General features: G+C 44.4%; 2 protein-coding genes across 2 annotated transcripts; both read right to left on the reverse strand.

Moving 5' to 3' along the window:
* Positions 1 to 23,712: 23,712 nt before the first annotated feature.
* On the reverse strand, positions 23,713 to 26,775 carry LOC146173128 (uncharacterized). The gene is made up of 3 exons (XM_084585142.1): positions 26,720 to 26,775; positions 25,270 to 25,340; positions 23,713 to 24,095 (listed from the first exon to the last, which is right to left on the reverse strand). The coding sequence occupies exons 1-3, from the start codon at positions 26,773 to 26,775 to the stop codon at positions 23,713 to 23,715; spliced, it is 510 nt and encodes a 169-aa protein (XP_084441268.1).
* Positions 26,776 to 35,495: 8,720 nt separating this feature from the next.
* On the reverse strand, positions 35,496 to 57,822 carry LOC146173129 (uncharacterized). The gene is made up of 3 exons (XM_084584886.1): positions 57,737 to 57,822; positions 36,778 to 37,393; positions 35,496 to 35,639 (listed from the first exon to the last, which is right to left on the reverse strand). The coding sequence occupies exons 1-2, from the start codon at positions 57,788 to 57,790 to the stop codon at positions 36,806 to 36,808; spliced, it is 642 nt and encodes a 213-aa protein (XP_084441012.1). The 5' UTR covers positions 57,791 to 57,822; the 3' UTR covers positions 35,496 to 35,639; positions 36,778 to 36,805.
* Positions 57,823 to 60,948: the final 3,126 nt, after the last annotated feature.

Below are 60,948 nucleotides of genomic sequence, written 5' to 3' on the forward strand. Positions count from 1 at the left end.
ACTTTAGAATTTGACCCTCCAATGAGCAGTTAGGGTTTATGGTCGACAATATAGACTGATGTTGTCTTCTGACAGTCCAAGGAACTCTCAAGAGTGTACGCCAGCACCACAATTCAAGCGCGGCTACAGAATGATTTTTCCTCTTTTCGATGGAGACAAAAAGCAAGGCTTCCGAGTGCTGTGCGATGTCAGTGCACGTTAAAGAACCCCAAGTGGTCGAATTTTCCGGAGTCCTCCACTACAGCATCTCTCATAGCATGAGTCGCTTTGGGACGTTAAACCCCACAAACCGAACCAAACGAAACTATTTTTGCTCTTTTTTTCACTAAGAGTTCTTTAGCCTAAGAAAAGACCGTTTAACAGACGGCCGTCTTTTAATAAAAGGATCAATTTAACTGCTGTGCTTCTACCCCTCTTAGTCGCTCCATCTTGAGCGTTCAGCAGAAAGCCTAAGCAAAAAAACATACTCAAAAAAATATTTGTTAAAGAAGTATTTTAACTCATCACTTTTAAATGGAAATATTGGCAGCGCAGCTCCAGCTACCAGCTGCTATTGTTGAGACAATTTAGGAAGAAAGAAAATAAAAACGCACTATTCTGTCGATTAACTCTATCTGAGCTTCTATCACTGCCGCGTGCTGAAGGAAGGAATGTGTATAGTTGGTGGAGATAAACTCCAATGAAGGGATTGAAAGAATGGTGCTAGTCGTGAAATTCACGTCGCTGACGGCGTGACTCTGGTTGCTGACGCAGACGTTAATTCCAATACCACACCTTCCTACTCGACACGCAGGTTTTAGAAATCTGTGCAATGGTCACCTCACCCTGAAAAAGAATAGAAAATGTGTGCCGCTAAGAATTGGAAAAGTCAGTGGTTTCGTTCTAACTTATTCTCCAAGAATCGTCGTCCTCTTTAAAGCTCTTATTTTCCCATAACCGGGTGGACACCTAATTGCTCGCTTCAAATATATAGTTACGCACCAGAGAGTGATTTTTTCAGACTGCTGATTAACCTCTCTGTATTAGGCTCGAAAAGAACGAATGATTGTCTCCACTAAATTATCTCTTAGGGGACAAAGTTTTCGTCTAAAAAGGGCGACAAATCGTTTTTTTGTACTGTCCGCGTATGCTTTCATTGTTTTTCTCGTGTGTAGTTGGCTCTTCGCGAGCTGAAAGTATGTACAAAGAACTATGTTTACGCCAGCGGTGGCGTACTCAATTTTTGCATCCACATGACCGAGCACACCTGAAATATGTGGCACTATTCGTATGTAAATGAAATTCAAACCAAGTTATTGCGCCGAACCGGCAAGACACTAGGGTTCTAATTACACTTTTTTTGCGGCGTCACAGCGGCTGCCACTTACAAGTGAACGACAACTCTTTTTACAACTTTGTTGCTGCATGTGTGTCGATTTCGTCAAAAAATTAAACAGCACGTAAGCATTCTTGTTGTATGGTAATATAGCCGTAGCATGGTTCTAGACCAAACATTTCTTAGCGTTTCGCCGCCGTCAAGTCTCGGCCAAAGTCATCATTTGATCTCATGTCCTTGGCCTCATGATAACAATGGCGATACTCGTGATCCACATCTGTATTAGACGGCATATCGTGTAAAAACAATTTAGCCGCAATGGCATTTAACTAACGGGAGATCCGGGAGATTCATCAAATGGCCACGTGCTCTCCACTTGAGAAGCAAGAAGACGAAGTCTTTGGGCCAAGGCGTTTGATGTTTCTGACCGCGTTCTTCACGATGAAGGGCTCAACTGGTTTTGGGGTACGTACTTCTTTTGGTCTTTATCTCTTGTGACGTTAAAATGGAGTGATTGCATTACAGATGGTCCTAAAAACTTAACAAATTTGCCTTAAAGTAATCGGATAGCTATCCCTGATGTGAATGTCCCAGTGATTTTTATCTATCGAATATTTCAACAGTCCCCAGCGCCGTGGATTGCAAACAAAAACACAATTTCGTGTAAAGACAAAGAGCAACAATGTAGAGCCATATTTAAAAGGCAGCCTGGCTGTGTATTGAAGGAGGCAACACAAGAATTTTTTTTTGTGTCTGCTCTTCACTCGGTTCTGTTCTTGCGATAATCTCCCGACTTTCTTAAGGAGGGCTGAGTGGAGACAATTTCCTGAGCCTGTAAGTATTTGCTTGAAATGTGACAAGCTAGTAAAATGAATTTTTCCACAAAATAGCCTTAATTTATTTTGTGTGTTTACGTAATATTAGCGCAGTGTTGTTCATATGTTGGTATCTCGTTGACAGAGTATCTCTTCTACTGTCATCTTAATTATTTCGCCTGTGACAATTTGGTTATTTTTCAATTTTCTCTTCTTATTTTGTACTGTTCTATGTGAATCAAGCTGCTTTGCGCCATTTCTCGCTGCACTTGGCAGCTGCATCCTTCTTTGTGTTCTTGATTTCGGTGCAGTCATAGAGATATAGAACCTTATAAATATACCAATTACAGCAATCCAAATTTTAGTGCAATATTCTCCTACTTATCGGTTTTGTCCGCTAATTTATCAGCAGCGTCTTGCAGGGTCTCAATTTTTTTATTCTGGTCAGATGACAATGGAATATAAATCTCTTAGCTCACATCGCTGTGTTTCTTGGACTATTGTCCGGTGTTTCCTTTTATCTCATTGATACAAGAGGTTCTCAAAATGCTGTTCTTACACGCAGGCCAAGTTCGAATCAGGTAGAGCCGCTCCTGAGCCTAAGAAGCGCAAGAAGAGCACGTCGCTTACAAAGCAAACCAGTTCTCAACGGTTAACTCCTGAGAGCCGGTACCCCGCCTCCGCTGGGGCACTTCCCGCAGACAACCGCCACCAGCCGTCCACCCAGAGAGACGTCAAAGGTCATGAGAATAATGGCCCCGTTTTTGCAGGCCGTAGGCCGCCGCCCTCGTTGGGAACTGCATCCATAGACTCGCCAAGTGGCCAGCGCCGGACGGTGAGCACGGGGTGTTTTACAGAGGCGATTGTGGGGAGCGTAGCTTTCAGTGTACAGGTGGATACGCTTCAGTGGACACGCTTCTCGCTTTAACATCCGGTTTTCTGAAGGACCTTTATGGCTTCCAGTTGGTGGCAAAACAATTCCAGCCGAATTACGTTTCCTGGCGAAATGTAATGTGTGCGAGGACCTGAAACGCTTGCAAAGCTAGAGCTCATGAACTCAAGCTTTGCTATTCCTACCCTTTGTTCAAGGAATTTCATTTGCCCAAGGAGATCGCTTTGAAACGGCTTCAAGTTGAAGGTCTAGTTCCCTCTATTTTGAGATCTCGTTAACCTCTAGCGACTAAAAAAAGTGTTCACTGGATAACTAGATGACTATGACTAACTAACCACCTCTGTTTCGTGTGGATGGATCAGAGTTGAGAAAAATGCAAGAAGTCTTGAAGGGAGACGGTAGTCACCGCAATTATCCAGTTATCGTTATCCCCGAAGCCCGTAGCCCCCGCACGACAACATCATCTACTCGAAGATGTTCCTTCCGTTTTTAGGGCGAAAATACTCTCACGGTCACCGCCACCGAGCAAGAATCTTATTTGTGCACTCGTTCTGATTGGCTATAGTGTTTCGTGACGTCACATTCACGTGGCCTCGCGTAGGTAATTCAAACTGAGTATGGTATAGCGGCTCGACCACGCGTGTCTTCACGGTGAGTTAGGCAGACAGAAGAAAGCTTGATTGAGCCTACGACTGAACAATGATTATCTCTAGAGGCACAGAAATTGAGACCGTCTGGAGGCAGGGGGGGTTCCCGTCGGCCTGGCAGCTATGTTGTGTCACGCTTTCATTGTTGAGAGCCCGGGCGGAGGGGTGGGGCGTGGACAATCCGAGACATTATTCGGCATTGCGGAGTGCGTGCTCCAGTAATAAAAAAAAGGGTAACACGAGTGCAATCGAATACATGTGCCTCTACCCCTTCTCGCCCTCCCACCCTTCCCTCCCCCCGATTGGCGAAAAAAAGCGGACCGTGCTTTGTTAGAGTGAACACAATGCTATTAGGACGACAGTTCCTATTCGTCTTTCGCTTTCGTTTATTATTTTTATTTTTGCCTGCGTTATCGGTGCCGTCTCATAAGTAATGCGCGGAGCAGCGAAGATATAAATGCTTGTATGTATTGGACTAAGTTTGATGCCTAAATGGCGGCACGGAGACAGTTTCCCTCTAGGTAATATACTACAGTAGTAAGGTAGAAAGTTGGGCAAGCTGGATCTGATTCATGGTGCAGCTAGCAGCAAAACCGTGGACCAAGGTGGGAGAAAGGCACAACACGAGCGCTATGTTGCAACTAAATCTTTATTGGCTTTCCTGCTTTTGCAACATGTGCCCTACGGTGTTCTTGATGTTTCCATGTGTGTTTTATTTTCACACCATTGGTATATATTATGTGTTTTTCCATTAAAATTTTAGTTGCGAAATAGCACCCATGTTGTGTCATTCTCCCACCTTGGTCCTCGTTGTTGGTTCTAACTACATCATGAATATATTTTAGGTCGACCAACGCCGTTCGTGGAAAGAGAAAGAAGAAGATACTTTTGTTTTACATGTGTACTTCGGCATTAATTGGCCCGCGCCGCGATGAAGTGCAGAGGGTAGACACTGATTGATTGATTTATAGGAAGGGAAAGGCACGGTAACTGTCTCACTTGTTTTCTGTGGACACATCAACCGCGCCGTAAGGGAAGAGAGAAAGGTGAGAGTGAAAGTGAAAAGAGAGAAAGAGGAGCCGTAGTGGAGAGGGCTACGGAGTAATTTCGACCACCTAGGGATCTCTAACGTGCGCTGCCATCGCACAGCATACAGACGCCTCTTCGTTTCGCCTCCATTTAAACGCAGTCGCCGAGGTCAGGTTCGAACCCGGGTACTCCGGCACAGTTGTCGGGCGTCTTACCACTGCACCACCCCGGCGGTGCAGGGTAGACGCTGATGTGCTAGTTAATTTGTTCGCAAGAAAGGGTTCTGTTGACACCTGAACAAATCTGTAGAGGATGGGAGAAAGGTGGTAGTGAAAGTGGAAAGAGAGAAAGAGGTGCCACATAGGAGAGCTGCGTAGTAATTTCGACAATCTGGGAGTCCATAACGTGCACTAACGTCGCACAGCACACGAACACCTCTCCGTTTCGCCTCCATCGAATCGCAGCCGGCGGCAGTCGGGATCGAACCCGGGTACTCCGGCACAGTAGTCGGGCATCTTAACCTTTGCACCACCATGGCGGGCCAGTTCGTTTATGCTTTCCGTTAGTTATGTTTTGATGGGTGACTTGCGGTCTAAGTGAGTGTGCGAATTAATTTTCCTTCTCTAAACTTATGCTTAGTCTGGTCAGCCGTGCTTTCACATTATAATCGGTGTAACAGAAACAGCCCCGTGGCAGTTTTCATACAGCCAGTCGCAAGCGTTGCTTCGGATGGCCGTGTCTGTGCGGCGTGCCGCTCTCGGAATGGCCGCGCCTGTGTGACGCGTGACTCTGCGATCGGCCACAGCTGCACGCCGCGAGAGAGTGGCAGTTACATAGCCGCGTTTTCGGAAAGGGCGGAAACATAGAGCTCTAATATTGATGGTCAGGTAACCCAGTTACACCATACCCAATCGCAGCATTACTCATTAATAACAGAATAGTGTCTACAGCCCCTTCTACCAAAAAGCCGCCATCGCCGCAAATGAAAGACATGTAAAAATTCTAATTAGTCCACAGGGTCATGACGACACAACCACACGACCTCGCACTGGAATTCCACACGCCCCGCATTCAAGTACAAATGACGCATTGGATGACGGTTCTAAAATAGATATTTTACGAAGCACAAGTAGTTAATTAAATTCAATTCCTCGCTATTCGGGTTCGAACCCAGGCTTTCTGTGTAACAAGCAGCCACGCAACGCACAGGCCACAAAAGGTTTTTTTTTTATTATTATTTACGGTGGTACGAACGTTCGTTGGTACGGAGTACGTTGGAGGGGCACCTAGTGCACGCATTTGTGGTGGGTAATCACCATCATTATCTGTACTCTGCCTGCTGCAGAGCAAAAGCCTCAACCATAGACGCAGTTTATGATACAGCGGCGTATGTGCCACTGGAATCTATGCAGATGCCGACACACATCACCGAAAACAGCGATAAAGGCAATAAAAACATGGACGACACCAAGAAGGCCGCTCCACCCGAACCCCTCAGCAGCAACAACATGCCCGTGTCCTCACCAGATGTCTCTCTGTCTCCGAGTACGCAGATACCGACCGCAGCCGCCAGATCACCTGGCGTCACTCCTTCGGCGAGGACAGGTTCAGTGAGTGTCTGTGCGAGAGCAATCTGTCGCTTCGCAACTGTCTTATTAGAAATTATTAGAAGGCAGCGTTTACTAACAGAACGCTTTAAGAAGGGCGAGTCATGCTCGTTTGCCTCGGAGGAGAGTGTGGCTTCAATAGTAGTAAACTTTAAGTAGGGTAGATACAACATTCTTTCTCTACGACTCACAACAATTTTCGAGAAAGCGTCGGAAATGCGGCTGAATAAAGTAATAAATAACTTAGCACTGTAAGTGCGTGTGCTGTTAGCGTAGACAAACTTACATAAATTGGTAATTTTTTACGGCAATTTTGTACAAGACAATAAAAAAATGTGGTGTTGGGTTATTTAAAATGGCTAAATATGCAAAAGCCTCCGGCTAGTTGAAGTCTTTCCTTCTTCTTTCGGTTCCAGTTTCCTCCCTTCTCTCATTACCTTCTTCAGACGTCAACTGAAAAGGAAGACATTTACTATTCCTTTATTTCCCTAAACCTAAACTAACCAACTCGAGAGTTAATCGTGATAGACATGCAGTTCCCAGAAATGGGACGTTTGCAGAGACGGTCACAGTAATCCACAACTATTGCCATGTTAGCGGCCATTTCTATTTACATCCAAGAAATTCCTGCTCGCTATCCTTTCTTTAGACGCAGAGAGCACTGAATTGTATTAACAGTGTAATTACATCTCCTAATTTTCCTCATGCAACGTTCTCTTCCTTGGATGCCTCGGATGATAAACGATTGGCTGTAGCAATGAAAGCGCTGATTTTCACTGACCCTAAGTATTTACCTTAAATAAATTATTTTTCTACTCCTCCTTGGAGAAGAACCATTACGAAATATACAAGCCAACCATTGATTTACTAACGACTGGTTCGTTCTCTAAGAGCACACCTTAACGGCGTAATGGTCACTTGAAATTTTCAATTGAATAACACTAAGAAGTAGTAACAAAATATAAATACTGCCAGCCATACAAAAACTATTCGTACTCCAACTACAATTATTATCAGTTATTTTCGGCCCGACTTGTTGACAGGTCCGGGCCACCTTGACCTCGGTCGCTCTGAAGCTCGTTGACATATGAACCAGAGATAATTCTCAAGGCTTTTTTTTCCTTCGTATCCTACTTGTCTGCAATCAAATAGTGGGAAAGAAAAGCATGATATAATAAGAACAGGTACAAAGATAATAGCTTGAGAAATAAGCAAAGAAACAGAAGTGCGAAAAAACTCCAATATCAAAACGTATCTTTTCCTCTTACTTATTTGTTCGCGAAAGCAGTTGCCGCCACCTCACATTCACTCAAATGAACATACTACCAGTGCAACCGAAATGAAACCTCGGTCTTGGCTCTGCAATGGGCATATCCCTCTTTCTAAAATACAAAAGCCTCGAAGACTCAGCACAAGCATACGCTCTAGAGCTCAGATGATGAGAAGGAATCGACAGAAAGAGTCTGTACCATTAGTATAGATATTGGAGCAAGAAATGTAGACTGGAGGTCTCCGACGTACTCATAAGTTTGCTTTGTTTTTGTTTCTTTTTCTTTTCTGGAACTTACTTCATTTGTGTATCACGCATAAGCGCACTGACTTGCCTGGCCTCCCGTGATAATGCCGCTTTCTTGCAGTCTCCAGTGACGAACCCGCCTGGTCAACGGCGAGCCAAAAGATACTCTCGAATCGGCCTAGCAGCGCCATCTTCATTGCCCGGTCTGCTGGGAAACCCGAAAGTCCCAGTCAAAGCAGAAGACGTGCTGAAACTTCTGAACGCCGACGAACCACCCCGAGTTAGGAAGAAAGGCGACGAAACTGTGCCCCAGGAGAGCGAAATGTCACTTTTGCTCCAATCCTTCATCAAGGACTGGAATACCAAGTTCGCTACAGTCGGTTCTATTTCGTCGCCACAGAGCCCTGCGCAGGAAAGTGAAATCCCGAACGACGCCGCTAGGGCGGCTGAGAAGGTTTTGAGTCGCAGGCCTTCCATATGGCAGGTACGTCGTTTTATCTCTCGGAAAACTAGTATCAGCAGTGTAGTCTGACCTGAAAAATTAAGGGTATTTTTCCAACTACTAGTCGCTTGCTGCCCCGAGAGACAACTCTGGGTTCCCTCGAGTTGTCTCTGCGTATGACCTAACATAGTTTTTTGAGAGACTCGATGTGCACTAGATTGTTGTTGCTTTGTCTTTAGGCCCCTTTGTCTCTGTACAGAAACAATGTATATAGAAAAAGAAAGCCTGCGCCATTTGCCCGGTATTATTCGCTGCTGTTTGAGTATAACCGTGCGTAAGATCCACTGCGATGGGTAAATTGTCGTCGCATCCTGACTCGTAGCTGCACTCACGGATTGCATGCTGTACACTATAATTAGTATTTTTCGAAGTATTACCCAAAGGTTGCACAGCGAGTCTCAGGGCGTTGGTTAAGACGTCACGTGTAGACTTCTTCCACTCTTGCAACAAACACGTGAGCGAGTGGTCGTTATTTTTAAACCGCTAAATCTTACGACCTAGCCATGCACTTTAGACAAGTGCTAAGTCACGTGAAGCCCCGTCTCCAGGTCACTCTCTTCCAGCAATATTTGGCTTCTATTTTCCGCGCTACATGCGCAATTACGCTGTGAAGAGAGCGGAAGCTTGCTTGCATGTTTGCACTAAGAGTTGACGACCCTGTACAAACAAATCGAAGCAATTAAATGGCGCGATAGCTGAGATTTCTTAATAGACTGCAAATGTTTAGGTATAGATGTAATTGTCTGAGCTTCAGTTTGCTGTGGCTAACCAACGTGGTAGTTCCGGAAAGAAAAACCTCAACATTCGTGAAACAGGCATACATAACTTGTATTCTCTAAACGCTGGCATTCCAGGCGAGAGCCCCTTCCGCTGGTAGTCGCCGGAGCACCCTTCTTGGCAAGCGCGGAAACGCCACTCCTGGCTCTCGAAAATCTAAATCAGGCGTATCAGCGCCCTCGCAGTCGACGAAGAAGGCTGACGGCACTATTACAATCACAGGTACTGCTGTGCAAATTATTATAGTTGTCACATGCACCTTCTTGCCATTTTTATTCATATCGCTTTAGAGTGCGAGTTCCAATTCTGCGAAGGAGTTTTTAAGCCGTAATTGCATACAGTGCTAGTTATGAAGCTGTAACATTTTTGTATAAATTAATAAAACTCCAACTCGATCATTCAATCATTGCCTAAGTAAAGCCGAAGAGACCTTTTTACTTTCAAAAGGCTATTCGGAAAATCAATGAGAGATTTGCGCAGTCCAACCCAGTAGTACATATAGGTCCAAGCCCAATCATATTCAATGAGATTTTCACACTACAAAACTGTTTTCTAGACTGACCTTCTCTCTTTCCAGAAAAAAGAAAAACAAACGTGAGAACAGAGAGAGTAAGCACTGAGAGAGAAAGAAGTGAACACAGGGAATGGCTCGCCTTCTGAAAGTGCCGGTACAGGTGCGCCTACGTTTTCTGAAGCAAGCCATAAGCTTAGGTTATCGCACCTAGGCTCCTCCTCATACATGCCAGGGGTCGTCTCAGGAGTAAGAAGTCGAGCGTAGAATGGCGATCACCGCAAATACATAACCAGCGAACCATTATAGCCTTCGTTAAACTGCTTTGTCATAAATGAATACGTCCAACCATTTTAGATATAACGGCTTATGATGTTTAACGTCCCAAAGGATACTAGCCATGAAGACGCCGTATTGGAAGGTTCCGACACTTCGATGACTGCGATTATTCTACATGCGCTGACATCACACAGTACACGCGGGCACATTACGATACGCCTCCATAGATACGCCATCGCCTCAGCGGTATTCAACCCGGGCCCTCCTATTTCATTATTTGCGAGCCATGACCATTGATACATCACAGCGGGGACATTTGAGAGATCCGAATCAATGTTAGATTTCATTACGTCGAAGGGGTAATACATAATTAACATGGTTAATATTTTCAGTGCGTTATTGATTTAGAAACAACCTCGGACACTGAGCCGGCTTCGGCCGCTTGGTTAGTCTGAATTCGTACCTTGGTCTCAAACATGCCAAAATATATGCTTTTCTGGCATACCTGAACTTAGTTTGGCAGCGTTTGATACAGCAGTCATAGGCTAAAGATTTTATTTTGTTTGGTTCGCAGGCAGCCTCCAATCTCCAGGCAAGAAAGCGGGTGCTACGACAAAGGAAGGCGGCCGCTTTGGGAAGCCATCAAAAGAATCAGAGGGAACGGCATTACTCGCCGTCATTGTCTTAGCAATCTTGGCGTCCAGTGCTGCTGCCTATGGCGTCCACATGTTCTTGGACACCAAAGAAACTATCGCGCAGGCCTTTGTATCCGACTTGCACAATGCCATGTACAGGTCGTGCAAATCTTCGGCATGCAGAGATGCCGTAAAAGCAATTCAAGCCACGGCCGATCCCTCTGTCATGCCATGTCATGACATTTACCGTTTCGCTTGCGGTAAATGGGAAGCAAGCTCTAAGCCATCCGTTAAGCTCTCCTACTTTGAAGTGCTGCATCGAGAATTCCTTGACCTCAACGACGCCCGGCTTACTGCACTAAGCCGAGACTCGACCACTGGGAAGATTGGTAACGTGTACAGTTCTTGCGTTGCCTTCTACTCAAATCGCAGCGCCAATTTAGGTGCAATGTGGAGAGCCGCGCGTATAGACACAGACCTGTGGCTTGATGCAAGTAATCACTCTGTGCTATTCGAAATGCTTGTCGAGAGCATTCTGACGAATCGGCTAGACTCCATCCTATCAATTGTCTACCACCGCAATGGTACCATCGACGTCAAAACAGGCTCAGGCATCGACAGCGAATCACTGTTCACCATCCGGCAGTTCATGATGAAGGAAGAGAATCTTCCTGGGAACGATTTGTACCGTGTCTACAAGGAACAATTGGAAGCACTGAATGACGCTATCATGAGAGTCGTCAAGAGCTACCTCCATATCCACAATCCTCTGGTATCCGTAAAGTCAGATCACTTTGACAAAGACCCCGTGGCACGCCTGCTTGTGGGGCCTCTCTCTAAGCATGCGAAGAGAGCGTTCAAACAAGCCCCGGCATTGCTTCGTTACCCGGATGACGCCTCGGTACTGCAAACAGTCGCTCGATTCCAGCAACCTATGGTCAAGGTGGCAGCTCTATACGCGCTCTATGTCCCGTTTGCGGCCTTCATCAACTTTGAGCGGGAGGCGTCAGTCCTCAGGGGCCACAACGAGGTCTACGAAGTACGTGCTATGTGCACTAACTTTGCACATTTCCTCTTCAAGGATGCTTTCCATGGTGTTATAGCGACTTCGACGGAAACTTCTTGGGCCCTGCTTAAAATTAATGCAATGTGGAAACGGCTTCAAGTGGTTAGTTCGAGGAGACCAGAAGCTGGGGGACTCAGGCTGAAAGAAGACCCGCTTCCTCCCAATGCTACTATCATGCTTCACGGTATGGCTATTTCTCCTTATGCGCTCGAATGTATATAGAACGGTGCGTCAGGTACAACTGGAGACAAAAGTTTCCAGTACACAAGAAACGCAAGTTTGGCGTCCAAACGACACATTCTTGGCGATCTCTTGATTTCACCAGGTTATGTCACTAGATCAAAGCCCGACTTTCAAACCGTAAAGTCTTGTCTCCGGCACCAGCGGTCAAAGCGATTGGCTTCGATTCCTGGTTATGCTTCTTGGAAACTTTTGTCCCCGACAGCGCATACATAAGACGCCTTGGAAGTCTTTTCTAGATGTAAGAAAGAGGTTATCTCAACAGTAAAGTATCTAATTAATGAGTAGCTGTATACAAAAGCTCCATATTGCCTCACACCTATGCTGGAGATGAATCCGGTACTTTTCTTCCATAAAAAAAGTCTAATTTCCACTTTCAGAATCATACGTAAATTAAACATCTCAGTTCGCGATGTCCTCGATGGCACGAAGAATAGTACGACAGAATTTTAGTTTTCTGGAATCCTATGAATGAAGCACTCAAAAACATAAAAGTGAAACGGCAGCCGCCGCACCAAATGAGGCCATAAGTATGCAAGTGGTAGCATGTGCCGAAACTTTTACGCAAGTGGACCCGGCTAGCATAGTCTTATTTCCGCGTATCTTCAGTTGAATCGCTTCACAATCCACTATTTCACAATACTGGCAGCTATCACCTCTACTTAAGAGTCCCCTTTCTCACAGAAAGTAGAAAGTTCTTCCGAAAAACGTGTTTCTTTATTGCATTGTCCCCCAGAACATGAACGGCTTTCATTTTGCAGGCATTAACTTCATAGAAGGGTGCAGACAATCTCTAGAACTAAGGTGACGCATTTGGTTTTGATTTCGCCTTCATATAACGTAATCCGCACCTTACAAGTGAGGGGTTACACGTAAGTCAAAAACAGATTTCGGTTTTCTTTAAGACAAGAAGTCATGGCATCTAAGGTTAATACAGTCTATCATACGCCTAATTAATTTTCTCAACAGCACGAATTAGCTACGAAGAAGTCGACGCAGAGGGGGGGGGGGGGGCAGGTCCACCATGTGCCGGAGGGCTTCACAGTCTATTCATACAGGTTTGCGAGTACGCTAGGTTACACCTGTTTACGGAAATCTCAGAGGTCATATCTAGGGACTCTGAAGCTTTCTTGCATTTCGTGGATGACACGCATACCATAAGTTACAATTTTTGGGGACTCAGCTGCTTTTAGAATAGGAGAAGGCACTGTTCGCTACTGGGCTCATGAGCTTGCATAGTGACTGCAAAACTGTCTCTTTGTAGGGGTGGCGAGACTTGTCAAGCGGTCGTAATGACTGCTGCTTTTTTCTTGCCGCCCTCATTTCCTTTGTAAGGGAAACTGGAAATAAAATTGATTGATTGATTGATTGATTGATTGATTGATTGATTGATTGATTGATTGATTGATTGATTGATTGATTGATTGATTGATTGATTGAGATACAGAGTAACGGGCTGCCTTGGTTGAAAGATTTGTCAGGAAGGCTGCACAGATCTGCCATTCCGTCTGGGCAGGTGGTGTCAGCTAAATGGATGGATAAAGCTTTTTCTTAGGCACCAAAATGCTCTTTTAGAGTCATGACGGGTGGGCCTGCCAGTCCGTCAATCTATTGAAGCACAGCTTCAACCCTGGCCTCTGACGTCAACTGCAGGGTTTTCAGGACACTAGATGCACAGAATAGCTTGTTTTTCATTAGGTTACCTCCAGAAACGATTGTTGTTACCAGAAGTAGAACCTTTGTGTGCACGTACTGTCGTCAATATGATTTCTTGAGTATGGCTTTAAAAAACGGGCTGCGCACTGCAACATAAGAACACCTCTTACAGGAGACGTCCAAGCCCCCGAAACGATGCCAGATGGAGCTCTGAAAGGCGAATATGGCGGTGACTTCGTGCTCAACATAATCACTTATACAGGACACACTGGTGTTATGGTGCACGTTGAGCCAGCCAGCAGCTGGTGGACAGACGCTGTACATCCCAGTCTACTGCGACCTCCTTTTTTCTACCCGGATGCAACGGAACCGTTCGTCAACTACGCCACCTTAGGCGTTAAATTGGCCGCAATGCTGTTTCTGCGGAGCGTGCCGACGGAGGCGCTGACATCCACCAACGTCATGTCCTGTTTCTCGACGTACGCCCAAGGACAAATGAACGTCACCTTCGAAGGGATGGACTGGACGCAATACGCTGGCCTGGCCTGGGCGGTCGAAGTTGCGCTCGACGCGGCACTGGGGGCGACTCGACGAGCCGAGTCAGCAGCGCGCTTGGAGAGATTCATGCTTATTCGCTTTGCGCATGCGTACTGCGGCGAGTCGGAGGCAATGAGGCGGACGCTCGTCTACGCTGTACGTGCGTCCACGACGTTCGCTACAGCGTTTGCTTGCGCGAAGCCATCGTTCCCGAAATGCTAAACTGAATATCATACTGCATATGTTTCCAAGATGTATTTGTACAACTGTAGCAGGTGTTTTATGGCATCGTTTTATCTTTAATACCCACCCGTCTGTTTTCTTATCATTGATTTCACCGAGGACTATACCTCTTTTACTTGGCAGTCCTCTTTCTCAGTGCATGCTCATATCACGCCCCAGTCGCTAAAAGCTATCAAAAAATGTTCTATTGTCACAGAGAATTTTTGCCTTGTTTTCTACGCAAGGCACCATTGTTTCCTTGCCCCAGTTCCTTCTCAAACCTTTCTAATTAAACAATTTTTGCTTAAATATTTTCGATTTCAAATTAACATTTACCATCTCATAACGCAGCCTAAAAGGGAGCACCTCGGCCGGGTTAAATAAATAGTAATATGCACGATGTTAATGCATTTGTGGGGGAAAATATTAGTAAAATGCTCATTCCAGCAGCTGCCTCATGTGTTCAAAACCCCATCACTAGTGTATTTCGACAGGTCAGCAACGGGAATTGCGGCTTTCCATATGCGCCGGTACCTGTTTTCACAAATATCGTATATTAACGCATGCGTGCTGCTAAAAATCGCCCGCCAGCAAATGTTTAGTGTGTCCCGCGGGCAACGTCTTCCACGCGAAGTCCGCTGTTAGTCGCAAAAATAAAACAATTCCGGGCGTGGGAGCTGTGCACGACTGTGATACCACCTAGATGCAAACCTTGTTGCTACATGGGCACCGGCGCGCAGCTCGGCGTTGCGTTGCTTTGAGGGAAAAAGACGACGAAATTCCGAAAGCAGCGTGAGAATCTCCTGTGCTGCTTTTATGGTGGCCTCTACCGAAGACGTCGAGAGTGAACTCCGGTGGTGAACAATGCACGCACCAGACACAACGCTTATGTGTGTCATAAATATATCTTCTATAGCGCCTTGCATCGGTAAAAATACGTGAATTTTGGAGAAGTTGCATTCCTGCGTGCGTGTGTGTGTGTGTGTGTGTGTGTGTGTGTGTGTGTGTGTGTGTGTGTGTGTGTGTGTGTGTGTGTGTGTGTGTGTGTGTGTGTGTGTGTGTGTGTGTGTGTGTGTGTGTGTGTGTGTGTGTGTGTGTGTGTGTGTGTGTGTGTGTGTGTGTGTGTGTGTGTGTGTGTGTGTGTGTGTGTGTGTGTGTGTGTGTGTGTGTGTGTGTGTGTGTGTGTGTGTGTGTGTGTGTGTGTGTGTGTGTGTGTGTGTGTGTGTGTGTGTGTGTGTCAGGATTCTTTGGATCATCTTTTGTGTATTTTGCAGCACTGTTTAACAACGTAAGCTCTGCTTTCTAATAACCAATTACCTTTTCCTGGGTAAGTTTTTTTTCAACGGCTCTCCGCTTAAGTACACACGTAAGAAAACAATCCGTAATTTCTCTTACGCTTGTTTTTCCGTTTAGTCTACTCTGTCTCTCTGGTCCAGTCTCCGTCGCATTATTTTTTTTCTTCATCGTCCAAGATTGGAGGCGCTTTACTTACGTGCAGTGACTACGTAATTCCCTTTATCTGAGGCCCGCAACGATGCAATTGACAATCAAGGGGGCCAAAATCAAAACTATTCGCTGGACTCCGAGTATTTCTCACCACTTAACCTGAGGCTTGTTTCAAAAATCAACTCAGGCCTTCACACTCGCTAAACGAAACTGCTGCTGAAAGTTTATGTCCAGCTTCTAGAACAGAGCGAATCCTTAAGCTTCTTCGACACTTGGTATATCCCGGTGCTCCCTCTCAAACTCAGCGCCTATTGGTATAAATAAAGCTTGCATAGTTTATTCTATGAAGTGGACTTCTTTAGGCGCTGCACAATGAAATTACATTTTGTTGTTTTGCCTGGAAGCACAGCATTAATACACAAAAAGGTCTAGATTATGGTCTGGCTATGGTGTTTTTCTTTGAAGCTAATGAATGTGAAGCACAGGATTATGACACACTCTTAAAGGTTCTGCAGAGGTCGAACAGTGTTGTTCAGTAAAACGTGAGGGACATCACTGGCCCCCTTGCGGCGAGAAAAGAAGCCCACGAGCACGATGATGACTACGCCGACCACGGTAGCCACGACGGCGACAACCGAGTAGCCAAACACTGCTCTCCTTGCCACGGAGTCATTCTTGGAGCTTTCGTCCGGCCCCACAAGCGTGAGCTGCTCCACGATGGTCCGCTCTGTCGATGCTGTGTCCAGGAACGCACACTCGTCGAGCCCTGCGACAACGCGAATAAAAAAAAAAATATCAAGGAATGGTCTTGGGGAGACAAAGACCAAAGCAACAAAGCGCAGTGAGAGGGAAAAAATGGCACTCCAGAGAGGAGGTCCTAAACTCAGTGGTTGTACTGAAGACGCCTTTCCCTGAAATGGGAAATATCTTTCTCGTGAATTAAATTTACCAGAAGAGAACCGCAACGAGCCAGGAATGAGTATTAGCCACTTCGCCATCGTCTGAAGCAAATGAATTAGAGCGCTAGCTAATTTAAATATTTTTGATATGCGAGCCTTCTTCAGGCCTATACAGTAGTGGATCAAGTCACGTGTAGATATAAACAGCATGAACAAAAAAACAAGTACAGTAACGCAATGAAACTGGCGATAATCACAATCAAGTAACCTCATTTTCTAGGGTGAAAAAAGTGAAACTTTTTCTAAAAAGACATCAACAGATTACTATGTTGACACTTTAACTTGGTGGCGCATTCACGCGCCAAATGCCTTCGGAACAAATCAGTACTTAAATGTATCAACATGCGCCCAGTATGGTCTAATGTATTTATTATGGTTACCTCGGATGAAGTGACGGCGGATGTTTTCGAGTAATACACTTCAATTATATTCATTTCCTTATCATAAAGGTTGAAACAGAAATGTGCTGCAGCTGGTTCTCGACGACAAAACAGGGTCGGAATTTGTGTGCGGATGCGCATGGCGTTTAAGCTTTCCTGATGCGTGTGTTTCAAATATGTAAAGAATAGTGACATAAACAAAATTTTCTGTTTGACTTTTCGATCGGCTACGTTTTGTGCGGATTCCAGATCACGTTCAACCATCAGTGATAGGTCTGACTAATGACTTATAGGTGGTTAATTTGAGGTGTGATTTCAAGCGTTGCTAGTCTGCGACGAATAAACGCAATCCGTTTTAACGTGCTGCTACTTATATTGTCGATGTGTAATGTGCCAGTTTAGATTATAAGTTAGTATGATCTGCTAGTACTTTGCTTTATCTACGCGTAGCATTCCAGAACCAGATCACGTGTGGTGGAAGGACTGCATAATTTTTGCTTATGTTTATACACGTCGCCTTCGAAATGTTGATCTGCTTGTCCCATGTTGCACACCATTCAGAAATTATTAGTAAAGATGATCGTAGTTTCAGTTTATCACTACAGCTGCTCACAGCTGTATAAATCGTTCAGTATTCCACAGAAATTCGCATTGTCATACTAGGTTCAGCACACAAATAAATATCAGTCAGATATACAAGAAATAGCAGGGGCCAAAAATGGAGCGATTTGGTACTTCCAAGTGCACTTCAAGGTAATCGAATTGACACTGTTTATTGTGACGATGTTTGCGGTTGGAAAGCTCATATGCTACTACTTTCAAATCTATACATACTGATTTTAGATTGATTTTAGTTTCAGAATATATTTTGCATGGGGATCCCAATCGAAAGCTTTGTCGATGTCTGTGAGGATGGCATCAATCTGCCGCAGAGAATCAATTACTAAACCCTGGTCATGCGAAATTTCAATCAGTTGAGTAACGGTTGGCAGATTGTCACTAAAGCAATCTTCTCTCTTGTAGAGTAGGTTATTTCCTTGCAATTTTTTTTATGATGGTATTACGCACTATGTGATCTATTACCTTTCAGAAGTAACTAAATGATGATATTGTTTGATGTGTATCTATCAGCAGTTTCCACCATTACGAATAGATCACCTTAGTATGAAGGCTCTCTTCCGGAATGGTGCGTGTGGCAAAGTAAATATCGCACGCAAAAAACGTACAATCTGCTCAGCGCAGCGCCTGACGCATTCTTTTGAAATGTCGTTGGTGGTAGAGAATTTTTACATAACTTTGCAGAAGCACATCAAGGAGATGTGGTTGCGTCATCATTACGTCGGGCATGTGGCTGGTGTGAATCGAAGTTACGCGTATAACGACAGATTGGAAGTACCAGTAAATGCAGTTTGCAATCGCTCTATGCACTTCAAGTATACGGCGGTCAGTTTCTATTTTTGAGATAGCTCCACCAGATATTAAGAGTCAGCCAAACATCTGCGATTACGTAGTTATAAAATTGTCACAGTGTTTGCAAAAAAAAATGTTCTCATGCACATCTAATCTCCTTTTCTGGAACATGTGAAAGTGCACATATTTCATCAGCTGATTTGTTTTTTTTATTTCTACGTTGTCTGCTTCCTTAGCTTTAGATGAATTATATTACGGCTGATTTGTGGAGCTTTGTGACATTCTTTTTAACTTGGTCGGAACAAAGTTTTCTTCGCAAAATTTTATCATTTCCTTCAAATTAGCCTTATCTCATTAACAGTCATAGAGCTTTCCGCAGTGTAAATATCTGACATTATTTCTATGCAATAAGAGGTGATCCATTATTACATAGAAGTACCCAGATATCAGTTCCACTGATCTATGTTATCAATGAAACGTAAAATGGTAGATGCATAGCGTTAAGTGTCAGGAAGCGTGCAGAGTGAGTCAGAGAAATAACTCGAGTTACTGACATTCTATTAGAAATCAACAAGAAATCGTAACGGGTAAGACATGTATTGCGAAGGGAGGAAAACCGATGGTCTCTAAGAGCAACAATTGCATTCCAAAAGAAGGAAAGCGTAGCAGGGGAAGCAGAAAGTTAGGTGGGTGGATGAGGTTAAGAAGTTCGCGGGGTCAAGTGGATGCAGCTAGCACAGGACCGGGTTAGACGGAAGAAAATGGAGAGGCCTTCGCCCTGCAATGGGTACTGCCCGGCTGACGATGATGATGATGTTCACGTAATCAACCCGATTATAATGCTTAATTACGATCATACATCTGCTCTGTGGCTTCTTGTATGCTGCTATTATATCTAAGAAAATGTCACTGGATGTAATTTGTGGTCAGATATACATTATTTGATCCTATGTTCTTGGTTAATGTGTCAGATACAAAAACAAGAGCGAAAACTGAGCTAGTATCACGCTGACAGCCTGTCGGCAGTGTAAAAAAAGTGTACAAAAAAAACTGAACACTAAGTTCATAAGTAGTTCATAATTAGTCACTTTACTTCTACTATATATCAGGGTAGCCCCTAAATTCCTGGTAAGGTGAAATCTCCAGACAATAGATGTTAGTGCGTTCTTTCATTCTGGAATTCAATGTAGTCGTGCAGTTTCAAGAGATATTCACCAGGTGCGCTTGGGTACATTAAATACCGGTGACTAGTTTTGCAATTTTTCACCCATTGTAGTCATGCACCAAACAGTTTCGTTTCCATGGCAATCTGTGCCTTCGTGTTCCGTTAAGGGAACGTCCCGCTTAATGCAAATAGCAACATCACCATTGGCCCTGTCTGACTAAAGAAGGGTATAAGACGCAGGGACGATATTGTTAGAACTCGTTGGCATAGTTTGCAAAATGCTCATGAAGATTATCTAATGAAATCTAGTAGTTCCAATGAGCAGGACTTGTCAATTTAGAATGCCATGGAAACTCCACTGGACAGCAGTGCACAAGCAGCACAACTGAAAATCATAGTTACGAGCTATCTGCGCTGATGCTTACTGGCGCTGATGCGTAGCGGCACTGATGCCTGACAGCGATAATGCCTGGCATCAACATCAGTCAAATAAATGCAGTAGACAAAGTGCACCGGTCGGTGACGTTTTAGAAGAGAGAACTAAAAATACTTCGCTGACGCTTCTGAAGTTACGAAAAAGATAAGACTGTAGTTCTTATTTTCCACTCATTGTCAACGATGAATCAGCAGAACGCATTTCCTTCTGAAGAAAACTTTCATAAAGGGCATACAAACAGTCACTATCGAGCTGTCCTTAAGGGTGGTATTCGTTTGGTAACACATTTGTTTATCCTCACAATGTCCCTATCGTGCAGTTGGCGTCTTTGTTAAGATATTGGCTATTAGAACGGAGGCGTAAATGATCGTACTTGAGGAATTGCCATTGCAGGATACCGACTGCCACCTTCTTTCCCCTCCTTTTTTCAGACGAAATGATTTCATGCGGCATCTCACGCTAAGGGAAGCAGATAGGCTTAGAGCCACACGTACCAGTCTTAATTACACAAAAGAGTACAATAATTATAATAATAATTGGTTTACAGGAAAGCAAAGGCGCAGTATCTGTCACACTTGCTCCGTGGACACCTGAACCGCGCCGTAAGGGAAGGGAGGAAGGCGGGAGTGAAAGGGGAAAGTGGAGGACTACGGAGTAATTTCGACCACCTGGGGATCTTTAACGTGCGCTGACATCGCACAGCACACGGACGCCACTTCGTTTCGCCTCCATCGAAACGCAGCCGCCGGGGTCGGGTTCGAACCCGGGAACTCCGGCACAGCAGTCGGGCGTCTTTCCACTGCACCACCCCGGCGGGGCAAAAAAGTACAAGAACAGTACGAAGGCTCGGCGGATAGAAAGTGACAAAGCGGTTCTTCGTGCTCTAACATGCACAGTTACTTTTTCTTGTATCGAATACACTCCAGCTCCTAACAGTAACCCAGCAAGCTTAACATAATATCGCCTGAGCTTAGTGGCAGCGGCATCGAAATCCATACTAAAAAAATAATTCACAAAGTAACTCCTGAAAATCCAGTATGCCTGAGGGGTGCTCACTGTTAAAATACAAGGCCTTACACTCTCTTCATGCAAATAACTGCATTCAAACGCTCACCTGATGGGAATAGAACACGTTGTTCTTTCTTCAAACGATCCTTCGTGCCTGGCTCCGAGCTAGGAATTCGGTGGCCGTGGCTTTCATCCTTCAAAGCGGTGTGCTTAAGGGTCGAGTCCTTCGGCGGCACCGCATCTTTGGCGTCGTGGTTCATTGCGTTAGTTACACGCACAGCTTCTCGTAAGCGTTGCCTTCTTCTTTGTCTTCATCTGCATCTTTGTATTTAAACGTAATAATATTTTTCGGTGAGGGGGAGGCGGTATAAACTTTTATTTTCAAGCAGAAATGGTGAGCGGCTTCTCATTCCTTGGCTCTGGTCTTAATGGGTGTCTAGAGTGACGCTCAGCTTCGGATGCTGGCCGGGATTCGCTGTTCCTCGGCGGCCTCCTCAGCCAGTTGGATCGCTTCCTTCTGGGTCTGAGGGTCTGAGCTGCGCAACAGTGTCTCCCAGGTTCCAGTGATAACACTGATCCGATCGAATGTCCAGGCAACAACTGTGTTAACCAGAACTGGGTTTGGGAAAGTATATATCTGGAGTAAAGTGCACCATGCTCCGGAATTCAGGCCGTATCGACAAGTCCTCCAGCATCGCATTTAGTACAATAGGGGAGCCTTGGTGAAATTAGATCATTGCCCTTCGTTCATTTGATGGCGTTTTAACATGACACATGCGGAGTCCTTTCCCCTTCTATAATATCCAAGCAGCGTATTTGAAGAAAATAAATTGCTGTGATGATGAGAACTTCTGTTTCAATTCACACTATAGCAGAGACGGAAAATGCTTGTTCAAAGTTAACAGTAGAGATTTTAAAAATTGTGTACCAACACACAAAAGGTAGAAAAGCAACACTCAGGAAGAAAAGGAAGAGCAGTGATCAGCTCACCGTCCTCCCCCGCCGTGGGTATGTGCCATTTTGTCTCAGGTCATCATCATCATCATCATCATCATCGTCCTGTCGTCCTTGTTCCTCTTGTACTCCGTCTTTTTATATGCTAGCTACAGCGAGTATGAAGCAGCAGCTAGCCTAACGTCAAATACAGGTATCCCTTTGTTTTGTGGAATTCTGCTTCCGAGCCATAAGCTTGCACTCTAGCTCATTTTAACCAGGGAAATTTAGATTTCGCCGCATATTATCAAACACTGTAAAGACCTGTGCTTTCCTTTTGTGAAATAAGTCAGACCTGTATTTAATCATTTAATAACTGCACTAGCGCAATAAAATTATGCACCTTCAATGGGACGATTTTAACTTTTAATTGTAAGAACATTGCCCAGCACTGGCAAGAGACACATGAACGCCATACAGGTCTGTCTTCTTTAATGTAACTTGGCGAGTGTGGAATGTTGTAAAATAGTGTTATGCCCATATTGAAGAAAATAGTGCAATTGCTTGGTATGTAGTCGAATCTTTCATTTATAATATATTCTTCCCTTGCACCAAGGAGTGAAGGATTCAATTGAAAACCAGAATCTGTTTTAATAATTATAAAGCAACTGCAGAACAGCATTACTGTTGAGAACTGTTATATTCGATGGAATGTGTTAAATTGTTTACCTCTAGAGAAATGTTTCTTAAATCTTTTTCTATATTTGTGCCAAGTACCTAAGACTGCCTTAGGTTACCTATGAGGTCCTCATTTGCTAATAAATGGAAAGAGCTGTCACCTTTCCGAGGTACCTACTGTCTGGGGATATACAGCTTATTATTGTTGAATCTTAATATTTTCAAAAACAAATTGCTCTCTCAATTGCTCTCAATCGTCTTACGGTTTAAAAAATTGTCGTCCAAATTTATGTTCATGAATATAATCGCCTGCTCTTTCGTTTTCTTCGAAATCGAATTCCAGAATTACTTTTTGCTCTGGCATCCAATATACAACTCTCTTAGGAAACCAGTGGGCTATACCATGTGTTCAAAATTTTCACTGCGATAATTTTTTTTTGGCACCACTTAAACCGTGTTGGCTTCCGCATAAGATGAATTTGTTCCGATTCTTTGACCTTTCATTGGCACCAGTGTTGTAAGTTTCTCGCAGAACTAATTTTACAAAATGCATAAAGGTATTTGAATAGCCACAATCACAACACGCAAGCCGCGCTCGAAGGCAAGAACTATCCTCGAAATTGTGTTCTGATGTAGTATTGGCTATAATCGGAGACTTTTTTGTGAGTAGAAGCTTCCGGGATGAAAGTAACTGACAGGAAACTTTGACTCTAAAAATATAGTACTTTATATATTCGTGATAAATGCTCACCAAATGTCGTAATACCTTAGTGCTTCGTACATAACACAGTATTCATTCTTCTCAATTAAAGTTGCATTTCCAAACAGGAATACTTTGTAGCTGATACTTTCCCGCCTAGCGTTTGCAATATAAGATGTACGAAGAACATCTTTATTCAAACTGAAGAGATGGCATAAATCGAACTCTGGCGCACATTTCACAATGTCCGATTCCCAGCTTGTCGTTTTGCAGAGGTGATGTCAGCAGTCAAGGTGCATTGGGATTCAATATGGCAATACGTCTTTCAGCGTGTCTAAAATTTGCACACTTCTAACCCTTGATACCCACACCACCATACTTCAGGCCACCTCCCAGTCCACCCCCGTATCCGAGTCCTCCGCCGAAACCGAGTCCGCCTCCGTAGCCACCAAGCCCGCTGTGGGCCACGATGGCACCTCCTCCGTGTACCTGGTCCACATGGTGGATCGTCCTGACAACGAACACCGGTCCAGCTACTGCCCTGGAGAAGCCTGGACCCCCACGCAGTAGGGTGACGCTACTGCCGACTCCAACTCCGCCGCCAACGCCCAGGCCACCACCGTAACCAAGGCCACCTCCGTAGCCTCCCAGGCCACCGGCCGTGGCACAGGCTACCAGTGCGAAACCGATGAGTATGACGTTCTGTAAAATGGAATTGGGGGAGGAGTTGTATTCTCATAGGAGCCTTCACTACTCAAGGGTAACACCTGTACGTTTGTACTTGTAATACCGAAAAAAGGAAGTGTGTCAGACATTTTGTTCTCAAAACAGGAGAGTCCCATAAAATTTGGAAACACTCTGCATCGAGATGTTAAACTGAGCGTAAGACCTTTCCTAAGCGTCTGTATCCGCGCACGAATGTTTCAAGAAGACCAAACAGCATTATGGTCCAATCTGGTGCGTTTTCATGTATTAGCAAGTGTTACTGTACTTAAGGAATGTACACGTGTACAAGTAAACAGAAATTAGTTTAATCAGGAGAAAGAATGAGAGGCCTGCCCGAGCCAATGAACGCTTACTTGCTACACAACACTGGGAAAAGGAAAGGAAAGGGAGCAGTAGAGTGCGACGAGAGGCTGATGGTGTCATAATGCAATGTACTGCTCGACTTTGCCACAGAAAAGAGACGTCCACGCACGCACTGGCGGACGTTAGACTCACGCAGTTCTTTTGTGCATCTGAATTTAATTGCTTCGCTATAGGCATGGCATGTTTTCATTCTAAGTCTAAGATTTCTCAAATGAGCACATGTTGCATTTTCTTCGTTAAGGTGAGGATTTATGAATGTTCGAATTGCTTAACATACTTTTTGCTTGGATGACTCTGTACGGAGGAGTCAGCAATAGCGATGCTAAAGAGTCAAAAGATATCGGTAAGGAGTGTTCCTACTGCAGCTAGTGCACAGATTAGCACATGTATCTTCTTGGCATGGACCGTACACTATGTCGAGGGACTGTAGGAAGTGTGAGAATAATTTTACCACTAATATAGCCGCAAAAGTCAACTATGCGTACACCTAAAGAGACCTAGCACTCTCCGTTGAGAGCGTGTACACAGTTGCATATGTCTATGCCCATTCCTGATAAAATGTACATTAGTACGAGTCACTGACGCTTTGTTTGAGAATGCTACAACATACATACCAGATTCTTCATGGCGAAGCTGTTGAGAGCAGTAGTCCCAGCGAGATGTGATACCCCTGCGCTGCTGCCGGCCTTTTTTATACTCCGTACGGCTTTCTCACGCTCTCCTTACGTCATCGTGACGTATACGCTAGGGAAGGCTCTCCATTCGCCGCTCTATTCTGTCGCTAACAAGCGGAAAAGTGAAACCCAAATTTGCGCGCACTCCCCACGTTGGGCACCACTATGGTGGAGAACAACGGCAGTGCTGTCTGGATGGCTGATTCGAGGATGTAGCTGCGGTTGGTTCTCAAGTCTCTTTTTAAAGACTAACTACTTGCGTGCAGCGCTGCAGATGTGGACTCCGCTCTTCAGAGTATTGAGGATTTGAAAAAATGGAGAACCGCTCAACACAGTCACAGATTAGCCGCTTTTTACTGCCTGTTTTTCTAAGGCATTTATTGTTTTTTCTTTGCGTTGTATTGCACACAAGTCGCTCTATTTGAATACTTCACGAATTTATTGCATACCGCCACAATGGAGCCGGTGAATGTGATGTGGTTGTCACGTCAATAAAGCTTTGTGGCTTTTAATACGCAGGACAGGTTAAGTGAGCAAGATGATGCGCTAAGCCGCATTCAAAGCAGAAAAAAAATTATTTCCTTTAAAAAAATTACTTCACATATGTAAGGTCCACAGCTCGCTTTTGGCTTCCGCGAGAGATACAGTGCTATTAGGCACACTGGGACTGCCCATTACAGATAATATTTATATATTTTCTTTTTTGGAGAGACATATATACTTAGATTTGTGTCATGTCTGGTTCTGTGAATACTCGGCATTCATGTTCAGTCACCATTTAAACTGCTCAATAAAAGCGCTAGAAGAATCCAATGAGTTACAAACGTTTCGCGCCAACTGCTCGATCGAGAAGAATAATAGTCAAATAAAAACATTATTGAATTCAAAAATTATTTTTACATTGGCATATCACCTATATGCGCTCAGCGCACATTCATAGGTTCTCGACAAACGCAGAAATTCAATCATTCGCCGCGAACAGCTGCCTTCTATCGCTCAGCGTGGCTACGTTCCTAAACGCTGCACCAAACTAGTCCAGCCGAAATTACTGCCCTATTCGCTTGGAGAGCTTTAGCCGGCTTCTTTTTTCTTGCAGCCATGATTTTGCAACAAGAATTAGTACAGCCCACCCAGTGGGCCCGGCGTGCCTCTGCGGTGGAATTTTAACAAAAGGAAGAGCTTAGCTGGGACGCTGCACCGTAAGAACCGAAGCGGAAAACTTTCTGTGCTCGGTTCTGATTGTTTGTATGTATGTTTGTACACGCGTGTTTGTCTTAAGAAGGTGCGCTGCTTCCGAGTATTTCTTTTTTCTAGTACTTCCCAAAGTATTTTAGCTTGGAATAAGTATTCCTGCTTTCTATAAAAACTAAGTAACTCTTCCTGGATTAGAAACCTCAATGTGGTACATTTTGTTTGTCGCAGTTGATACTTTCTGTGCTTGCTTCCTGCCAAAACGATTGCATCTTAGAGTGAAGTAGAAATGCCTTAGTATAGAAATTGCCCCGTTGCATTTGAGCGCCGAACAGCATGCGGCAAGTGGTAGTAGCAGGGCGAACCAGGAGCGTTTCATCACATTTTAATCGCCTTGCACTCACATTTTGGGCACAGATCTGAAGTTGACACATTTTGTCCTTGTCAGTAACAACTTCATGACGGCCTATATTCTTCGAAGTTGTATAAGATCGGCATTTGTGTTTGCCTTCTTTAACCACGTTTGTTTTCTAGGGACTACATAGGAATTTATGTGGTAAATATAGAATTTATATGAATTTATGTGGCAAATAATGAATCTATCTATAAATTTATGTGGCAATTCATGAATCTATATGAATTTATGTGGCAATTAATGAATCTATCCTGAAACACATTTCAAAATTTATTACAGTGAGCAAGTAGTACAATTCCTAAAGCGATAGTTATTGCAGATGCTTCTTCGTTTTGAGGGATCATTTTTTTCGCTCATCTGCAAAGGAAGCAGCTGTATTCCTATATGCTCTGTACTCAAGGTATTATTAGTAGATAATTTGGGCACCGCTCTCTTGTTACAGTAGGCAGTGTGCGCGCTACAAATCGCAAAAATGAAAAGAATAATAGCATGCAAAACTATGACGAATCTTTACCCTATTTTCAGGGATATTACTTATTCGGTTGCAGCCAAAATTACGCGTGCAATGATACAATTCAGATATATATTCCGGCGGAAATCAACGAGGCTGTTCTCTACTGAGTTTTTTCCCTAGGATGTCACTTTTTATTGAGTGGTGGAATATTTCTACAAAAGCTCCAAAGACGTTTACCGCTACATAACGCGACATTCAGCTAAAATTACATTGAAAAGTACATCTGCGCTGTCACATCTAACTAGAGGACCCGCAAGCGTTTATGAGTGCCAGTAATATAATTTAACCTGGCTTACTAAAGATAGGGCCAAGCCATTAGTTAAACTGACCAAAAGGTTCAATGTAAACCAGATAAACAGTCAGTAATACCAAGGGGCGCGACATGTTCGGAGCAGAGCTAAGCTGACATACGGCGGATGGTGGTCATCGCTCTTTCCAGTCTCACTTAGCGCCAAAAAAAAAAAACAAATGCTGTTTTGTACATTCCCCGTAGCATTCTGGGGATACTTTTCGGCACCATTCGGAAAGGACGTTATTAGAGCCAATGAAACAATTTCGTTAAAGCTGTAAGAACTAACGGCATGCGGCACCCATGATGTGTTTTATTTGTTTGTTAATTGGTTTGTTTCACTGGCGAGCCTCACGTGCATTCCACGAAATCATTCACGCTTTTCCAAAACAACAGCGTCACAGCAATAAAATGCACACCAACACCATTTCCCTCGGCCGCAGCTCATAGTGCAGACACGAGCTGGCGTCCGAGCAACGCACGAAGATCAAATAAAGCTCGTTTACAGCGTCCGGGAAACGCCACAACTTGAAGGTCTTACTCTCCGTCTTCTCACCACTTAATTGCAGATGTTTGCAGCGCTTCCTTGAACTCTGTTCGACGCTGTTCTCGAAAAAATGGCCTAGGTGTAATCCTGTTAAGCGTATACAGTTAGGCGAAGCGAAAGAGTGGAATGCGCTTAAGTCTGCTTAAGAGCAGAAATTGTGAAAACCTCTTTACAGGGCTGTTTTCATTAACTGCGTCGTCATTGTCATTATTGCTATCATCATATTTATCAACAAAATGCACCGCCGTCATCATCGGTATACTATCATCATTATCACCAACTGCATCGTAGTTGTCATCGCTACTATAAATTCTTACGCCAGAGAAGGATAATTACAATCTTCCCGCGAGTCCGGCGTGGAGGAATGGTTTGCGCGCTTTGCTGGGAATCGGATGAATAGTGGTGGAATTCCAGATGAAGGATTTTTTTTTTTCTTATAGCCACAACTTGTGCCCTGGCTCCTTAAATGTCAGTGGCTAGCCCGCGCTGACCTTAGCCCGAGGGGAAGTGGTGAACCTTACGCTTCAAATAAGCCATGACATTGATCCGATATATTGCACGGACGCACGACACGCATCCTTTTTGCGTATTTTCTGAGGCGCCGAGGCTAGAAGCTGAGCTGCAAGGATCTTGTGTCTTCGGTAACCCGTTCGCCCATTCGTATAAAATCAGCTGCCTGCTTTGGCAGCTCTTTTCAATTTGACCACGCAAGCACGTTCATGTGGCTTGGTTAAAGCGGGGCTTTAAATGTGGGCTGGTAGCCTACGGGGTCGCGGAATACCTTTAAAGGCGAAGCTTAATGGTCCCCCATAATATTTAATATTTATTTTGTATATACTAACTCAAATTCTCTTATTTGATTACGTGAGGTTCAGGCTGTCACATTTCTTCCATGAGTATTTCTCTGATTGACTCGAAGTGTGCTGGGTGATTGGTTTAGGTCTGGCTTATGAGGTTTAACGTCCTAAAGCGATACAGGCTATAATAGACGGCGCTGGAGTTCTTTTAATGTGCACTGACATCGCACAGCACATGGCTGTCTTGATTTTCCCCTCCTTTAAAAAGCGGCCGCCGCGGCTGGGATTCAATCCCGCATCCTTGAGTAAAGCAGTAGAGCGCCCTAACCACACTGCGTCATCGCAGCAGGGCGAATATGCTGGTTGAGTGCGATCAACGTCTTCGGTGGGAAGGCAATTCCGCTTCTTTACGGTCTGTACGAATAAAGCATTTAGAGACTCAGTGGTATATACAGATTGCGGATAGAGTGCTTTACTGTAATTAAGGCGGAAATGCAGTGTAAAGGTATTGCAGTTTTCAAGTGGTGAGTATCCAAATTTAATGAAGAAGCATAGTATGCTTATTTTACAACGAGAATCGAGGAAAGTAAGATTTAGTTTTGGCTTCAGGTTAGTGACACTCCAATGAAATGAATAGTCGGAATGAGTGAACACTGCTGTCAATTCTGGGTGAATTGAAGAGTGGGAAAGATATGACTGATGAGAGTCCCCTACTGGGTATCCGTATTCGAATTTGTGACGGAAATAGGTAGCACTTTTACTGACGGAAGTCCTAGTCACAGGTTACGGCAAAAGGAAGAAACCTCAAGCAAGCGATTGGCGCTTTTAGTACAATGTTAGAAGCATGTGTAGACCAATTATGCAAATGCAAACGGTGATACAAAATTATTTATTAGCGATGAAATTTCAGTCATACATGCAGCATTTGGGCAAAGGAGAGGACTTTCTACGGTGAAATGTAATTAGTGAAATTTTATTTGTGTTTAGATACATGAACACTTTCCTGCACCAATATTCAATGCAATTTATGTAAGTTTGTAATCCTTCAGGATTGTTGTTGTTAGTGATAGGTCGATAGACTGCGGTGTCGTCCGCAAGTTGTCGCACATTACAAGCCATACCAGAAGGCAGATCATTAAGTAAAGAAAAGCAATGGCTCAAGTACAACCCTTTGTCGCACACCAGACGCATGCGCACACATGCACATTTGCGTCTAAAGCGAACCAGTTCATAACTTAATCGGAGAGTGTGCTACACCTAGTAGCGATTTCTCTGATTCAGCTGAATTTGGCATTCTCGACGTCACTGATAAGACGTGTTCGTAACATGAAGGATCCGCAGACAATAACCACGCTATCTAGATTGTTGCGCACGCACATTTTGTCGGCTGTAGTAACATTGACTCTTTCCGCAACTTGTAGCTTAGTGTGCACTCATGAGATAAAATGTATTTGCAAAATTCTAAGGATGCTTACTTGTAGGTTTCAGCATATTGATTTACATCAGTTTTGACGCTTTGCACAAAGTTATGAAAACCATTGTGGGAATAGTTTGTAGAGTTTTGTCATGGAAAGCTGGCAAGCGTGACAAAGACGCGAAATGCCTGTCGTATTCGTAGATGATACTAAACAAATTTAGCAGATGCACTTAGGATTGCCTATGTGGGCGGACGCAAAAGCTCGTTCACACAATGTTCTGTCGTGATCCTCTCCCTCCACCTCCCCCCCATTCTCCCGCCCACGTTTTCCTGCGGCGTGCGCCACCATTTCGCCGGTGGTGTGATGCCCTGTGTACTCTTTCTGCTACTCTGATGGCATCATCTTCCTCCTCTGATCGGGCCCACTGCTCTAGTTCACATGGCCTGATAAAGTGATCAAAGCACACAAATGGAGATAGATATGTCGTCTGTTCTAATCTCAATTGAAAAAACTAACCTCCAATTTGACTATCAGGTATATGCTAAATGGGAAGCTAAATGTCATTACATCACGCGGAGCGTTGTGCAAAGAACGTTTGCGTCACAATTTTGATATACGGCGGCCGCTTTTTCTATGAAGGCGAAAAGCAAGGCATCCGTGTGATGTGTGATGTCAGTGCACTTTAAAGAGCCCCAGGGTGTAGAAATTTCTGCAGCCTTCCACTGAGGCGTCTCTTATAGCTTGAGCCGCTTTGGGATGTTAAATACCATAAAACCAGAACCAAACAATTTTAATACAGCAGGCGGGAAATCTGGAGTTACAATTGAGGTCATTTAGGGATGTAGTGAATAGAGCGCCAGAAGATGCAGGCAGGATGGGCTATGCCTCAGCAGTGTCTGTTCCGTCGTCCCACTCGCCATTTTGGCGGCTATAGATGACAGCTATTGCAATCGTTATGGGTACCATCGAATGTTGACAGCGGCGCCCGACGGATTTTCGCGTAACAGGCTAGCGATGTTTCCGCATCAAAGTACTCTGAAACGTTATTAAAGGGCACGAAGTAGCTGGACTCTATAAATAAGAACAGTGATATCAGCATTGAGAACCCCATAAGGACAGAAATGGTCATAAAAGAGCCAGTTTTTCACAATCTCGTTCTGTAGAGTCAACTATACATAACCTTTAGCACTTCGCAATGAGAAAAACGCCTCGCGACCTACTGCTTTTGAGGCCACACCTTCTCGCGCGTGCGCCACTAATCTGGCGCCTCGCATTTTCAGCTCCCAGAACGGCTTGCCCTTAATTGCAGTTGATTTTTCATATGGTGGTTGGGAATAGAATGCACGTACGGGGCTCCACATGGACTTCACAGATATAAGAATAGAGCAAGTGTACGTGCAGCTGGGGGAAAATGTCCCGGCTCGAGCGCTGCTAGCTCCAGTTAGCCACCCTCCCCTGCGCATCCTCGTGCGCATGGATGCACATTGGATACTTGTCAATCAGTCATCTTTTAATTTCTCTCTCTATTATCCAACACATGCATACTAGTATTAAGTCATTCGTTACTGTATTATACAGGAGACCACCCGACATATATATAAAGCAACGTTTCAATCAAATTTTAAGAACGTGCCTAACTCAGGATAAAAGTGCACTGGAAGTGCAGATTCCTATAATTAATCATGCCATCTCAAAAAACTGTGCCGTGTTTTGCAGCGCCTGCCAGCTCTGTCATGTCACGTGGTCTCGTAACGTCACAGATCCCGACGACCAATCAGTGCATGGCCAAGTATAATACCAACGAGCGTCGAGGCACAGTCGTGGTGTGTACGTGGTAGCGTCAAAGGTCCCATTACAAACAAGTGGAAATATTCGTGGCTTCGCGTAGGTTCGAGAAGTGTTTCCTTTTTCAAAGAAAACTTCATTGCATTGAAGCATTCATAGCATTGAGTGTGTTCTGCGTTCAAGCTATTTAAAATATCGGTTAACTTTTTCTCGTGACCCTATGAGGCACTTAGATCTCACTTAAGTACAGTAAGGCGAAAGCTTTTCCTGCGCCTCTCTGCACTCACTTGCTTCTTTTTTCACACTCTTTTTGACTTATTTCTTTTTTCTCTTTTACTCTAGACTGACTGTTTTCGATATTGTAACGCAATGACAAGACCTGACGTCAAAACTTTGCAACGTTTTCGCATTTCCTTACATTGTTTTGCACAATTTAGACGTCCGTGGTTGTTTTGACGCCTTCACACTTCATCGACGTCCATGGCTATTTCGACGTCTAATTGACATTTGTGGCTCTAATAAATAACGAATTAACGAAATTTTGCGTAGACACACGTTTTCATGCTCTACTTCGTACAGTACTATAAATCAGAACATTCTTCGACAGTGTCAATGTGATACCCTCCGCTGGCGGACACTTTCTGCGCACAACTATGAGCCTATAAAAGTTTTCGCCTTAAAATTCGACGTTGGCGTCCGAGTGACAAATCACACATATGACACTGGCAAGTAGTAACTGGCAGGTGACGTGGCCCAGCGTGATTCTCCGATGGTTTGTCTGACGGAAAGAGATCGCATAATATCAGAATGTTGGGAGGAGAGGCCAAATCCGGTTACTCATTTGAGGTTGGAATGTGGAATGTGGAAGGTTGGAATGTGCTGATTCAGTGGCGCGAATCCTAGGCCATGCAGGAACGTTTATGGGGATTGGTTAAAGCGGGCTTAGGCTTTCGACTCATACCCTTAAAGTCGGAGCTTAATTGTCCCCCTGCAATTTTTTCTCACAAAACCGATGCTCCTCTGCGATAATTTTGTAAAAATTTGAATTGTTGTAACCCATTTTTCACATTTTTCTATGTAGCGCGTCTGCCACCGCTTGGGCTTGACCTACTTCCTGGAAACACAACCAAGTACATGAATGGGCCTCCACGCCGCCTCATTGATTTTGAGAATGAGGGTGCGGGGATCAGGCAGTAGGGCCTATCAGCAACATGGAAAGGGAATGCCAAATATTGGGATCAAGTTCGATCGACCATCGGGATCAAGTTCTGTCGACCAAGTAAAATAATATGGATCTGATAGAAAATATGACCAATGTTTAATGCGTCCTGTTCGTGTGTTCTTCGCGCTATTTTTTACATCATGAACGTTCACCAACACGCCCAGATTTCTGCGTTACTTAATGTTTAATGCATTTCATAAAACTTTTTTGGTGCTTTTAATAAACCTATAACCATAAAATATTACGAGAATGTAATCAGTAAGTTTGACATTCACGTTAATAGTAGCGATCATGATACTTATCAGAGCCATGTTATCTTCTAAATTAATCATCTTCTGGTTCGCGGGGCTGGCATTGCGACCTCAGTATAAAGGCCGGCTCCCAACAGGTGTTCGACAATGGCTACAAATAGATATTATCAGTAATGTAGAGAGAATGAACATTGGGGCGCCATCGGCTCATTAGCCTTAATATCAGGGCATTATCTCTTTGACATGCTTACAACTAATTAAGCAAAGCGCACTGCCAAACAAAATGTTACCAGTATGAAAACATTAGGGCGATATCGACTTCGGCCGCCTCGCTGATAGTCGAACTCAATCTGCAGTTGACGTGGAAAATGTTGTGGTGGCCGCACGTGTAGAACAAATGTTCATTTTAACGCAAAATACTAGCATGAAATACCTTCTTATATAAAAAATATGCATTCTATCTGCTGGTAGAATTACTAGGCGAGAATGTCACTAGGAAGCACTACAGGAGTTTAATTGGGGAGCTTGCACAATACTTCTACTTTTTTATTGATCGGGTGGTTTTGTCTGTGTGGGGTCCGACCCGAAACGAAGACGGCATTTACATCAACTCATTGCCTGCAAGGCACCTTGTATACGTTCATAATGCAGCTAACCTATCGACACGATAACCTCTACGAAGTGCTAGAAGATTTAATTTGCATATCAACTTTCGTTTTTTTTTTAAATCAAGCACAGGGATCACGAGGTCAAATCCTACTTTCTTCTGGTTGAATTTTGCAAAGCCAAACAAGAAAATGGCAGAAACACTGCTTACGTCATTGCGATTTGCCTCGTGCGGTAGTGTGACGTGCAAATTAATGCCTTCTCAAGACGACGGCATTTGAATAGGCGGGCAGTTGGTTGAGAGTGGTTGAGGGCAAAGTTTGAGAGACCTGGGTAGGGTGCCTCAAAGGCCAGCGCCGGCCATCGAGACACCCTAGACCTAGGCCATGCCACGACCGGTTTTGGAGGGGGGGCCCGTGCTCCCATTGAGACCGGACGTGGTCATGCTAGTCTATTGTAGCTGACCTCCTCTATACTTTATGCGGGGGGATTTGCTAACGTAGCGTTCTCGTGTCAAGTCGAGCGCTCCACTTCGAAGTGAAAGTCCAACGTGTGCGAAAGCCACAGTGGTACTTATATTTTTGAGTAAGCTCGTTCAATGGGCAAAGTAGAAAATCCACCCATCATATGCCCACCGTAAGCTCTGAGGGTCGCACATTAATCCATAATATATGTTCATTGCACTTCATGTTTGCAGTCTGCGTCTGTACTGGATTCGGAGTGGTTGAATCTCCACCTTTCACGTTTCATTGGAACACTCGGCTCATATCAGTCGAATACTTCCCACTCAAGTTAAAAGGCAGGCTTTCAAGGACGCGGGATCGAATCCCGGCCTCGGCGGCCGCTTTTCGGTGGAGGCGAAAAGCAAGGCGCCCGTGTACTGTGCGATGTCAGTGCACGCTAAAGAACCCCAGGTGGTCGAAATTTCCGGAGCCCTCCACTACGGCGTCTCTCATAGCCTGAGTTGCTTTTGGACGTTAAACCCCACAAACCAACCAACCAACCTTTACATAAGGAAGGCGCCTGTCCTTGTCATTACTCTCTCGTTGTTGTTCTCCGTCGCAGCGCTCGTAATTTTCTCTACATAAATAGGTTCAAGACTGCAGTGTAGTATGCACTGCATGTATACGAGTGTACTGTTTGATTATTGCAGCGCTTTATACTTAGCATGTAACTGCTGCAGTGTAATTTCTTTTGTGGAGTTTGGAATATTTTGTAGGATACCGTTGTGGACTACTATGGCTTAGTCGAGTGAGGAAAAATGATGAAAGCATAACCATGCCGAATGGTCCCTAAACACAGAGACGAAACAACGTGGTAAACATAACGGGGAGCTTGGCCCCTGACGATGTGTATTTACACCCGTTAGGAATACATTCGGCATTGTGTCCGTCTTCTCTTCGACTTAGATGGGAGGCGCAAGTCGGAGAAGGTCTCCACGGAGCTGGACGTTGCACGGCTTTGACTGGACGCCTCTTTACTGTACAAGAAAACACAAAGAAAACACATAAAATATGAATTATTTCACATCAAATATGTTCGGAAACTAGACCCTGACGTAGATCTTAATACCAGTAGTACATGCATAATTCTGCAAATGAAAATAAAATGCCATGTTATCGAGTTATCTTTTTAAGGGCTAAATTACAGCAGGGTAAGCAGTTGAGGGTTGTATTAGTAAGTAACAATTTTGAAGTTTTCTATCGTGTGCGCTAAGCACCAGATGTAATTTCCTTAATTAACCACTCCGCATTGTAGTTCGATTCATACGATAACATTTTTAAGCCATTGAAAAGTTCAAAGTAATCTGAAGAACGGAAAGAAATATTGGGATATAACATATATTTCTAAAAACTGCATAGAAAAGACCCTCTATAGAACGGCTTGAGTAAACTGACCGAATGTATTGATACCCCTTAAATTTTGGCGAAGCGAAATTGTTCGTCGCACAGCTGTTCTTCTGAAGAAGATTTTTTTTATAATACCAACACCACAGAACACGCCGCTATAATAAAAATACAAGGAGAAACAATTCTAGGAGAACAACTTGCCCCTCTGATTCTTCCCACATTTTCGCTTGGTTGAGCAATACGCCTTGCTACTCAACGCATTGTACTCTCTCTGGTATTCGACACAATATTTAAGTTCTAGGTCATTGCGGTTCGCTTTCTGGGCAGAAAATACATGGTACTTACTGAGATGCAAATATTTCTTGACAAATTTGTTTTCACCCTATTAACAACCCGTATTTACGGCTAACTTCAGAATTCAAGGCTCTTCATTTCATCCCTGAGAATCACAGGCTTACGCCGCGGGCGGCGTCATTAACGAACGCCGCGAGCTTATAAATTAACCGAAATAATAGTCGCCTTTGTACAAAATGTGATCTGTTGGTGCCCAAAATGGTAGTTAGGCTTTGTATTGATTCTTAGAATGACGAGTTAGAGGTCTCTGATCCTGTACATTTTACCTATTTAGATTAAGCTAAAATATATCCAACTCGCCTTCGAAATCTAATCCACACCACACTATCTAACTCTCTGACGGTGTAACGGTTTTCCACCAAATGTTTAGCACTCCACATGCGCCAGAAACGAAGAGATAAAAGCAAGCCGTACCTGCATCAGGTAAAATGTTTGAGGTCGGTTATTTGTGGTGCTTGACGAGCACAAGCTTTCCGACGACGCCACCACCGGCACCGCCACCGTAACCGCCAGCACCGCCACCGCCGTAACCGCCGTATCCGCCACCGTAGCCGCCGAGGCCTCCGGCTCCACCATAACCAGCGCCGCCGAGACCTCCGCCGAGACCTCCGCCGAGTCCGCCGGCTCCGAAGCCTCCAGCGCCTCCGCCGGCACCGAGACCGGAGTGAGCGACGATGGCGCCTCCACCGTGGACCTGTGACACGTGGTGCACGGTCCTGACAAGGAACGCTGGTCCGGCTACGGCTTTACTGGCTCCCGCTCGGCCGCCGCTCAGAAGGACGACACTGCTGCCGACGCCGACGTTGCCAGCACCACCACCAACGCCGCCTCCGAGTCCTACGCCGCCTCCCAGGCCGCCGCCAAGACCTCCACCGAAGCCTCCTCCTCCGTAGCCACCCAGGCCTCCACCGTAGGAGCCTCCACCGTAGGAGCCGCCACCGTAGGAGCCGCCACCGAGACCACCGCCGCCTCCGCCGAGGAATCCGCCGAGGGCGCTACCTATCAGGGCGCTCAGGAAGACGGTGCAGATCTGAAACGACGAACGTTGCGTGTAGCTTCTTATGAGAAAGCAATGGAACATAGCACGATGCTTATGGCTAAGGATGATCAGTTAAGCTTCCCATTTAAACTACCGAAGAGCCATGCCGGAATGGTCCTGTTGTTAAGGCGCTCAAAAGCTGAGCCCAAGATTGCGGAATCGAATCCCGGCCGCGTCGGCCGCTTTTCGATGGAGGCGAAAAGCTAGACGCCTCTGTGCTGTGCGATGTCACCGCACGTTAAAAAAACTCCAGGAGGTCGAAATTTCCGAAGCCATCCACTACGGCGTCTCTCTCAGCCTGAGTCGCTACGGGACAAACCCCGTAAACCAAACTAAACCAAAACTACCGAAGATCTTTTATCCTCAAAACTCGCACAGAATCTGGCCCGTTGTTCTCCGAATTAAGTCCCAAAAGGACCGAGCACGCAGGATAAATATGTGAGGGCATACGATGACTGTAAGCAAGATCACTTCTCTCCGAATCTGAAAATTAGGCAGAGGATCCTGGTGTGGATTATTCGCATGTGATCATATTGCATGCTTTGCATTCCCTCCTGGCCAAGCTCACAACAAATAGCTGGTGCAAAGAGAGAACATTCTTGAGGGTGACGACTTTGCCTGTGGAAATTGTGGTAAGTGCTGGAACGAGAATTTTCTGCTCTTAACTGATATTGTTAAGAAGAAAAGTTGAGATTCTTGCCGCACGAAGCGCGGAAGTCAGCAATGCTGTCATTAGAAAACTGGTAGAATAAAGACTTTACTATTGTTTAAAAACCGGCTAATTTTCTATGAGTCGTATCAGTCAAGAATAAGTCATAAAACAAAAGAACTGAGAACGAAAGCTTTGTCATTTTTCCTCAGTTGGGAACACAGTTCGCTTTATACGCGCTGATGATAGGTACGATTGAATTAGATCCGAAGTCCCAATTGTATGGATAACGTCATCAAACTCGGAATTACATGTTCAAGACTGGATATATGGACAGACACAGAAAACTATTGGTAGTCGGAGACAATATGTATATACAGGTAGCACCTATTCCGAGCTTCAAGTTTTAGGGAAAACGTATTTCATTTTTAAGCCCCCCTCTCCCCCAGCTAAACATTTATTTATCCCAGCGGACTGCAATAGTAAGTTAAGATTAAGCATTATGGAGCTGTAAATTTTATGTTTTTACAACCCGAGCACAGATAGCCCAAGAGTCTTGAAATAATATCCGTTGTCTGAGCCTTCTAAGAGTTCTGATGTTTGGATCCCTTTAAATCCCAAAATGAAATCTCTTTACCGGGAACGCTGTTAATGCTCCTTTAGCAGAAAGCTTATTGTTTGTGAGATTTGGTAAATTTCATAACACCAATTTCGGAATGCATAACATTCCGCAAATGCGCAATTCCGAAATAAAGCAGGCATTTTTCTATCCTCTAAAAACGTTTGTAAGGGTTAGAAGAAGTACATAACATTATGAATTATGTTTAACACAATAGCTGCATTTTAGACTTTCTAGCCTCCGTTCAAGATATTTAAGTTCTGGGATACATCCGGAGAGGATTAAAATGTGCTCTTTGGGTTTTCGAACTTTCCTAAATTTTAGGGGAAATATCACGCGGGCTTGAGTTCCCTATTGTTTCCTTCAAGCCCATGCTTCTCCTTAAAGCATTTTTATAAGGCTACGATAGCTGCAGCTTCACAGCAATATCTGCACGTATCCGAGTTGGAGCTAAGCCGCTGGCCGAACCAAGAGTGCGAGACCGCGTCCATCTACCACCGAGCCGCTCACGGACGTCTGCGAGCAGATCTCCGAGGTCCTTACCAGGCTGTTCATGGTGGCTGCTTGAGCTGGCTTCTTGCTCAGTGCACAAGAGAGCTTTGGAGGAGACTGTGTCCTCTCGCTGACGGCGCACAGGCTTTTATACTCTGACCCGCACCTCTGGCGGAGATATCTGGCTACGTCACATGCAGCGGGCTGTGCGCGAGCGCTCAACGCGTGGTACCTGCGCCCTCAGCCTCTTCTCAACCACCTCACTTCCGACGGCTATCTCTCTTCTCTTCCTGGACATGTCAAGAGAGGAGGAAGAGCAGGAGGAGGAGGAGGAGGAGGCAGATCACCTACAGAGCAGCATCCCGCAAGCTTCCTCATGCTGCGAACCCCGGCACCCCTTGCACAGCGGTGGCTGGGTAGAAATAAAACTCGACGCGTTTCGCGCACGGTCCTCGCTTATCTAGATCTAAAATTCTAGTCAGACCATCGAGAAAGTGTAACGGCAGAACGCGAAGCTTACACCGAAGACCTCCGTTGCACAGTGTCGAGGGGAGGGGAAGAGGGGAGGATCCTCCATCTCGCCGGTCGCTCCGCAACTACTGCTCCTCTGTCCTGGATCGGAAGCGCGGTCACTTTCTCCTTCTCACTTCCGCCGCGCTCATAATTTCTCCCGAGCGCGCCCGGGAGGTTTCTTTGTTTTGTATGTTTTGTTCTCTTTGTTCGGCTCCTTCTTCTTCGCTTCGCGAGCGCGTTTCACTCTTCCCTTCTCCAACTTCGCGTGCGCTGCTGTCCAGCATGGAGACGGCAGGGAACGAGCTCGCGTTATCACGTACGTGCATCTCTAAGTGCCGTCAGAGCGGCATAAGCAATTGACCACGTAGGGACAAACCCTTTCGGAGTGGAGAGTGACTGCGATGGATGCGTCGGCGTTGGCCGCTGTTCTTCGGCTGTCGCGTGTGCTGGGCCGTTTGGTCCAGGTGCGGCTGAGTCGATTTCGTTGGTTTGGTTAGGACGCTCTTCTGGGGAGCAATTATTTGAAGTGCGTAACCTGGATAGCAACGCGAGCGTTATTATTCAACCCGGATAGCGACCTACTTTTCGAAGAGATATCGAATGTCATTAGCGTCTGCGTAAACGGGAGTACGCAATCTTTATTTGCTAAAGTAGTTCGCGCCGCTGCGGCATTCGTTGATTCAGGGCCAGAAAGGATGCAAGGCGTCAAATGGGCCACCTCTCTACTCTGGTGCTACAGTATAGCTTGAGTGTTAGTGATGCATTTAAATTCAGGAGCAATTGTCTAACTCGGCCAGTGTTGGCTGCCTTTTTTGTATAGATGAGATAAAGTGACGTGGTAAGGTGTGTAGGAAGCGGAACCTAGCGCCATCCCAAGTCCAGGACAACCTCTCGTTAACTGGAAGTATATCAATATGATGAGCTTTAGTTTACTCAAAAACCATGAAATGTTCCGTCGTTATACCTTATATGCCTGCAAAAGTCATATAGTCACTTTTGAAATCTAGAGGACGGCAAAAGCTTAAAGCCAGAAAGTTTCGTAGACAAAAAACAACTCGAAAACGATACGATGGGGTCGCAGTGACCTCTAGAATCACCTTGATAATATAAGAGCTGCAAAAGTCTTCAACGCTTGTTTTCTGTACTTTGTGCATTTATTTCAGTTCAGCATCTTACCAATTGAACAATCAATTCATAAGGCAATCTATCAATCCATCAGTTAATCAAGCGCTCAATCAAAAGAATAAAGTAGTTTATTAAGAAACCGCAGCAACATTTGTAGCATTTTTTGTTTCGTTTCACAGATAGGATACTATGGCAGCGGGAAAGCATGTATGGGGCATACAACATAATACAGATATTGCAACCCAAAAGCACTTGGCAGTATCATGCAAATATGCCACCTGTCTCGAAAAAAAGCAATAGAAGCACAAAACCCACAAAGCATCTATACAAGCGGACTACGAAGGTTGAGAAAGGGAAACTGGTGGATTCATCAACACAGAGAAAGGAATGGTGGGTCTCTGAAGAGTACTGTTGTTCGTATTATTCCGCTGCCTTTTATTTGTCTGCGATGCTGCGCGTGGCGTCGACGGCGTTGTCGATGTCTTCGGAGACCTCGATATGTCTGGCACTTTCTAATCCTTCAGGAGCTGACAGGGGCAAGTGTAACTGAACCCCGCGAAAGAACCGGCGGAAGTGAAAAGCTCACCGGTGACATTTATCCACCGTGTAACACGGCAGACGCGGCGGGAATTGAGCACGCACGATCCGGTAGCTTGATATACCCTGTATTTTTTGCTTTTATGTCGGCTCCTTTCATGCCATCGTTGAGGTATGGGGCCAGAACCTCCGCTGTCGATAATATCCGGGACGTCTCGGCAAACGATAACTAATTGTTAAAGAAAAAACAAGTGGTTCATCTGACAGGGAATAAAAATTAGCCGATACGGTTGGCTCAGACAGAAGCAGGAAAGCCTATTATTCTCCAGTGTCACTAGAGAAAATAATAAACAAGTAGCAGCATTCTGCAACCGCAAAATATTTTATTCATAGGTTGTCTAAAGCGATCTAAAGAGGTCTAAAGAAACAAAAGCTGGCTTTTCTCTCCCGTACAGAATTCGAGCCCTATAGCTAGAGCCCGCAAGAGGTGTTTGCCCTCCAGGGAATGTAGATAGGCTGATTATCATTATGACGGGTTATTAAACTTACTTCAAATATCTTACAATATTTTATAATAATTCTTCTCAAAGGATAATAAAACCCGCTGGATAGCTAATCCCCCATTGTGTATGCTTCACATTGACCCTGTTTATGACGGCCATATCACGTCATGTTAAAGGTAAATGTATCAGTAGTTTTTCTATCCGTTTGAACGAAAGCGATAATCTTTCAGCGTATAGCAAAAACAGTGTTTATTAGCAAGTTTTATCAAAACATTGTCCAAATGCTGTCTTGATAGGCAGAACATGTTCTAAATATTACTTGCTGGCGTAATAACTAAAGCTTATGCAGTATCTATGATTTCAATGGCCACGCTCACTCATTATCTCAGGACTAACTTTGAATGTCACTACGTATTTAGTATATGTGCCTTTTCATAGTATTTCTCCGAAATCTGCAATCAAATATTTTTTTTTATTGCAACCTCAAGCCAGCCAAGAAGAGTAGGAAGTTGGATATGTAGGCCATGCTTTATAACAAGTGTCTGTCGTTAACAAACCAGGAGCCTGCGAAACGGAGGTATTGCCTGTGAAGAGTTAAGGGGGCCTTCTTTGCCTGGTGTGCTTTATGATTGTTTACGCTGCAAATTTTGAATATTGTTTTTTCAACCCGAAAGTGAAGACATGCTTTCAGAAAATTTTCATTTGTGTCGATATACTGAAAGTTAATTAGGTTACTCTATTTACTGTTTTTTTTTTTTTTGTGCTGAAAATAGGGATCACTATGTTTTACAAATTGTCAATTAGCAATGCGTCCACACGACGTGATGTTAGACACTCTAACTGTAAGCCACCAAGAACACGGCTGGTGAACGCTGCAGTCAATAAATAAACCTGCGATGCCAGTGGTGATTGGACGATGATCTAGAGTACTACATTGCGGTAGAATCATGATTCTACATGGGACCGAAGAACTCGATGTAGCCGTGTAGTGACTTTCCCTTGATAATATGTAACATTCCAGTATCGTCATCGATTTCCACCACTTTTGGCAACACAGGCTGCATCACGGCAAATGAGCGAATATTTCGACTATATAAGCAGCTAGGTTTTGGGTTTTCCTGGCCACTGAGAAACAAATGATTCTTCGATAGCGTGGAGGGTCCCTGGTACTTACTATGCGTCTCCGGTTCTTATGATGAGAAGCTATTTTTCATTCAGGACTGTATTTCAATTTCTCTGAAGAATGGTTACTGTACAGAACCATGCATTTTGAATGATCCTTCGATGAACTCCGCTGTGTATGTTCTGTGTATTTTGTATACTTTCAGGAAAACTTGTTAGTGCTATCTCAGCTATTACAATATGCAGCTACTTAGGGCATCTTTCACTTTTATTTTTTGTTTTCATAGACGAGTCATATTCTCCGTTTTATAAGACTATTAGCCTTGTTCTCATTATATTGATCACATAAACATTTTCAAAGTGAAACCTACAACTCAGGTATACGACGCTGAGGTTTTGTACTGTATCTTAGCTGCGTTTAACAAACGTAGGAAGGCAACAAGCTTCCATTTTTCAACTTTTTCTAATAATAGCTGAAATGTTGAACATATCCTAATTTCATATTGTTACGATACGGCAAGCCGAGGAAGACAGGAGACAGAACATGACCGATGACGATGGTAGATGACGTTTAATGAATGTTCGCGGGCCTAGCGCGAGCGCTCCTGCCCGCGCCACTGCCTGCTTCTTCTTCCTTGTCGTCCGTAACATATTTCCGGCTTGCCGTATCGTAACAATATATTTAGAGCCTCACATAAAACACCCTTTTTTGTACACTTTAGTCTTGAAAGAACATTAGCGACCACACAGATTTTGCAGCCACCACACGAGTACAGTCAGTACCGGTGTTAGGCTTCAATTCTCGTCAGTTCGTTTCTCTGGCCACCTTCGTGACATGTTGTGATCCCTCCTATTTCGACCCTCTTCATCCAATTCAGACAAGTGTAGACCTTGTAACATATATCCGGAAAGCACCGAATAGAGAGATGACACTGAATTTACTGCTTAAGAGTAGTGAATTTAAGCGGTTTGTTTATAAATGCTGTTCAAAGGTGTACACGCCAAACACAGCATCCCTTGTGGAAGCTTACAAACGCTGTGATTAAATTGTAAGAATTTCGGGGTCTTCCGCGGAGACACCCCTTGAGAAATTTTCGCTCAGCCAGGTGCTGGAAATTAGCTTCGTGAAGCTCAGAATCCGACGGCCACAAGTCACAGCTTGTATTTTCAAACTAAGCGGTCAAAACAGCACTGCCTATTTTTTTTCACGTCTGAAACCAAACACGAAAGATAGTTTGGTTTGGTTTATGGGACTTAACGACCCAAAGCAACTCGGGCTATGAAAGACGCAGTTGTGGAGGGCTCTGGAAATTTCAACCACCTGGAGTTCTTTGACACGCACTGATAACGCACAGCACATGGGCGTCTTGCTTTTCGCCTCCATCGAGGCAAACACGAAATAACCTAAACAATATCCTAATAGGTGTAAACATATAAGGTTCCTCACACAAAGTCCAACAGCAAAGAGCAAACCATACACGCGTTCTGCGAAATATACCCCGTGTATTTGTGCATAACCCTACTGTATTAAAAAGTCAGTTTGCTTTGGTAAAATTTCCCGTTTCGCCCCCCACACATATTTGTTTTCTTTACAACAGCTGGATTGGAAGAAAGCTCCGAGATATCTATAGATGTCTGCTCGCCACTCGATCTTCCAAACAGGTATGTTCCGACTGGCAGAAAAAGGATAGTGAATAATGTGCAAGTGAGTTTCAGAGCTGTATACGAGGAAACGAGAATATGCATCGTTATATGTTTAACAGTTTTCTCCCACACTGTGAGTACAAATAAGCTTCCCAGCAAAACGCTATAACTTGCATCTGTAGGGTTTAACGACCCGAAACAATTCAGGCAGTAAGTGACCCCAAAGTGGAGGGCCGTGGAAATTTCGGCCACTTAAGGTTTTTAACGTGCACTGACATCGCACAGTACACGGGCGCCTCGCTATTCTTCTCCTTACCCAATAAGCCATCGCGGCGGTATATGCATAGCAGCGACCTAGGAATTCATTTTGGTATACTTTAGAGAGACTAGAGCACGTTTCATGTATTTATAATGCGAATGCACTATTTCATGAGGTCTAACCGGGCCCACAGGAGGCGCGCCACAAATACTGTGCGTTCCCTTTCTTGTAAACCAATTACTAATGAGAGAATTAGTAGGGTATGAGAAAATGATAAATAGTGATGACACTAAATAATAACGAAAGTAATGAAATAATATTCCGTGATAACTATGGGGTAACAAGAACATAAAAATAACAAAGATAAATAAAATAACGTCTTGCTGCGCGCCATGGTTCCTTGTGTAGGCGCATTGCGCATTTGCTAGGGCATGTCAGACGACGCCAGGATGGCGAGTGAGCCGGGTCCTTCTAGTTAGTCTCGGCCAAAGAACCGCACCGTATTCGGTTGGCTGAGCTAGAGCGGGATAGAAGACGCCGTAAACGTAGATGCGTTGCCTAATGTGTGTATATCCTAGAGCGTAACCAAGTCTACCTTACAGCACAAAAAAAAAAAAATATCGGTTCACAGCAATATATATATATATATATATATATAACCGCAGTTTTCTCTTAATGACAGGAGGAGGAATGCAGGAGACGTGGGATCGCTTGCCACTATAGGCAGTGCCTTGCTGCTAACCCCAGCCTTGACGCATCACCAGTAATTTTCTCGATGTTGTGTTTGCACTCTATTCCGTTCGTTTTATATTTCTGCTTGCCAATGGTGGCGCTGAAATGCATTGTCTTATAGCCTGCATTCCCCTCCTGCTTGGTCTGTATTGACTGCAGTATGTTAAAAAAAAATCATAAATTTAGTGATGTCAAAGACTTAAAGAAAACTGCAACAAAAAGATAAAAACCGGTTTGGGGTATAACTGCGCTCCGAACTGAGCAAACAAAGAATAGCATGGCGCTAACGAAGTTGACAAGCACTGTCTGCTGTCACCGCTGGCCACCCTCTGTTTAAACATGACTGGGTACTGCACAGATAACGAGCTTACATATGCTTGAAACGTTTGCAACACAGCGCAATGAGCAGCGCGTGACTTGCAAGTCTGCGACCCTAATCGACCAATCTACTAGCTTCTTCATGACATAGAAGCGAGAAGCAGCCACGCATGATTGGCCGAGGATGCATAGGGCGCGTCTCGATGACTACTAAACATAACAAGCGCAAAGCAAACCAAGCACCCCATTTCACAAATATTGTCATTGCGTAAGAGAATCTAAACATCGAATTCAGTGGATGAAATGGTGATCAGCTTACATATATTCCTTCCTGTATTTCTCATTACATAATTTTCATATTTCTCTAATTACTTCATTTAATGTTTTTGCTCCAATTGCTGCCCATCTGCTTGTCGCTGGGCTATTTGTAAATTTCAGAACATGGTATAAAGAAAACTGAAAGGTCAGAACAGCTTAAAATTTTGAGTACAAAGCCTATTTGCCGGAAAAAAAGGACAATTTTGTTACAGCCGGCGTGCCAACAACAGTATACTTTAACAGGTCGGCATATTTTCAGGACAGGCAAACATCATGAACTGATAATATCAGTGTGATCAATTGTATCCCCTGATGCCACATATTTTCACGTTGTGGTGACAATGCCGAAAGCAGAAAATAAAAGGACAGACGGCGCGCACTGAATGCGCTCTTTTATAGGCTTACTTGCACCTGCAAAATAACTAAGTACTCTGGCAGTGGTGATAACGGCAGGTGTGCTCAGCGGTCGTCGAACTATGAATGTTCGTTGAGCTCATCGGGGATCAATTTAAAGCCAGCGAATAACCATCTAATAAAACCATGAAGCTCACTAGAACAAACTGCAATAATGTGAATGCAGCAGCGAGTGACTACCGTCAATAGAGACATTATCTCGGCGCATCTTGCGTGACGATAAAAATGATGAACTCGTTCCCGGCGGCTTTGAATATGCACAAAAAACACAAAAACAAAAAAACAAAAAAAAAAAAAACTGAACAAAACATTTGCGTCATCGCCTAAACCGTTCTGACCATTACAAGACAGGTGTTAAACCCACATGCCTATTGCTCTTATCATCTACAAATAACCCTTACAATAGTTCACGTCGTTGTCTGGTTTTTATAACGGCGCGATTTAACAATGAAATCATGACTTTGGGGTGACATCTACAACAAAGGATGCAAAAAGCTTCAGACACAATCATGTGAAAAGTAGTTCTTAGCACGTTTACGCATGCAAATGTTCCAAAGTGTAAAAAAATGTACCAAAATGATCCGCTCCTTAAAAACCTATTTTTCAAACATTGTCACCTAAAAATAGGTTAATGAAATGAGTGATTATTATTTTCTAATAATTTCAACACAAAGAGAATTTTTTCAATAGTGCGCACTAATTTCAACACAGGGAATTGTTTTCAGTAGTCCGCCAGCCCTATCTTGAAACTTCAATTTTCGTTAAGGCTGCTAGCCTGTTTCATGAAGAAAAGAACTTACGAAAGGCCATTGCGCTAAATTTTTTGAAGTTCATGCTAGGGTTCCTCTTCAGCAGTTGCACGCGTCTATGACGTCTCAACCCCTTTGCGCATGCGCCACGAAGATAAGGGTTTGCAGACCATCTCCGGTTGTCACTGAGTTTTATATTTCTGTAATTGTTCTTTGCAATTCCGTTTTATGCCAACGTCTCAACTGCGGGGATGTCAGAGACCTCCCCGCAGGTTATTCTGAGCAGCACAAGTTGCTCACTAGGGCCCAGGAGGCAGCCGAAGTATTGCAATCCTGGACTAATTAAACCACCCCCGAAATTCTGTCCACCAATTAAAGTTTATTATCTTTATCCGGCTGCACCAGACCGCCGGCAGCTCTCGCGGACTTTCAAAATCACTTACGACGGCTTGCGGAATAAACTAATCGCACAGCAGTGAAGTCCTTCAGGCACCCACATTTTGGGTCATGCTCCAAACACAGCGATGCATAAAAATATGAATTCCCAACTCCACGCAGCTCGCTCTGTCAAAAACATAGCCGATATTAATGATGATGAAGACGACGCAGGAGTGGACACATGGGCAGGAAATCCTTGTAGCCCCTGAGAAAGCTTGAGGCTCGCGCCACATTTTCCGTTATGCACATCGGACAGCCAGCGCCTCTCACAAGCTTTCCAAACATAAACGGTAAATGAAAGATTACTGAAATGCTTCCAATGCTAAACAGTAGTGAGCTGATAGCTAGTAGAATAAAACCGAGATGGAGTGATGGACAAAGTATTTTCTGAAAAAGTTTGTAAAAATGACAGTCAATAGTTCTCGGCATACTGCTCACAAATTGAAGCGAAATTAAGCTAATTCCTGACGAGTATTACAGCTTAATAGTTTCCATTTGCAGCTCTTCTTGCATGAATGCAATGCCCAGCTCGCTTAAACGCCAATACGTTAATTAGCAATCACTATTATCTCGCTCATACTCACTAGTACGCAGTGATCTTAAGCCAGATGGTTAAGAATGCGACTCTTTTGGTATATCTAGATTTTTGTTTTTATCTGGCTTAGAAAGATACTTTGGTGTACTGAATTAGTCTATTTTGTGTTTTGTGTGCATTTTATTTACTTAAATAAAGGAGTAATCAATAGAAGCAATGTCTCAAATTTTTATTTTTATTTTCAGAGCTTTATGCAAAGTGTTTATGTAACAATTTTACATGCCGGCAAATTATTCACAAGACATTTCCTTCATTGATCCCAACTAGCTTTTAGCTATTGATGCAGGTGTTCTCACATACGTACCCTTACTATTTGTGTAAAATAAAATTAATCAATCAATCAAGCAATCATTTAATCGACCAAACAATAACCAACCATATTATGTTAAAGGCCAGCTCGCTTAGATACATAGCCAAGTTTTAACGAAGCCATATGAACGTTTCCACCTGGCCAAGCTAGAGGAAGTGTTACTTGGAATCCAAAGTTAATACAAGAGTGCAAGAGGGTTCGATTCTAACCTTAGCATCCCGTCTCAAAGCAGCCTGGAGTGGCCAGATCCTGTTAAATCATCCGTGTCAAGCTGACCTGTGCCCTCACAAATCCGCCGATCAGTCACGGTCCTGCCCTGCAACTTGGAAGTTACAAGCTACCAGAGCTATGCTATTAACGGTTTGTTGACAGTGCAAATCTTGCAATGTCGACGCCAGATATTCTGCACGACTAGGGTTTTAAAGCGGCAGACTTAAAATTTCTGTAACTGAAAAGCATGGTATAAAACTTGCAAAAAGCTTAAGCTTCTCCATAACTGTAGAAGCGACAAAGGCTTTAACACCGCCTGTTATTTCCGCGTCTAAGACGCTTTGTAAAAACGGCCATTCATGAACTATGCTTTGAGTGCCCGCCTGCATTGCAAAGGGCCCGGGTTCGAACCCCAAATGCCACAAATTTATTTAGAGATATATTTAAAATTTGGGATTCACTTTCATTATAGGAAACTCCTCGCTATTTTGGCATCATTTGGGCCCTCCCCCAATTCGTTGCTTTTATTTAATTGAAGGAGGGGGGGGGGGGGGGGGGGGTGCAGAAACTTCCATGTGCGGTCATGTGGTTGTGGCGTCATCACCTTGTTGATAAATCGGGATATTTTCTGACGGTCGTGGAGATGACGACTTTTCACATCAAGGAGGTGTAAACGCTATCACTTCGAAAATGCATAGAAGTGATTCTGAGAAACAGGTTTGAAATAAAACATTGTTTTAAGAAGACGGAAAAACGGCAACGATATGAAAATACGCAGTGAGAAAAAATGGGAGACTTCGTTTTTAGGCTATGGTGGGACATAGTTCATGGCTTTCGCTTGCCGCCTCTCCTTTGCGTCAATTAGCTTTGCTAGTCGTCTCTGTCAGCTTTTATTTGTGCCACAGTTATGGCACCTATAATCGTAAGCATACAGCCGTAAGATATAACAGTACATGAAAGGCCACCCAACATGAATATAAATCCTTGATTTAACCAAGCCGTGTGGACGTATTAGCGTGGCCAAAGGGCAGCGTGCCTAACCAGGGTTTTGGAAGGCTGGATTCCTGTCTCATCCTACCATATAATAGAGGAAGCGCAAGCTGGAATCATGCCTGTCAACTCATTCATGTCATGTGGCTTTATAGTCCCCACGCAACCCGGAGATCAGTCAGTGCAAGACCATGCAACGTGCCAACTATTCTCTCCATTTACATGCCCTGTGATGTTTTATTGCGAAAGCAATACTACTCGCACTTTCAAGCCGTCAGCGTGGTCCCGGCGGTAACCACGTTTGACCTTTGACCACGTAGTGACATCACACCGAAGGAAGGAAAAAGTGGAGACCAGCTCGGCTCGTCGGCGTGGTCCCGGCGGTAGCCACGGCGCGCCACGTGACGCTGTGACGTCCCACCCCACGTGACACACGAGCTGGCAGGAGCTGCCAACTTGGGTCTCTCATTTCACATGCGACGGTTATGTCAGAATCGGCCTGCTAGGACCCCGGCATTCACGTTATCCTTATAGGCCACTAAGGCACGTTCATATTGGCTGGTTATAGCGGGGCTTTAAATGTGCGCTGAGGGAGAAGAAAAAGAGAAGAAGAACGCTCGGTCACCCGCAGCTAATGCTTTCGCTCAATATTTAGTTCAGCAGCGTTGAACCCTTGAAATTTTATTTCATTTGCTCAAGCGTCGTCGCTGCCTTTGCCGATATTTACATGGCAGAATGTAGCCTTTATAGTGCTATAGCAATAAAAGAAATACAGGTAACAAAATAAAAGGCCGTCGCGAAGAAAGAGACAGAAGAAACACTGAAAAAACTTGTTTACGAAACTCATATACCTTACGCTTAAATGAACAACTAAGCCCCCACACTGCATTGACCTCGAATAAATAAATACTTAAATGGTGTGACACTGAAGTTATGCATCTGTAGAGGCATGCAATCGATCCGAGAAAATCTCAGCAAGAAAATATATAATAACATGCTACTAGGTCAACTGATGTGACACTGAAGTTCTACGACCGCAGAGGCAGGGAATCGACCCGAGAAAATCATAGGAAGGAAAAAATTTAATAACACGTTACGAGGGCGCTGCATACAAAAAATGGCTCAACAGTCCAATCGACGTCAAGCACCAGCAGGACGAAAACAACAGCAAGCAGGCGTAATTCACCTCGAGTATATCTGCAAGGCTATGGTCTACCAGATAGTAATAGCGTAGGGGCTTTACTATTAGACTACCTTAAGCACTTTAATGGGGCTGAAGGAAAACCCGCTAATTACGGCACTTATTTTGCGGGCAAGGTCTGCTAATAAGAGCGCTGAGTTTACTCTGTACTTTACTGTCAAATGCCCCATGGGTCTTAAATGCATCGAGGTTAAAATAAACAATATCATGAATACTCAGCAGATTATAGCTGGCACTCCTCAAGTTCTCGGAATCAGTTCCGCAGAACTGGGCAACGCGGAAATTATAAGCGCTATATGAACACGTGCCGTCATAACGATGATAACACCAATATGATAACGCTGGGACGCGTGAATTACGACGGTCCTAACGGTTCGAGATGTTCTTAAGGTAGGAGGGGAGCTTATCGAAGTCATAGATATTCAGAGGGAGCAGCTACTTAGCAATCGTCGTTGAAAATTAAGAGCAGTGTTTCACGTGTTGCATAACTTCTTCCGTGGTCGCCAATCGTTTGCAGCGAGTGCATTTGCATGACGAATTGCTGCCGCGACCCCCAGGCGGCTGGAGGGAGACGCCCTGGCTTGAGAACAACAATCTGCGGCTCTTGACCCACCCAGGCTGCTGACCGGAAGGAGGAGGAATGAAGCGGAGGGGGGGGGGGGAGGGGGGGGGGGGGTGTCTACTTAAACCGAACAACCCGCACTACCGCTGCCGTCGACAACTTTTAACTTTAACTAGAACGGCAAAAGCAGCAGCAGCAACAGAAGCAGCAGGAGCAAGCAGCACTTTCAGCCTTCTGATGAATCGTTAATCACCCGATCCTTCGGTGCAGTGTTCGGCACCTGCATTCTCACAGTGCCGGCGTGCGCGAACGCGGCGGCGGCGGCGGCGGCGGCGTGATCGATGTGAAGCAGGAATGAAAGGAGTGTAGTGGAGGATCGTTTTAGAGAGAGTAGTCCGGCCGTCTCGTCTCGTCGTTCCGCTGGCCCAGATTTGCACCGAGATTCGTTCGCGTGCATGGTTACGCTAGAAAGTACGATCGAGCGTGCAAGGGGGGTGGAGGTATTAGAGGCGCGGGTCCTTGTTGCGTGCGCGCAGTGTGAACGCGAGTTGCCGGCCTAACGGTTAATTGGGGCCCGAGGCTTAATGATGACCGTACACATCGTGTCGGCTACGGTTTTATCGGACATCTTCAGCTGGGCTTGGCCGCTGCCGCTGGCTGATCAGTGCTAGAGGAGGAGAAGAAAGAAGGGAGGAGAGAAAGTGGGGTGTGGTTGGGTAAGATGAGTTGGAAGGATGAGAGAGGCACAAGCAGGAAGAAAAAGTAGGAACGATGGAAGCTGTAAGCAACGGAGCAATTAGGGAGAATGGCGGAGAGAAAAATGGATAAAAATGAAGAAAGGAGCCGGGAAGCAATGAAGTCAACGGTGGGTTGTATTTGCGATAAAGAAAAGAAAGGAGTGAAGAAAGAAAAAAAAAACTGTAGTTGAGAAAACAATGCAAGGAAAATGGTAAAATACTGACAGGAAGAGAAAGCACAGAATAAACTGATAACCGAAGGTGCCTAAAGAGCAATGTACAGATGAAGAAACGAATGAATAACGACACTAAGAAGGTGTTAATGCAGAAAGACAGGAGCAACATGCGCGATGAAATGAAGACAGATGGAAGGAAAAAAGGACAAAATGAAAAATAAATAGTACCGATTCACTATACCGAGACACCTTAGAAGCGTGCCGCGGAAGTCAAATTGGTGTTGTGTGTAAGCCCAGGCACCTAAGGTAGCCCTGGGAGAAGTCAGTGCGGAGCATACCCGAAAAAAGGGGTTACAGCTTATTCTGTCCCCACTTCTCGAGTGGGATGTCTTTGGAATGAAGATGGTATCTATATTCGCAGCCCACACTAAGCGTAATTTCCTTCTGCTGATATTCATCGCCGCGTGCTCTTCCGACTTTTAAACTGCATCCTTTGACCCAGTCATAATCATCTTGATGCTCGCGATAGTACCTAACGTGCTCACTTCGTTTTGCGTTGGTTTGTTTTATTCGAGCGTATGGAAGGAAAACTAATGCTACTCGTAAGAGGCTATCGCTGCCACACTGAAGCGTTCCTTTCACTGGTGTTTGACTTCGGAAACCATAAATTATACCCTTATCTATAGGAAAATACGCAAAAGGAAGTGCCAGTAAGCAAGCCGTCATGTAAAACACCTGGCGGAAAGACTAGGGGTGAAGAGGAAGTGGCCAGACAAGGAACTGCAGTATTCCATTTTTGAACGCTGCAAGCAAACGCTGCACCCAATAGAATATTTTGACGCAAAAATGTTTGTACGCTATACAGTGTCTTTCTTTTTTCGTTTTGTCTGCTCCTTTTTTTCACTCTAAATGACTTCTAGCAGTATGCTCAGGACTCGAACTTCATGCCTGTTTCTTTGAGGCATTATTTAATCCGAGTTTTCAATATGCTGCCTCAGCTAGCGTAAACGGCAAATGCGTTTGCACTTTATTTGGTAACGTTGTTGCATTGCCTTAACGCTTGCTGCTAATGAGTGCTTCTGTTTAAGCAAGAAAAAATCATAGGCCGATCATGTTACTCCAAAATGCAAATTTTGAGTCCGGCTAATTAAACGTTTCTGCGATATATTGAAGCAAACGATTTGAAAGGTGCTTGCATGTATGTAGTACGTGCAGTTAAAAAGTGCTCTCTATTTTTCTGATGAGCCAAGCAGAATTTCTCACTAGAGCAGAAGTTCTTTTTGGCTCGTGTCGCTTTCACTGGGTTGCTACGGCAGCGACGCCAACGTCGACGCCAACGTCGACGCCCCTCCACCGCCGAAAGCGACCATAAGGCCTGCGTTGTTAAGGTGGAGGCCCCTTCTTTCGTGTCGCGTAATTTCAATAATATTCGTTGACTTGATTCTTAACTGGAAACTTAAGAGAGCTGTTTTCGTGCATATTCTGAGTTCCTTTCGCATTTTTTTAAGTTTTGATTCCGGTGCTGAGCAAGCTCTATAACTAGGAGATAGGTTAGAGGATACATGGGACCATCATTGCGTTGTTGTTTTTTGTTGTTGTTGTTTTGAGTCACTGGCATTAACGTGTCGGCAACGACCAAATGAGCTTAGAGGCAAACGACCAATGTTTGCAGAAAGTGAAAACTGGGAGGTATAGCCTTCAGCGCCCCTTCAAAAGAAAGGGCAAGTTGGTAAAAGAGGGTTTGTAAACCATATTTGCTCGATCAATTACTTCCCATTCTGTCACAGCTAGTTAAACCTGTGACATCAAGATCCAGTGTCAGCAAGTGCGGTAGTTTACCTCATGCTCTCTTCTCATATCAAACCGTACCCCAGTAGGTCCGGAAAGGTGTCGTTGCTTAAGAGCAGCCCCAGGAGTCTCTAACTCCGTTCCAGCTTTGTCGATTCTTTTTTTTTTTACCATGTTTGTAATTTCTTTTTATCTGCGACCTATCATTCCTTTGCGAAAAAAAAAGAAATCTCTTTCGACACGCATTCGAAACGATGGGTGCTTAAGTCTAACAAAAGAAATGCACAGCATATAACACAGAGAAGGAATAAAAAAGACCTCAAAAAGAACAAAAAGGTCAATTGAGTAAGACGATCAAAAGTGACGCCACAAGCAGGTTCTGAACTTGTTTTTGAGTGACTCTGACCTCGAGGGCGACCGTGCAAGACGGCGGTATACGCAACAGCCCTTAGAGGTCAACATCAGCAGAATGTAATACGCGTGACCCGACCGTGTTTGCGTGCAGTCATGGGGCCCCTTCGGAATCAATGAGCGGTCATTTTTACCGTTCATCGCTGCTGTTGGCCGTTAGACTCGATGCCATACGCAGGCAAACGGCTCGTGGCTTAACCAGTGTGTATACGCGTGACTGACCAGTGGTCGGCATTAGCTAAGCAACCACCAGATGCGAGTAACTTCTGACCTGGGCAGCTGCTTGATTTACGGCTGGACTAGTAGCAGCCCCGAGCGCGAGGTGTTTTGGTGCCACTGGCAAACGCGTCTAGCTTTACGCAAGCTCTGGTGTTGACCTTGAGCCAGTCTCGAGGAGATCAACCTCCAGCTGGCCCAGTGGTCCACCATGTCGAGTATTAGCTCTCTTAGCTTGGCAGTCTTATCTTCATCGAAGTTTGGTCGACACAGCCTCAGGTTGTGACATCAGAACCAGACTTTTGCGATTAAATTTGGTTATAAGGAAAAGGCAAAAGTTTCCTTTTGCTGTGTTATGACCATAAGCACTCAGGAACCACATATCCGACACCTGGCCCACTCTCCACCACGTCGCGTCTCCTCATTTCAACATTATAAGCGTGACGTGAGAAGTCTTATTTGTAGCAGTTAGCTGTTCCCCCTTTCCTTGTAAAAGCATTCATCATGATTAACCGCAGAATTTGCGTCACGTGAACCCTGTTAGAACTATCCCCTAAACGCGAGAAAGCAATATTTCCATGGCATGGCGTGGCCGCTGTAGAGGTTGATGTGCGTGGTAGTCATAAAAAGAATCTGTAATAAGACATCTCCTGCAATGGTCTGTTAACGCATTTAGCAATCACTTTTAACGATGCCACCAATTGCATCGCAACCAGTTTTCAGTCTGTAGATTCTTCATGTATCTCATGAGCCTTCGTGGTCGTGCGTGCCATGGTTTGCAACCTCTTCCTCCAAGCCAGCGATGGTAGCTTGTGCCAGTCGTTGCGGCTCGGGCGTTAACGCGCAGGAAAGGCCTGTTAGTTTTGCGCCTATATCGAGTCATGCTTGGGGGAGGTCAAAAACCAATTGGAGATACTATCTATGCCGGTCGCAGGCTACTTGTGGGCGGGCGTAGAACGTGGGTGATTTTTCTGTTCTCCCATCCCAATATGCGCGGTGAAAATCACGTCAAACACTACAGTATAATTTTGTGATTTGTCATGAGGGCTGACCGAAGTCTACCACTATTTGAAAACGCCAGGTTGTAAATTTTACTTCCGCGGCGTCGCTCATCTTTCATTTGCGAAGTATGTGTAATATCCGCTGGGATTGTCGAAATCTACAGGGAGGTGGTGCGATATTTAATGCTATCAATATGCACTACTTCATAAAACTATGCATAGCCGGCTGTTTTCCTGGAGCGGTTTCTTTTTATTATATCGCTTGAAATGCAAGCAACAAAAAAAGAGACAGGTAAGTACCCTTAAGGTATAAAATACGACCGCATTAAGGGTAATGTTGTTGCGGTATGTACCTTGCTTGCATAACAATTTGATTGCTGTCGTTATTCTTTTACTCATTTTTATTTTTTAGCGAATATTATATGTTGGGGATCCAACTTAACGCTGTTGCTCTCGGCCCCTGCAAACTAGGCCATGCCATGTGATGTCATGACGTCATACACCTCGACCACCAATCAACGATCAATCAGAGCTAGGTCATGTCACCTGCTAACCCTCTTTAGAACATTCGCGTTAGCCTCCGGCAACCACCGCGCCATTCTTTTTTAACACCTAAATCCTGATTGAGTTCTCAGTACCTTAAACCAATCGGACGAGGATGTTCGGAGGACCACGTGACCGAACATTTTGTCACGTCTGTGAGAGCACCTCGAAGTGCGTACAACTGGCTTCTTTTAGAGTATTAGGGGTGTATATATAAAGGAACTAATAAGGAGGACTTCTGCATTTGCTCACGACACACGTTTAGTTCTTACTTCAGAGTCGCGAAGCGTATTTCCTGTCCACGTCCTTTGGGCCTTGCACGTTGCGTTTTTGTTTTGTTTTTAATTTAATTTGTACTGATATTTCTTCTAGTTCAGTGAAGCCATTGACTAGCCAACATTTGTATGTGTATGTACTTTCCTTTATCTGGCCCAACCGGAGCACTCGGACAGGAAGCAGGGCGGGGGGGGGGGGGAGGGGGGTTACAGATTAGGATTCCCACTGTTAATTAATGACTGTCCCTTCTCATTTCTGCAATACTTTAGTTGTGCGTAATTTGTCGAGCTGCATAACACAACTGCAAATGGCTTCTTGAAATCTGTGCAAAGGAAAAAATAAGATACCTGGCTACACCAGTGGCCATACAAAGTTTGTGGATACTAGGCACACACTCTACACATATTCAATTTTGTTTTTTGGCCGTGCAAGCAGCTGCTGAGAGCTTCTTACGCCGCGTTAGAACGCTGAGTCGGTCTCGTAGACCGTTCAGATTGTTTCGCCAGCGATAATCTGGGACAAATTAAGGTCAGAGGAAACGAAAATGAAAACAAGAACAGATCTTTTTATTCTTCGTACAAAATCGCCCTTGAGTCAGGCGAGACATTCCACATAACAGGCACAGCTTCCCGTGGCGCAGCACCTCTCGACTACACCCGGGTGCCTGGCCAAAACAAAAGCGCCCATCTCTCTGTACTACATTGACCGGGAAGAAACGAGCTGAGAACGCTCGATCGCGAAAGGTTCGTAAAGACAACGAACAACGCGCGACATCTCTCCCGTCGGATATCTGGGGCGGGAGGGCAACAAGACGCGAGCCTGCATAAGGCGAGAGAGACGTTCGGAAAGAAAAACGAAGGAGGAAGAAGCAAAAGTACAACCCTACCGTAAACGTCGGGAGGGCGGTGAAGGGGGACGCACCCAGCCTTCCGGAAGCCATTCACAACCGATGTCGCTTATTCAGCCCCGTCGCAGCGGCGGCGATATCTTCCGCAAACGCGAACCACATCCCGCTGAGAGGAAGGGGGCAGGAAAATGGGCGAGGAGTGGAGGAAAGAAGGAGGGTAACAAATGTGTAATCTTTACGGCGCCGGCCAACACAGCCGCGTACACATACGACTGCGGACGTGACTAAAATCCGGCCTCTTGGCGCAGCGATTGGTGTTGTTCTTTGGGGAAGGAATTTCTTGTACCGATAAGCGAGTGATACACGAAGCAGCGCGGGTGCTTGTTGCGACTGAGCGCAATAAAGCGTGAGAGTTTCGTTTTACGGCACGTAACCCTATCGCTATCGCTGTGTGTAATCGAAATGCGAGTTCGTGATGTCGCTGTGGGCGAAGGAAAAGCAACAGCACGCATTTTGGTCATTCTTAAGTGGTCGCATTAGCGATAAATGTCTTGGAGGTTAATGATGTTCGAACAGCCCAACGTTCTTTGAAACGTATACGCTTTAAACACCCTTTACGTAGGGACCCTCTTATACCAGAAATCAAAATGGCGCTCTCCTCTACCAAGCCCATAAAGGCGCATCCCTTTACAATACGTAGGATTAGTCCACTTCGCTCAAGGCGGCAAGGACTTAGCGAGAGCATTATTTATTGCTCGAATTTCTTCATCGCTACTCTCTGCCGAAGCCTAACGCGTTTAAAGTAAATACTATGGTTCCAGTTGCTTCATAACTATAAAAACCTTCGGTAAAAAAACCTTGACCAGCTATTGCGACCGGCACGAGTAAGTCACACGTGTAATCTTTTGCGCCACCTTTGTCGACACGTTTTCAGAATTATGACCTTAACCAGGAGTTTGCAATTGTTTTGTTGAGGCTACGTTTTGATGTTGTGATGCTCAATATGATTACACCCGTCTCCTTTACTTTTCGGCGTTGATTTAAAAAAAATTATAAGTTTTTCAGGCGCCTGTAAAGAGGACATGTGCTCGTTTCCGTTTATATAAGAATACTATTCTTTACTAATAATTTTAATTTTTTGGTTTAGAAGTGCGTGGTTTTAGTGTACGCTAAAACGTGGCGCTGAATTTATCTTGGCACTCTTTTTAGACTAAGAACCTCCTGTACTTCCAATACTTACATTCACTCCTTCAAGAAGGAACTTGTATAGAGGTAAAAAAAACTGAACAATTGCGAAGTTAACTGATCGAGCCATGTCATGAAATGTAGCGTTGAAATGCGTGCTGTGCGTATAGAAAACTGTAATGGAGGAATGCATACGTGTTGTCATGTGTCAGTGTTCCACAGCTATAAGCAAATACGGAGTTACAACAAAATTTTGCTGCTTATTGTTGCGTTTTTTTGGTGTGTGTGTGTGTGTGTGTGTGTGTGTGTGTGTGTGTGTGTGTGTGTGTGTGTGTGTGTGTGTGTGTGTGTGTGTGTGTGTGTGTGTGTGTGTGTGTGTGTGTGTGTGTGTGTGTGTGTGTGTGTGTGTGTGTGTGTGTGTGTGTGTGTGTGTGTGTGTGTGTGTGTGTGTGTGTGTGTGTGTGTATATATATATATATATATATATATATATATATATATATATTAGTGATATCAACTGGTTTCAAAGCAACTGAATATAAGTAGTGTATGTTCAGAGAGTCACATTGAGGAACTTGAGACATATTTATTTATTTCGACGTTTTGGGCGTAGCATGAGAATGGTCGTGCTGCGACCGAAACGCGGAAATAAATATGGGTATTTTAACCTTTTCAATGCAACTCTCTCAACATGCCATATATATATATATATATGTGTGTGTGTGTGTGTGTGTGTGTGTGTGTGTGTGTGTGTGTGTGTGTGTGTGTGTGTGTGTGTGTGTGTGTGTGTGTGTGTGTGTGTGTGTGTGTGTGTGTGTGTGTGTGTGTGTGTGTGTGTGTGTGTGTGTGTGTGTGTGTGTGTGTGTGTGTGTGTGCGTGCGTGCGTGCGTGCGTGCGTGCGTGCGCGCGTGGGTGCGTCCGCGTGTGTGGTGGGTAATTTATGCATTCCATTACAAGCGTCATCTAACATTTATCGTGAGAATTGCGCGTGTGGTATTTGAACATCGTGATCATGATTGCCAAGCAAGAGTTCTCACTCTAGGCCAACAATGACGATGCCCGCTTTAAATCATCACGGGACCGTTGACGCAATAGCTTTAATTAGAAACCAGTATTTTGACATCAATAAAAGGTTTCTTGTGCGCTTACCGACGCCGTAGAAGAGGGAGCGTGAGAGATGAAAGCTTTGACGCCGTTCAGGATCTACCATGTGCATTTGCGCCGGAAACAGAAAGCCACAACGGATTAATTTTGCAGTCAAAGAAACATGAAAATGTAGCCGCTAAGTGCACTCCTGCATAAAAACTCGATTAAAAATTGCTACAGAAACTTTGTCAACATGTTCTAGGTGTACTCAGCAGGGATCGAAAGGGTCGCACACCACTTGTCGACACGTTGATGGTAGCTCTGTAAATTCCGCTTTACCTACACAGAGGCCACAAGATGATATTTTCATTTTGTTTTGCATAGTTTGCCGCTATTGTTTGCATGTTAGTTTTTAAATATTTCAGCGCTATGAAGCGATAAAAAGGACGTCGTCAAGCGATGGCCCCAATTCAGTGATAATTCCAAGCAAACTGACCTACAGTGTAAGGGCTCCCAACCGGCATCAGTATTTCAGGGTTCGCGGTTAAATATACCTTTAAAGCTCTAACGGCGGTACTAACTACTAAACTTCATATTTGCCGTTATCTCCTCACGCTTCCCGTTCTATCGCTTACTGAATTTTCTCTTGGGACTGACTTACTCTAAATGGTACCGAAGAGCAACATGATTCTGACCATGAATGCTAGAAATTCTTAACATTTTATACAAAATTTAAACATGAAAAAGCAATTCAACAGTTAAATTTGTTTTTGACCTAAGGAAAAATGTCACTATTTCTATTAATAGCATACACCAAAACAAAGAAGTGCATATGGCTACGAATGAAATGTCAACCAACTGTCCGAACCGAATATCTACTTAGGATAATAATGGGTGCGTTTCTTTGTTTTTGTTTTTTTTTAGAAGCTAGGTCCACAATTTTGAGGTAAATGTAATTTTCTTTAAGCTTATTCTAGACC

This window comes from Amblyomma maculatum, chromosome 11, assembly GCF_055883805.1.
Source record: "Amblyomma maculatum isolate TAMU_Amacu chromosome 11, ASM5588380v1, whole genome shotgun sequence".
NCBI classification, from domain to species: Eukaryota; Metazoa; Arthropoda; class Arachnida; order Ixodida; family Ixodidae; genus Amblyomma; species Amblyomma maculatum.

Excerpts from the sequence above, each read along its gene's own strand:
- LOC146173128 (XM_084585142.1), bottom strand. The coding sequence starts at position 26,775 with ATGAAGTTGTTACTGACAAGGACAAAATGTGTCAACTTCAGATCTGTG. Across the intron at positions 25,341-26,719 it reads TTCAGATCTGTGCCCAAAAT|CTACATCCTCGAATCAGCCA; the intron begins GTGAGTGCAAGG and ends AACCAACCGCAG. Across the intron at positions 24,096-25,269 it reads AGTGGTGCCCAACGTGGGGA|AATACAACTCCTCCCCCAAT; the intron begins GTGCGCGCAAAT and ends GGCTCCTATGAG.
- LOC146173129 (XM_084584886.1), bottom strand. The coding sequence starts at position 57,790 with ATGGCTTCCGGAAGGCTGGGTGCGTCCCCCTTCACCGCCCTCCCGACG. Across the intron at positions 37,394-57,736 it reads CCGCCCTCCCGACGTTTACG|ATCTGCACCGTCTTCCTGAG; the intron begins GTAGGGTTGTAC and ends TCGTCGTTTCAG.